General features: G+C 39.4%; 1 long non-coding RNA gene across 1 annotated transcript; it reads right to left on the bottom strand.

Moving 5' to 3' along the window:
- Positions 1-26443: 26443 nt before the first annotated feature.
- On the bottom strand, positions 26444-35865 carry LOC122235090. The gene is made up of 3 exons (XR_006213210.1): positions 35633-35865; positions 35162-35506; positions 26444-26649 (listed from the first exon to the last, which is right to left on the bottom strand). It is a non-coding gene; the product is annotated as an uncharacterized LOC122235090 (long non-coding RNA).
- Between the last annotated feature and the right edge of the window lie 36224 nt (positions 35866-72089).

Genomic DNA, 72089 nt, shown 5'->3' with positions numbered 1-72089 from the left:
TTGTGGAAGAAAAGGGAGCTTATCTAATTTTCTTATTTCCTAAGGGTGCCATCTAATATCTGATATTTATTCTTTAGGAAACAAAATTCCTCGATTTTTTTTTTTTTAGCTTCAGAATTCCCAGAATGGCAGAAAGATATTCAGGCAGGTTGGTGCTGGCTAAATATTACCCGATATTTATCTGCATATCAGCAAATCAGCCCGTTATTTCTGTTCTGGATAAGTTAGAAAAACAAATCAGCATTTCTCTCAAAAACTGTCCCTCTAGATAAGCCCATATCTCAATGCTGTGTTAAAGACTGTTCCATAATGTAGAGAATCAAATTAGTATCTAATCTTGCAGTTGAACCTGCATAAAAGGTTTTTGTAGAAAAGAGGAAAAACAACACGGCCGGAAAACTCTACTTTCTGAGCTTTTCAAAGTCTTTTCATGGCAACATGCTTAAAGGTTGCTTCCTGAGTAATGTCCTTTGTTTTGAACAATTGCTACAATTGTTTTAATGTAAATTTCATAATAAAATAAATGGGAACCAAAACAATGTTGAAGAAGCTGATCAGCTGCAAATTCTCTTGGCTGCCTGGATACCTTAAACCTTGCCTCTGCAGACAAACAGGACAAATAGCTTAGGCACTTAGAATTGCCAAGGAGCCTTGAGGTCATGGAGTCCCACCCTCTTCTTTTGTAAATGAGTCAAGTTCAAAGAGATTATTAGGTGAGTAGCTAGCAGTGTTGAGCCAGTTTCTTACACTAGTGTGATTTAGGTCTCAGGATGATTTTCCTCCAGACCAACTGTACTCATTTACGCTCCTTGCTCAGATATCCTTTGCACGTAGCTTTCTCCACTGAAAGCACTTGGTATATGGTTGTAAAATGCACATTTAAAGGTCTCCCTTTTCCATTAGGCTGGAATCCTTATGAAGGTGGGAAACAAAGTTGCTGGTTCAATTTTGTACGCCTTGATGAGGTTTTTTGGGGGTGCTGGTGGGGTTCGTGGGGTCCGTAGCCGACGACCAAGAAAGAATTCTTGAAGACGTCTTTGGTGCAAAAAGGTGGTTTTATTAAGGCACAGAGACAGGACCCGTGGGTGCTGCCCTGGACCCGGTGGAGAGGCTGGTTATATACTATGGGGTTGGGGAAGTTTCCAGTAAGACTTTCATATGCTGAAGAAGACTCCCAGGATAGTGGAGGCCTAGCTATTGTCAAGCTAAGGTGGTTTTTCCCTCTAACAGAGCATTTAGCATTAAGACAGGAGGGAGTTCCTAGAGAAACGTTTTACTCTGCCAGCCTCAAGTAATTGTCAATGGGCTGCAGGTTATAAGGAAATTTAGTTCTATCTGTCATTTCTTTCTGCCTTTGTTTCCCACATCACTATGGAGGGGTGATGGAGACTTAGGTCCTATGGGACTAAGGTTCTAGGACTATGATCTCTAGCTAACCATTTGTTTTTCCCCTTTTCTTTGTTCTTGGGCAGCCAGGAGTGCCAGAGGAATATCACACATATCCTGGGGGTGGGGAAGGTGGGGGGAGTTGCGGCCTGTCAGCTTGCCTTATGCTCTCTCATCACACTTCTAGCCCAGTCTCTTGCAGAGAAAAGGGATCCATCAACAGCATCTGATTTATTTGAATTACATTGAATTTCACATACATATCCCTACAGGGTCCTCACCTCATCATTGACACTCTTTGTTGGCTCTCTCCCTGGTAACAATGTATATTTTTTGGGTCCCTCAAATTCTTCACCTCCTCTGTAAGCTCAGTCTAAGCAATTAAGTAGTCATGTCCCCTCTGCCTTCTCATATTCCCCTTCCCACTTGAACTCAGCCCTGACACCCTCCACACTACATTGCTCTCTCTTCCTCCTTCTATCATTTGATAACTAAGAGTTGTAGATAAATTTAATTCTTATAAAAAGTGGACAGAAGACAATGATCAACCTAGCCTTCTGTCTTTGAATTTCCATTTACACATTCCCCACCACACGCAGCAGACTCTACCGTGAACTTGCTCCTTGTTTATGAATAATGAGGTGTGCTATTTTGACTCCTGTTTACTTTGCACCTGGCCTTCTTTATTGGTTGCATCTCAGGGAAGTAACTCAGAGCCCGGTGTCAGTGAAGCCAAGGTCCTGGCTGATCTACTACCCTGGTCCAGCCATCTGCAGCTCTAGCCTGGTTTATTCCAACAGGCTCTTCACTGCTTTTGCCCTTTCTTTGCCTCTGGAACATAGTTCATAAATCAGACTAAGTCTCTCCTTCACTCTGAGCTTCTCAGTAACAAACAGGAAGTCAAAGTCCTTGTGATAACCTGCCCAGCCCCTGGCTGTTAGCTTCCTGGCTTACAAACCACTCTTCTCCCTTGCTCAATGTCAGCTTCTAAAAGGCAGACTCTACCTACCCCTTCCTCAGGGCCTTTGCACTGGCCTTCTCCTTTGTCTGGAGTGCAATTCACACAGATATCCCCAGGGCTTGCTCACTCACCTCCTTCAGGTTTTGACTCAAATATCTCCTGTGTTTTGAGGCTGCCCTCATCACCCTATATCAAACTGCCCATACTTCTTCCCAGCATTATTTACATCTCTTCCCGATCACCTCTGATAACCTCCTGAAAATTCTCCCTATAGAGTTGTTCTGAAGATTAAATGAACTAGCATATGCAAAGGGCCTGCAGACTTTAGGTACACATTAAATGTTAGGTCTCTCGTGGCATTCCGTGGTATCTAGTCGCAGCGATCTTGGCTGTTACCCCTTTCACGCACTTAGTCCTTCAGTGCCACAAAGTAATTTACTTCTGCTCTGCTTCCTTTGTTCCTTACACATCCTTACCAGTCTCTGGGATATCCCTCTCCTTCTTATCAGTTCAAATTCTACTGTCTTTGATCACAAAGTAAAAGGAGTTATAAATTCTTCCTATCATAGGCAAATATTGAAGCCTGGCAATTGTCAGTACATTTTCTTTTCTTAAGACATTTAAAATTTCCTGTACTATAGTCAATTCTGTAAAGGCTCTCTCTCCTCTCCTTGACTGGAAGCTCCTTAGAGGAAACCTACCTCTTCCATTCCTCTCACTTATCTGCATCTACATCCCCCAGTTTCTAGAATAATGTCTTATACATGAGAGATATAAATAGCTGTAGATGAAAGGGAAATCATTCTCTACAGCCAGTGAACATGTTATGTAACCTGGTCTGGATCACCCGGCGGAAGAACCAAGCGGCACTCAGAGATCTTGGAAGGCAGGAGGTTTATTTCATACCGGTGGGCTCAGAGGAGATCATTCTCCAGAGGTCTGAGTTCCGATTGCAAGCATGGGGGACAATTTATAGTCTGTTCCTTAGGCATTAGTAGTAATTTGGCGCATGCCGCAAGTGCGGTAGGAAGAAGGGCCCGGAAAGGGAGTCTTTGGGCGGGGACTGGAATTCCCCTAGCATTCCTGTCGGCCACCTTATAACATAATTTTTCCCTATAATTCCCTATAATTCCCTTATGCCCCTTTAAACAGATCTAGGCTGTATTAGAGGGCATCAGCTTCATTTATTATGGGCTGGTCCTTTCCCGTAGTCCCCTGACTTTGGTTGTGACTATTCCCCACTGGTTTACAAAGTAACAGCATTCTTCTCCGAGGAAGATGCAGGTGTCCCCTTTCTCGGAAGTGAGGAGGCCAAGTGCCCGTCCGTTCTGGAGGTCAACTCTTGCCAGAGAACTTATTTGACTCTGCAAGGACACCAGGGAGTTGGCCGCTTATTCCATGTCTTCATTGAGTTCTCAGGACAGTTTATGTTATAGTCCCACAGAAGAGCCTGTGCCTCCTATGCCAGTTCCTGTCCCCATGGCTATTCCTGCCCCTAGGAGGACAGGTGGCAGCACCGATCGTTTAGCCTGGGCCTTAGGGCTGAAGGTTTACAAATGGGGCCCAGATTAGCGGCAACCAATACCAACGAAACATCCTACCCATAAGAGGAAGGTGAGTGCGAACAGGAACCTCTTGTGGTTTCCCCAGCTTTCTGGGGAAATTTCTGCCAATCAGATGGCAAGGAGTAAGGACACTATTTATTTTATCGGACCAGTGATTCCTCAATCTTCTGCCGTGTATAGACCAGGCAGCTTCCGGGGTGTGGCTGGAGCAGGGCTGAAGATCTTAAGAATCTAGGACTCTCTGGAAGGTCACTTTGAGTGGGTTCATCAGACTCGGGTCAACCTTCCAAGTGTGGGGCTCCTCAGGATAGGCCCTTTTGACTCTGGAGTGGTGGACTCATGGAGTGATGTCTGTGACCTCGAGGGCATCAGGAGTGGTCAGAATAATGGTATGAGGCCCAGTCCACTGTGATTTGACAGGGTCTTTTTTCCAATCTTTGACCCAGACCGAGTCCCCTGGTGAGAAGGCGTGTACAGGAGATCCTAAAGAGAGTGGGGCCCTCTCTGTGGTATATCATTATAACTCATTTAGGGTGGCCCCTAAAGCTTGAAGTTGTTCTCTTATTCCCTTATCCCCTATTTGGTGTAGGTTCCGGGGGAGGCTCCCTAGACATGGAGGGGGCCTCCCATATATTAGTTCAAAAGAAGAGAAATCTTGAGTTCCCGGTGCAGGAACATACATGCAGGAGGGCCAGGGGCAACAGGTCCAGCCATGGGAGGTCTGTTTCCTGATAGAACTTGGCTCAAGTTCCCTTGAGGGTGCAATTCATCTGTTTTACTTTCCCTGAACTTTGAGGCCAATAAGCAGTGTGAAGCTTCCAAGTGATGTTGAGGGAGTTGGTTAAACTTTGTATAATGTCCACCATGAACACAGGCCCGTTATTGCTGTGGATTGTGGCCAGTGAGCAGAACCAGGGGACAATTCCTATTCTTTCGACTCCTGGTGGGGATCGCAGTGTGGATTGGGCATTATTCTTGGCACAAGTGACACGTCGTTTGCTTATTGTCTGACACAACACGGGCAGCAGACTGATGTAATATTGTTTTTTGAAGAGGGCCTCTAATGCAGTTTTTCCTAGATGGGTGAGTTGATGGTATTCGCTGACTAGATGCCCTCCCATTATTGCTGGGATGAAGATGTGTCCATCTGGCAGTTTCCACCATCCTTTCTTGGTCTGGGTGGACCCTTCAACCTCAGCCCATATGTTCTCTTTTTTAGTGTATCTGGGTGGAGGGGTTTCTGCTGGGGGTGTCAGGGTGTAAGGGAGAGAGCTATGTCTACCTCCTTATTAGCTGCTATCTTGGCTGCTTTGTCTGCTAGATGATCCCCTTGTGCTGCAGGTTCGTCTCCCTTCTGGTGTCCTTTGCAGTGTAGAACTTCAACTTCTTTTGGAAGCCAGATGGCCTTGAGGAGCTTTAGTATTTCCTCCTTGTTTTTGATGGTCTTCCCCACTGCAGTGAGGAGGAAGCCTAAGTATCAGACTTGCTTTTGGCGTATCTGTGCCTTTCTCCATGAGACCCGATATCCTGAGTCCAACAGGAGTTAGAGGAGGGCCCTTGTGCCCTCTGTAAAAGTCTCTCAGGTATTGCTGGCAAGGAGGAGGTCATCCACATACTGGAGAAGGGTGTGGCATGTGGCCTCCCTTGGAAAGCCAGCAAGATCTCTTGCCAGTGCCTCACAAAGAGGGCAGGCAAGTTTTTAAACCCCTGTTGGAGGCACGTCCAAGTCACTTGCATCTGATGCCCTGTGTCTGGTTTGGTCCATTTGAAGGGAAACAAGGGTTGGCTCTGGGGGGTGCCAAGCGGAGGCAGAAGAAAGCATCCTTTCAGTCTAGGCAGGTGAACCAGCTGGCAGAGCCTGGGATCTGGCTAAGGAGGGTGCACAGGTTTGGGACCACCGGGTACAAGGAGATAGTCACTTTGTTGGTAGCTTGTAGGTCTTGAACTGGTCAGTACCCTCCTCCCGGCTTCTTGACTGGCAAGAGTGGGGTGTTCCAGGGTGACTGGAATTCAACCAGAATGGCTGCTTCTTTGAGTCTGGTCAGATGTTCTTGGATGCCTGCCCTTGCCTCTTGTGGGAGGGGGTATTGCTGCTGTCTCTGCATTTGAGCCCCTGAGATTAACTCTACAATGACAGGGGCCTGGTTGCAGGCAAGTCTGGGGGTTTGTCTTTGGCCCATACAGTGGGGAAGGCAGTCCTGAATTCGGGCATGCAGCTCGGTTGGGCCTGGGCATAGATTAGCCTCCATTCTTCCTCTCTTGGTGTAGTGATTGCCATTATAAGGGGGCCTGATTCTTCTTGTCTTGGATCCAGTCGGAGGCTGGTACATCCCATTGGGTCAAATGTTATTTGGGCCCCAGCTTTGAGTGTATATCCCAGCTGAAGAGAAGGATAAGGCACTCAGGTAGGTAGAGGAACTCATGCCATACCATGTGGCCCTCTAGTTCACACTGATGGGCTTGGCAGAAGGGCTGTTGCATTGCCCATTTCCCTGTGGCCTCAAGGATGGTTGAGGTCTTCTCACTAAAGGGGACTATGGAGGAGGTGACCACAGAATGTTCAGCCCCAGTGTTGACCATAAAAGTAATAGTTTGGCCCCCTACTTTCATTTTGACCGTGGGCTCATGTGGGCCAAGAAGAAGTAAGCCTGGTCCCCCTCGATCTGAATTTATTCCTGCTAGGCCTATGAGGTCTTTTCCACAGGGTTCTTCTACATATCGGCTGGGTTTCTGGGACTTTCCCTGGTTGGGACATCCATTCTTCTCATGTCCTTTGTCCTTGCAGTAGGCACATTGATACCTTGCTAAGGAGGTTCTGGGCTTTCCCCCACCTCTTGGCAGCTGGACCTTCCCTGCCCTTTTGTCGTCCTTTTCTTTCAGAGCAGTGGTGAGGAGGCTGACCTTTTTTCTCATCTTTTTCTGGGCTTCCCTCTCAGCAGTGACCTCCCTGTTTATGTAGAGCTTGTTAGCAACTCGATCAACTGGGTGAAGTTAATTCCAGGAAAAAAAACCTCAATTTTTGTAGCTTCTTTCTGATATCTGTGGAGGCTTGGGCCACCAAAGAGGTGTTTACCATTTTCTGGCTTTCTTGTACCTTGGGATAAAACGATGTAAATGCGGTAAGCCTCCCATACCCTCTCATAATAATTCTGGGGAGATTCCTCTTGCTGCTGGGTGATTGAGGATATCTTGGTCATATTCATGGGCTTCTTAGGCCCTGCCCGATCCCCTGGAGGACAGCCTCTTGCTACTTGGTACTTGGTACTTGGATGTGGACTTGTCCTTATTCTGTAGTGGAGTCCCATGTAGGACATTCTTCAGGTGCAGCTGTCCTAGCCCAGGTGCCAGGACCGACAACCCAGCATGTTCCTCAAGGTATTGCCAAGCTCCTCTCATGGATCTCCATCTCTCTTCAGTGTTAAACAAAGTGTGGAGCAGCTGTTGACAGTCTTCCCAAGTTGGTCGATGGGTCTGAAAGAGGGTCTCCATTAGGTCTGGAGAAGGGCTGGTAATACATCATGGAGTGGCCAAGCTGGAGGATTCCATTTTCATCCCATCTGTCAGGTTCTCATGTCTCTCGTGCCAGCATCTGGAGAGCGCCTGAGCCTGGCTGACGGTGCAATCTGGCCGCTGGCCCGGGGACGGGGGAGAGGATTTGCCAAGTCCAGAGGTGGTGGGGAGACCAAAGGTGGTAGAGTATCGGAAACCGGGGGGTTAGGTGCTGACAGTCTCAGGGGAGCATATGGCACGGGCAAGATTGGTTCTACCTCTGGATCACTGGCAAGAATTTGTGGAGGTCAGGACTTCTGTACCCTACCCTGTCCCTGTTCATTGCAGGTAAATTGCACCCAAGGGGGAAAGTTTTCAGGAACTGATCAGCGTGACCTGGGTCTCTGGTGACAACAAACCAGACACGGCAGACCATTAGGACATCTAAAGGTCCCTCCAAGAACCATCCTACACTAAAAGTGGGCCATTCCAACTCACATAGGGTCCTTAACTTGCCGGGGATCATCTTAATTCCATAGTCTCCCGAAAACCTCTTTTTGAAGTTCTTGATCATAATTTCAAGAACTGTGGGTTTGTTCTGTCCCGACCCTGTAATGTTCCCATGAGACAGACAGAGGGATAGGGGTGCCCCCCTCTAATGAGAAGACCAGTCAGATCCCCATCTGGCCGTGTCCTGAAGGAACTTAGGTGACGCTTAGCCATAGTGGTCTCAGCTTTGTGACTTCTGATCAAAAACTATTCTGATGCCGCCATAGACTGTATGCTGTTCACCACAGGATCGCAGACAGGACCACTCAGATTCCGTGGGCTTTTGGAGACCTTAAGGGTGCCCACCGGTGGAGCCACAGATTCAGTCCCAACTGGAGGACCAGGTTGGGCTGCAAATTCACTCACACAATCAGACCAGATGTTAATACATTCCCTCCCTAGGAATCCCTACTAGTGAGACCTCTGAAAGGACTCCAGGAGGTGATCAGGCTCCCCTTCCACCCTGACAGGTGGGTCTGACTGGGTCCAGGGGCCCCAGACCTTACTGTTATCTGACATGGGGTCCAGATCCTCACCTACCAAGTCCCCTTACCTTCTCCATTGCAATTCCTCTTTCTGTCCACCGCCTTGCCATTTTTCCAAACCGGTGGCAACAATGGCCTAATGCGGTTGGGTTTCACTCAGTCAGGGAACCAAATATTATGCAACCTGGTCTGGATCACCCAGCGGAAGAACCAAACAGCACTCAGAGATCTTGGAAGGCAGGAGGTTTATCATACCAGCGGGCTCAGAAGAGATCACTCTCCAGAGGTCTGAGTTCCGATTGCAAGATGGGAGACAATTTATACTCTGTTACTTCCGCATTAGTAGTAATTTGGTGCACATGGCATGTGGGGTAGGAAGAAGAGCCCAGAAGGAGAGTCTTTGGGCAGGGACTGGAAGTCCCCTATCAGTCCTGTCGGCCATCTTAGAACATAATTTTCCCCTATCAAACAGAGTGAGAGGACTCCCTGTTTCTCAACATCTTTCAGAGAACTTTAACAAACTATGATTTTTCTTTTCATTTCTTTGTGTTTTCTCGAAAATTTCAAATCATCAATGTGAATGAAAAGCCAAATCCTTACCTTGCCTGTATTACTAAAAAGAAAGAATAAAAGAACCAACTGGAAGTTTCAAGGGTTGATTCATGGTCCTGTTGTTCTGAGCTCTGAGGAAAAGTATAATAGTTCCTACAGTCTCGTGTGGGTTTCTGGTGAGCACCATCAGAAACCTTTCCATTCTTCCTGCCTCTACTGATTTATCTACCATAGTTGCAATTCCAAAGCCAACCTAGAACAGTCCTGGAATGCAAAGGCACGAATGTCACTAATGTCACTGAGTCAGGGCCTGAATTTGTTGTTCGGACTGCTCGCTTCATTCCACACTGAAGAACTTACAAGTCTGACAGACTCTCTCCTTGGCCAAATTTTAGTCAGGCTCCTCTGACCCTTCTTTTTGACTAGAAGTCAATCTTGGTCTATAGAACTGCAAATTCTCAGCACAAATGATTTCATCCGCATGCTGTCCCCTGCACCACCACCCCTTGTGTTCCCAATGCCTACCACACACAGTAAGAGATGGGACTAGTATACTTGCTAAGGGCTCATAGTTTCCAACATCCCTGGATGTATCCAGCACCCCCCTTTAAAGTTCCTTCCTGGGAAAGCTCAAGACTGCCAAAAGCATTTACTGTTGAGATATACCTAGATCTACTAGCTGCCTCTCATTATAGTTCTTAAAATACAGCACCCTCCCCGCTACTTACTAGGGGCACCTGGACGGCTTAGTCAGTTAAGCTGACTCTTGATTTTGGCTCAGGTTATGATTTCAAGATTGGTTCATGGGTTTGGACTCTGTGATGACAGTGGGGAGCCTGCTTGGAATTCTCTCTCCTTCCCTCTCTCTCTGCCCCTCCCCCACTGATGCTGTCTCTCCTCTCTCTCAAAATAAATAAACATTTAAAAAACCCAGCACCCCTACCTGATTTTTGTAAATTCCACTTCCCAGACTGCTCCAGCCCTGTTCACTCCTCCTTCGTAGTCCCTCATCCTCCTTTTAAAACATCACATCCTCTCCACACAGATCAGGCTTGGACTCAGTTTACACTAGAGTCTCTCTCCTACTGCAGTAGTCTAAATAAAATCTGTCTTGCCACCTTTAACAAATGGCTCACTCTGCTTGTCTTTGATAAGTCTAAACTCTACAGCTGAGAGTAGGAAACAAGAATGTCTCAGCGATTTCTGGGCTGCCTCATTCCCGTGGAAATTTTCCTAGAGCAGAGTTTCCCCAGGAAGTGTGTATATGGTTGTTTACACACAAAATTTACTAGATCTTGCAATAGCATTTTCAGAAAAGCTATATGGAAATACAAATATAAATCATGGATTTTTCCATTAAATATTTTGAAAAGAAAAAGCATTATTAGGGAGCAGGACATAAAGAGCCTATTACCATGAATAAATACATATTTTTAAAAAACCAATAATTTTGAAAAACACTCATCTCAAAAATTCAAGATTGTTGCCCTCAGGCTTTAGTTCAATGAATGCAGCTATAGGACAGGATGCTGTCATCTACTTCTGCTTAATAAGACTGTCTAATAATTCTTTTAATTTATCTGGATTTTCAAAGCATTTGCTTGACAGATTTTAGATGAGCAGCTAATCTGTCATTTACAGAAGGGACAGTGATGAGAGGGAGCAATGCCTAATTCATCCATATGCTCTTTTATCTGTTGATTTAATTTATTTAGTTCATTCTTTACTAAAAGTATTGACAGAGGGGAAAATATTTAATCACAATCTTGCAGGTTAAAAAAAAAAGATGCTGATATCAGGCTCAGGGAAGCAGGAGAAAGCTGGGTTGTTGATGATCCCAGGAGGAAAGGAAAATGTGATTGAGTGATGTTTATCTGACCTATTTTATTCTGAATTGTTATGGATGCAGCAGTAGTCGTAGAGAGCTCCATGCATGTGACAGGTATTCACCAAAGGATTTTATTCTGCACTGTGTGTAATCAGAACATGATTTCTTATCCACATCCCACTGTAGAATTTTTGTAAAGGTTGTGATTGCAGCAAACCAGAAGCCCAGACTTGTGATTATATTTTACAGACAAGTAATGGTCACTTTGTGCTGCTGAGACTTTGAAGGTATTTTCTCGTGGTTTGTTCTGTTTTAAATTTTTGTTTATTTATTTATTTTTGTTGTTAAGCTCTCAGAATTCTTGATCATCTGGCAGAGGAGATATCCCAAAAGGTAACAATAAACTGTCTAAGCTACACAAACTTTTTATTTTGTTTTTACTTTGTTGCTCTCGATTGTTTTAAAACCAGGGGTACAAGTATTTGAGATAACAGGAATAAATTTAAATTTCTACTCTTGGAAAATAATTATTTGCTCCTCAGTAAAACTGAGGAAAAACATCCCCACTAATGATGAAGCCATTGGTGGTGGGGGGCAGTATTCTGGTTGACCTTTGCTCTAATTGACTCTGTAGAGTGGGGAATTTAAAAATCATAAGAGATGTGTTGTGTAGAAATAATGGAAAAATGGAGAAACTAATTTAGACATTGCTTAAGAGGAAATAATCTAAGGTCCTATGACTTTTCTAGAAGCTGGTGTGAGACTTTGGCTTGCTTTTGCATGAATTTCTTGAAGTCTTATATCTTCTAGGGGAGATTTCTCTCTCTCAGATGTCTGTCTACACGATCACATACTCACCAGGTAGAGTAGTTTTCTCGAAAGTGTCAAGTATCTTAGAAAGGGTAACCCAAAGGATAAATGTTATTTATTTAACAAAAGATGTAATGAGCACCTACTATGCTCTGAAAACTACTAAATTCTGGGTGTTTGTTGGTGAACAAATGAGACTTGATCTCTGTTGTCATGGAGACAACAAGGCTGGTGATTGTAATAGCTGAGGCTGCCCTGGCTTGTCTCTATGTCTAGAAGGTCTTTCCAACATAGCAACTTTAGCTCAGCCAGACTTCTCTCATGGCAGCTCAGGCTCCAAAGGTATGTGTCCTAAGAAAGTCAGCCTTATATGACTGGACTTGGCAGTCACATTGGCAGTCTCACATCTGCCTCGCTCTAATGTTAGGAGTGAGTCACTAAGTCCAGCCCATATATAAAGAGTGGGGGTTTAGATTTCATCTGTTGAAGAGATGAATGTCAAAGAAGTGAAGATAAGGTTTACAACCCACACAATAGCTGAGAAAAAGAGGAGAATGCAGCTCTCTGGGAGTCCAAGGAAGACGTGGTTTAAGATTTCCTTTTCAAGGCTTTTATTTTGGCAATCTAGTCTTCACACTCTTCTTTCTGACCTTCTCGTTGGTGGTTTTGTAGAGAAATTGATTTGTAGCAAACGACCTGTGTTACCTACTTTAATCCATGACTGATTATGTAAAAAGAAAGAGAGTAACATTTGCTTTCAAGAAAAGTCAGTCTGAGGCAGAAGTAATTCAATTTATGAATTTAATATTGGAAGCTACTGAGCCAGATCAGGGAGAGACAACTGTGCTTTGAAGATTGTTTGTCCTCAACTGAATCGACTTGGGGGGTGTCAATCATATTTTTTTTCAAAGCATTTTGATGAAAAGATAATGGAACCAAAGTAAAACATTTGATTATATGTCAGTGTGTGAGTGAGCACAACAGAACCAATCTTCAAGAGGTGCTTCGTGCTCTCACTGAACTGAACAAGCCAGAAAGAATGTCAGCTCTGAGTGGTTAAGAGTTGGAGGCAGTCAACAAACACTTACTGCCGCCCACTCACCCCTCACCTCCACCCCGTGTACAGACATTGGACAAGCCCAGGAGTCTCTTCCCCAAGTTCCACTTTGTCTAGTGTTCACCCTCCAGCTCTGTTTATTGGTTTGTTTTTACTTTAAGGGCACGCTGGAGCACTTTCAGTATGTTATTGACATGAAATAATCAGATAAGAGTCCAGAAAATGCTAGTGATTATGTTCTACTTCTTCTGTCTATCCTGATTCACTCCTCACCATTTGCCACTATGCCCTGTGTCCTGAGAAGCTCATGCTCTAGGATGACATGGACAGTTATGTTTGGTTTTGTTTTCTTGACTTATGGCTTCAGGAACAGTGGTGGGGTTCTAAGGTGCAGAGCAGAGTAACACTGAGGTATTGTTTCCAACCTACACCCCCACACTGAGCTAAGGGCTGCCTGTATCCATTGACTGAAAGACAAAAGATCCTATTAGAGCCTTTTCACAGCTCTCCCTGCCTTAGGTTTCAGTAACCACTCTTTTCTGTTGCCCCTTCAGACCTAGGAATGGCTTCTAGGTTGTCAATGTCATTATTTCAGAGATACTGCAATGTTACTTGGTGGTTTCTTTAGACTCCATCCTTACCTTTGAAAACAGTTCTTTATCAAACCCTCTTTAAATTGAGTAATTCGAGTATGGCTAGCATGACTTCCAATTTATTGCTTAAGTAACTAGATAGACACAGGTACCATTTCCTAAAATGAAGAAGAACAGAGGTTGGCTTTGGGATGTATTAAGTTTCTGATGTCCATGATACTTGATATGCAAACAGGAAGTTGAAATCAGAAGAGAACTCTGTGCTGAAGATAAAAAGTTCAGAGGAGCGCCTGGGTGGTTCAGTCCGTTAAGCATCTGACTCTTGATTTTGGCTCAGGTTGTGATCTTACTGGTTCACGAGATCGAGCCCCATGCGTGGCTCTGCACTGTTAGTGCTTGAGATTCTCTCTTTCCCTCTCCCTCTTCCCCTCCCTCGCTCATGCTCTCGCTCTCTCAAAATAAATAGACCTGAAAGAATTTCAGAGATGACACATAGATACTATATGCGAGAACCCTGTCTTACACATTTGGATGGCAGTAGCCAAACCGAGTGGCAAGCACAGACAATAGGAGGGTTGCTGAGGTGCTGAATATTGCAAGGTAAACTGTAGGCACCAGACGTGCCACATCCAAGTCCCCAAGCAAAGGAAAGAAGAGTGCCACCACTCCAGTGAAGGCTGGTATGTGAAGCGGCCTGTGAGCTCTGATTCAGTTCTGGAGACTTCTGGGCCCTAGTACAAGACCTCTCTGGGGCCCTTTACTCGGTCCAGCCTCTCAGCTGTGCCTGAGCTTTCTCTTGTTGGCCATCCTCCCTCCTACCTGCCCCTAATCCTCCCAGGCTTCTTTTCTGTAAACTTTCTCTTTCCCTGGCCCACTGCCCTGGACTTCCCCGTAGTCCCAGGGAAATCCTTTCCTTATTCTAGTTGATCCCCTTTTACCTTTCTTTAGAACCCTCTTTTCTTCCCTTTATTACTTAATAGACTTCAAGGGACCATTAAACCCAGAGTACAAATCATTAGCCACTGAAAAACTCATTCTCCTTCCCAAAGCCTCCCTGGTGGGAAAATATTTGCATTCCATCCTTTAAGTTGTAACAAAGAAAGAGAAGAAAGGCAGAGGCTCTGCCCCACTAAGCACCTTAAAGAATTTCCAGAAAAATGGAAGAAATTTTGCAATCTGATGGAAGGGAGTGGTTAGGAGGGAGAGGTAGGACGGAGACATGAAAATGTAAAGTTTGCAATGACATCATAGCGTAAGTTAATCAGTGTATAAAAATTTACCTAAGGAGGAAACCAACAATCAGATATTGGAACACTAACTAAGAAGATTTTTAGGGAGAAGGAAATTTGGGATAGCAATTGAAGAAGAGGAAAAACAAGAATCATAAGAAAAGAAATCATATCTGGTGAGAAAAAAAGGAGTGTTCAAATGCACAAGCAGAAACAAGAAAACTGTATTTTGTATTTTGAATATCCAAGCATATTTTCTTTATGTGACTGGTGGTGAGGAGTAGAAGAACAAGCAATGAAGAGGGTTCATTCATGAGACTGAGTTTTACATCTCTGGCCCAGCATTTAGGATAAGCCAATAGAATGTTCTGCTCTTAGGTCAGTAGCTGTTGTATAGATTAAATGAGGCTTTTAACTTCCTGGTGACTCCCTGCTGAGACCTGTAGGTGTAGAGAACTTTGATTCATCTGACTTCCTTCCTCAGGTATGAATGGAATACTGTGTCTCCCTAAGAATAAAGGTGAGAAGGGGCGTCTGGGTGTCTCAGTGGGTTCAGCGTCCAACTTTGGCTCAGGTCGTGATCTCATGGTTCATGGGTTTGAGTCCTGCATTGGGCTTTGTGCTGAAAGCTCGGAGCCTATAGCCTGCTTCAGATTCTGTCTCCCTCTCTCTCTGTCCCTCCCCCACTCATGCTTTGTCTCTCTCTCTCTAAAATAAATAAAGGTGAAAAATATTTTTTAAAAAGATGAGAAAACACAGAAATCTCTGGGTGAACCCCCAGACCTGAGGCATTCAATCAAGTTCAAGCCTAGTCGACAAGGAAAGAGTTCATTCTAACCTGAAAAGTAGCAGCCAGCAACAACTTCTGGAGCTTTAGTAAACTCACATACAGAGAACACATCTATTAGAGAAGGATGAAGCTCTGACTTGGTGAGATTAACCAACAGTGTTCAGGGAAGGCGAGGTCCATGATTCAAGGTAGCCTATCTGGATTGGGAGGACTGTTGGACTGGGAATTGCATAGAAAGCTACTTTTCCCTGAAGATATTAATATTACATTTTATTTCTTAATTCTTTCAAATTGTAATTGCAAAATGTTATTTTATGCCTTCTGTTATGTCTTCATAAAACATAAGCATCTGTCAAATCAACAACAAGCTGAGGGAAGAAATACAATTGGACAAACTCTTTGTTTGAGTGAATTGACCTATGTTTGAATGATAGAATAAATGGGTGCAGTCAAAGAGAGGGATCTTGGAGTGACCTTGTGTTGATCTAGGCTTCTACGATTATCAGGAAAATACCACCAATGTTATTACCTTTGGAACTTGGGTTCTTATGTTTCCCCTTGTAAATAAGTCACCTAGAAAGTATTATGTTTTCTTTCAACTCAGAAATAAGAAAACAGCTTGAAGAAAACATTTTCCTTTGAAAATGTGGTACAAACTAATTTCTAGTTTCTCTGACTATTGAATTATATACATTAGCAAAGGAAACATGTACAGGAGAAATAAACCCATCTGTCTGTCAGGGAAAAATGGGAAAATGAGTAGAGGAGTTAATAAAAATACAAAGGAAAAATTACAAATACATTAAACTTAAAGTACCGTGCACTGCAAACATATTGAGTGACAGGTACACTGTTCCTTGACTACCAAAGTCAAATGTCCAAGGGCTACATGAGCTGGAGTACATATCCCCAGTTATTCTGGTTGTATGTAAAAAACGTACTAAGAATGATTAAATACATAATAATAAATAACCAAAATTGACTATAGATTCCACAATATCCAAATGAAAAGTAATTAACTAGTTAATTTAAAACAGTAAATAAATAAGCTCATATGAAGGTATGCCAAGACTCAGAAAAATGAGCAGTGATGTTCTTAAGATATTCTTAGTAATTGCTATTCTTTATAGTATCATACATTTCTTTAGTGTCGCTTGCATAAAAAGTATTTTAAAAATAATATTAAAAATCAATCAGAATGTGTCTCCAGTCATTGAATGAAGAATTAAAAAAAGAGAATCTAAAAAGAAAAATTAAAAACCCTGCTCACTAGAGGATCCGCATAGCTTGTCTTCTGTGTAGAGACTAGCAGTTGCTAGCGATTAGTGGCTTTAGCGCAGAACGTGATTTTTCCAAGCGTGAACCAAAGACCACAAAAGCCATGAGACACTGCAACTAAGAATTGTTGCTCAAATCATTTGAGACAAATCTAGATTAAATCTACAATGTAATGTAAACAAATTTTGTGTATTTGTTGTTAAATATAGGTCATCATCAGTCTTTCCTAATATGCCATAGCACATCATCATATCTAAGAGGGGACAGTGCATTTCCTGACCATATTGAAACATGGGATTTTTTTTTCATAGACCTGTCAATATTCTTTGGTATTATTTTTGTTTCACACAATGCCTCATAATCTTTCTTGAAAAATACTTTGGGAGTTTTAGTGTGGAAACACTCTGCTCATCAGCAAAAGAACAACAGATAAATTGTATGCCAATGTATGATCCTGGAGTTTACTCTGCTGTAATCAAGATTCTGGCTCAAATATAGGAAAATTAAGAAAAAAAATTTTTTTTTGCCAAATGCGCAGTGACTTTATCAGTCTTTGTGAGTGAAAAGAGAAGGTAAAGACTGAGGAGGAAAACTAGAGGGAGGGAAGTTTAAAAGAGTGCTCCTATGGACTATTCCAGTCCTCTACTCCTAGCCTGTTCAGTGTAGTATCTCTTGTAAATGACAGGTGCTCAACTGTAGAAGATACAGATCCTCCCCCAAGGAGCTACTAACCTATTTATGGAGAAATGTAAGAGGTTCAGCAAATACATCCAGTGGGATGATTTAGTTAAATACAGGGTTCTGAGGAAGCAATTAAGAGGGGGGGGTATAAACCAATCTTAGAACAGCTGTGAGTTGAGAGTGTGCTCAAGAAAAGGTTTTTTTCAAATAAGGAGTCATAAATTAAGCTGAATCCTGGAGGATGAGTATGAAGCAGCCAGAACAATCTTGAGAGTAGGAATGCTTCATGCAGAAGGATTTAAATACACATGCAAGTATAGGTAACTCAAAAAGGGCCCCAAAATTATTAAGAACCTTGTACTCAGGTAAATGGAAATATCCACAGATGTTGAGTGAAAGAAAAAGATCTTGCCTAAGAATTGGGGGATTATATTTTAGTCCTAAAGTACCTATTGATGGGCTCTGATTTAGGTCATGAAAACCCCTGGAACCTTAGTTTTCCTGTCTCTATTGAGAGTTAACTGTAGGACTAGAGGCTCTAGAAAGTTGTTCTAAGCTTTAACAATGATATGAAATCAAACAATATTAATAGTTAATGCTGAATGAAGTTTACCAGGCACGACTGTTAACTCTTTGCATGTGGCAACCCTAGGAAACCGAGACCTAGAAAATTTAAGGACTTTCTCAAGGTTTCAGAGCTAGTAGGATAGACTTGGGATTCAAAATGCAGCAAGCTGATTTCAATATCTGCACTCTTAACAACAGTTCAAGTCGCTTCTCGATGTAGAAAATATAAGTAGGTAATATTGAAAATTATCAGATTTTATTATTTTTTTCCTCTTTTTTCAAACTGTATAAATCCCATCTTTGTAGGACAAGGGAACAACATAAGCAAACTGCTTTAAGCATATCATATTTGGTTCAAATTTTTCAAATATTGAAGAACTATGAGGTTAGATGATATCAAATAAACGGATAAGTAAATACATTTTAATCACTTAGAAAGAATGATGCTATGTGGTAATCCCAAGTCTATTATTTCTAGAGATTCACACTAACATTTCAGGTGGTTTCTATGTAAAAGTTGTGGAATTGGTAAGAGTTGCTAGAAACACTGGAACAAAGACAGAGAATGATAAACAAGTCCCAAACCAACTTGTGAGGTAAATGTTAAGGATAACCTACCCTGTGGCTTTAGTGCTATGCTGTCTTCCAGATGTCAAAGGACATCTTTAGAGAATCTAGTTATCACAGAACCCTTTGTCCTCAGTACTTAAGTCTCTATGCATGAGTTCCAAGATGGACAAGTATATCTGAGAGTAATAACTCAACAGTTATGGTCAAATTGCATTATTTCTAAAACAAATATCATACAAATGGGTGAATATCTTTAACCAGTTCTTCCAGATATTTCTTTAAATTAACATTATTCTTGATTAAAAGTATGTGTATATATCTAAGTATATATACTATATAGTATATATATATATACTATATATATATATATAAGTACTATATATATATACTATATAGTATATATACTTAGATATATACACATACTTTTAATATATATACATATATATATAGTGTGTGTGTGTATACACTATATATAGCATGTGTAAATACATATATATAGTATATGTGCATGTATTATATATGTCACATATTGTATATGTACTGTATGTGTGTACATATCATATATTGTATATGAATATATATACTCTATATATTGAAGTGGTTAAATATATAAATGAAAACACCAAACAACACAAATAATGAACATTAGATTACCCACTCAGCCATGAGACTCACCCATCTTTCAAACAACATTTTTTTAACAATTTATAGCAATAAGAATATTTTTTTTCTTTGCAAGAGAAGACATTTCTTTGAAGACTACATGGCAGGGTGAAAAAACCTTGAATGTTGAGTACTACACATTTTTTACTTTCTTAGGGCAAGTTATTTCATTCCACTGTGCCTCAATTTTTTCGTCTTGAAAATGGAAACAATAATACCTATTTTGCAAAATTGAAAGACTTTTAAATGAAATCGTTAAGTGTGGCAAGGACACATAAATCTGGTAACATATATTCTGCCACAGAAACAGCATTTAATGAAGAGTTATTATATTACCATTGACATTATCTTCACCATTATTAGAATTCATGCCCAAATCTCAAAGTCATCTATAAAAACTACATTTTGATTTTTAGTTATCTGATCATTAAAAAAAAAAAAAAAACTTCTACAAGAAAATCAGAAAAATTTGAAGCCAATACAATTTATCTAATTCTGTTAGACATCCATGTAGATGGGCATACTATTCAGCACACAGAATTAATGCTGAGTATCATGAACAGCGAAAAAAAAGAAATTAAAAAAACCCTAGTTAAAAAAAAATGGAAAAAAATAATAAGGATGTTGATAAGAGCCATTTGAGGATTTTCAGTTCACCACTGACAGTAAATATGTTGCAGCTTCTTTGTTCTAGATGAAATAAAATAGTCCCTATTGAGTAATGGAACTTAGTTTCTGTCTTGAAGGAATAATTACAGAATAATAATGGGATCACTAAGAAATTTATGAGATGTAGAATAAGTGTCTTTAGTATAATACCAAGATGTGATGAAGTAAAGAAATTCAACAGACCCATCTCATCAAAGCCACTTGAAAGTGTTAATGTCTTCCAAATGTCAAAACAACACGACAATTTAGTTAAAAAAGAGTCAAATTCCTTGAGTGTGTGTTAACAAAACACATGAAATATATGTTTAAAGAACTAAAGTTTTAAGTTTTAAACCAGTTTCTTTGAAGTCTTAAAAAGAATTTTAAAGCATTGCACCACTGTGTCCCTAGTGCCAGGGACAGCTTCACAGCCCAGGACCAGGGCAATCACACAGGGTGTTGTGCTAAACCGGTCTTATCCTTGAAGTTGAATGCTTTGCTGTTGCCATATTAAAATGCCTGACAACTTTATCTTTGAATTTATTTGTGTTTTGCAAGTAAAGTCCTCTAGGACGATGGAATGTGCACCACAGGTGTGGAACTGCCTCGTCCCTGCCTCCCTATCGTGGGTGCTCAGCTGCCAGGACTCCCATCCCTGGCACCCTGGGTGCTATTTAACCTGTCCCTTGATGCCCCTGCTCAATGATATTTGTTGCCTTCCACACCTGGTGGGCCCCTGCTGTGGGGATTAGGTATATGGCCTCCTGTGTCTTAACACAGGGCCTGGTGGCAGCTGTCCCTGTCCATGGCTGGGAGCACCTTGGTACATTCATGGGTGACTACCAAAGCCCTTATCCATAGCTGAAGACATACCAAGAGTGCCCTGATACAGAAACTGTAACCCCCGTGGATTGTGGGCTCTGACACGACCCTGCGGGAAGAAAAGGTGCCCAGGAAGTGGATTATCTCTTGCCTAAGGGATTACAACATTAAATAGCAAATAAAATATACCAGGAGAGGTCAAAAAACAGAGTAAAAGAAAATAAAAGAGTTGACATTGTTCCTGTTTTTTGAATAGGAAGCTCCACATTTTCAGTTTTCACTGGCACCCACAAGTTATGTAACCAGCCCTGCCTAGTGCCTAATGTGTCAGGCACAGAGCAAGCACCCAATATGTTTCTTCAATGGATGTTGAATGCAATCTTCATTGAAGAGAGTGTCACTTTCAGTCTTGACAATTTCACTTATCAGGTAGTGAGAGGTCACTTTAGAGTTCACCTTCAAGGAGAATGTATTCTGTTACACACAAAGAGTAGAGAGTAATAGTAGTGTCCCATTTTTGGAGAATGAGAGAAACTTGTTAGAGTTCTTATTCTTGTCCTTGTAGTAGCTATAGAAAAGTGAAACAAAACAAAAACACAACACCAAGACTCAAGACCACACTATGCCTAAATCTAGCACCTTTTACTCTTGTTTCATTGTGAGAGTAATACTCTTAAGGAGTCCAACTATGGATCTCAAAGCACATTCTCTTTAAATAATTCAAGTGATTCTCCTAATTTATGGAGCTCAAAGCATCTTTTCTTGAAATAATTCCAGTTTTATCTTCATTCTAAGCTCGTTTTTTTGTATAAGATTTCCTTTGGGGGGAAAAATTTTGAAAAAAAAAACTTGACATTACCAGAAGAGACATCTTTAAACAATGAAATCTTCTTCTGGGAAGATGAAGTAAACATAATTTTCTCTATTCCTTTTGCTAATTACAACTAAAAACTATGGGAATATATAAAACAAACCAAAGAGGACTGTGAAAGGTGGCAAATGAGATGGCAGACCAGCCAGGGACCTCAGGACCTGAGGAATGACATGGCAGTAAGTTTTCTGGGTTTTCTTTTTGCCTCAGAGGAGGAACTGAAGAATCTGGCAACCCAGAAATGCCAACAGGTACAAACACAAAAAAGTCCCAAGTAAAGCTTACTTTCTCTAGCCAAAAGAAAGGGGCAGCTGGCCAAGATAAAAACTTTTTTAAACAGTAACTAGTCTACTCCAGCCAAACATTACAGGAAAAACAAAAAGTGACCCCCACCCCCATCTATGCCAGCAAAGGCTAAGTGGGGATTCTAGACTTCCATGCTCATGAGGTTATAATGAGGTGCTCCAAACCTGTGCCAGAACATTATCAGAAAAGGCTTAAGTAGGGAGCCAGGACTTTGATTTATCTGGTCGTAGCACCTCCTTTATCACCTCCAGTGTCATTGGGGACAAAATAGGAATCCTGAACTTCCACCCTCATCCAACATTAATAAGAAATACCCAAACCCCCTACCAGTGACGGGGTGTCAGAGGAAGCCCAGTGAAAGCTCACCTTCACCATCACTAAGCAGTAATGAGACCATCCCACTGAGGTACCAGTGGAAACCATGCACTAAGTACAATTTCTTCTTTGATGCTGGTAACTCTAAAATTTAATATATTTTTTTTTTGTTTAAACATTGTATGTAGAGGTAATTGAAGAGTTACATGTAACTGTAAGGAACAATACTGAGAGCTCCTCCATAACCATGCCCCTCTTGCTCCCGATAACATTTTGCAATACTATCTCACAATATGACAACCAGAATATTGACATTGACACAATCTAGATACAGAACATTTCCATCACAAGGATCACTCAGATCACCTTCTATAGCCACATTCTCTTCTGTCCAGCCCTTGTCCCTTTCTTAGCTCCAACCAACAATGTTTTTCATTCCTAGCATTTTGTCTCTCAAGAATGTTACATAATTCAAATCATACAGTATTTAACCTTTTGGGACTTCAATGGATCCCACCATTGCCCAAAAGTAATGAGCCCCCCCACCTTGGGTGTCAACATAAGCCAAGGGGCAGTAATGGGGTGGCACCCCCTTCCTGCAAGAGAAGAGTCATAGAAGTCCAGCTAAAACAGACAATCAAAATAAGATCAAAAGTCTCATATTATAATACAATGTCCAGTTTTCAATAGAGACTTACTTGCCAAACTAAGAACTAGAAAGATCTAAAAATACATGCAAAAAGATAATGAATAGATGCCAACACTGAGACACCAGACATCTTAGAATGATGTCATCAAGATTTTAAAGCAGCTGTGATAAAAATGTTTCAGTGAGGAATTAAAAACAAGCTTGAAACAAATAAAAAACTACAAAACCTCAGCAAAGACACAGAAAACTTCAGCAAATAATCGAAGATATAAAGAAAAGCCAAATAGATATTTCAGAACTGAAAAATATAATAACCAAGATAAAAAGTGCAATAGATGGGCCAAAAGCAGAATGTATGTAGGGGACAGAGGAAAAAATCCATGCAATGGAAAATGAAACAATACGTATTACCCAATCTAAGCAACAATGAGAATATAGACTAAAAAGTAAAAATAATCAGAGCTCCAGAAACTTGTGGATTACAATAGGTATGCCATTCATATCATCAGAGTCTCATAAGGGAAGAAGAGTTAGGGTGGGGCAGAAAAAATACTCAAAGGAATGGTAGCTGAAATTATTTCACAAATTTGTGAAATTGGCAAGTGACATAAATCTACATATTTAAGAAGCCCAAAAAATCCTAAAGAGGATTAACCCCACAATATTCATGATAGGACACATCAGTTTTATACTTCTGAGAATTAAGAACAAGGAAAAAAATTAAAAGCAACTATAGAAGAGGACACCTTACATATCAGTTTTGAATAACAGTATCATTCATCAGAAACCATGGAGACCATAAGAAAATGGCACAGTATATTTCAAGTGCTGAAAAGAGAAGAACTGTCAAACTAAAACCATATACCCAGTGAAAATATCTTTTAGCACTTAAAGGGAAATGAAGCCATTCTGAAATGAAGGAAAACCAAGAGAATTTGTGGCCAGCAGATGTCTTCTAAAGAATGCTTGAAGGAAGTTCTCTAAACAGAAGAGAAATGATAAAAAAAAGAAAGGGGAGAAAAGTGAACTTCGAGAAAACAAGAAGGAAGAAAGAGCATGACAAAACTATGAGTAAACTCAATTTGCTTTCCTTCTCTTGAGGTTTTAAAATTATGTTTGACAGTTGACATAACCGTTATAATATTGTCTACTATGGTTCTAAATATATGTACAGGGACTATTTAAGGAAACTACATTGTAAACAGAACAGGGTAAAGGGAGGTAACGTTTCTATGTTTTACTTGAACTGGTAAAATTATAACACCAGTAGACTGTAAATTGTGTAAATATAATTTACTACCTAGAGAATACTAAAACTACATGTACAGAAATAAAATAAAAAACAGGAAGGCTAAATCAAAATGAAATCCTAATAAACATATCAGTAATGCACAGGAATGGAAAAAGAAAGTGAGAGGAGTCAGTCTATCTGATTTCCAGACTTCTAATCATGACTGTGTGGTTTTTGTGGAGAGAAAGATACATGAGTCAATGGAACAGAAGAGAAGGCACAGAAATATACCCAAACAAATGTGCCCAAATGAATTTTGGAGGAAAGGCCATTCAGTGCAGGAAAGATAGCCTTTTTAATGTATGAAACTGGAGTGACTGGGCAGCAGTAGAGAAAAATGAACCTCAATGTAACTTGCACATCTTAGGCGAAAATTCTCTCATTATGGACTGCAGACTTGCATGTAAAACACAAAGCAGTAAAAGTTTTAGAAAACAGAAACAGAAAATTTGGGGGATCTGGTCCTAGGCAAAGAATTCTTAGACTTGACACCAAGAACACGATGCTTAAAAGAAAAAAAAATGATAAAATAGATTTCATCCACATTAAAAACATTTGCCATGCAAAATACCCTGTTAAGAGAATTAAGAGACAAACTGCACAGTTGGAGAAAATAATTACAAATCACATATGTGATAAAGGACTAGAATCTAGAATATATAAAGAACTCTCTATTTCTGCAATAGGAAATACCAAACAATACAATTAAAACATGGATAAAACATTTAAAAAGATAATTTTCTGAGAAACATATGGACAGGGATAAGTGCACGAAAGAGTGTTCACATCATTGACCATTAGGAAAATGCAAATTAAAACTACAAATAGCTACCATTACACATCTATCAGAAATAGTGCCGGCAAGGATGCAGAGAAAATGGATTACTCATATTTTACTGGTGGGAATGGAAAATGGTACAGTTACTCCAGAAACCATTTGGCGAGTTCTTTAAAAACTAAACATGTAGCTAAATACAAAGCCAGGATTTATTCTCTTGGATTTTTATACCAGAGAAATGAAGACTCTTACACACAGAAATCCATACTCAAAGTTAGAGTGGTTTTATCATAATAGCCCCAAACTGGAAACAACCCAGATCATCTTTCAACAGGTTAATGGTTAAAGTTCGGTACATCTATACCATGGGGTACTACTTAGCTATAGAAAGGATTGAGGTACTGATACATGCATCAAATTGGATGAATCTCTACACGATTATCCTAACAGAAAAAAAAAAAAAAAGAAAATCCAGTCCCAAAAGGTTAAATACTGTATGATTTGAATTATGTAACATTCTTGAGAGACAAAATGCTAGGAATGAAAAACATTGTTGGTTGGAGCTAAGAAAGGGACAAGGGCTGGACGGAAGAGAATGTGGCTATAGAAGGGCGATCTGAGTGATCCTTGTGATGGAAATGTTCTGTATCTAGATTGTGTCAATGTCAATATTCTGGTTGTCATATTGTGAGATGGTATTGCAAAATGTTATCGGGAGCAAGAGGGGCATGGTTATGGAGGAGCTCTCAGTATTGTTCCTTACAGTTACATGTAAATCTTCAATTACCTCTACATACAATGTTTAAACAAAAAAAAAATATATTAAATTTTAGAGTTACCAGCATCAAAGAAGAAATCGTACTTAGTGCATTAAATAGATTATGCTTTTCAACAAGTAGGTTCATTAATATCTCAAGAATTTTAAAACATAAAACCTTACCACCTATGATTTTATAAGACCTTTCTTTTCTGTCTTCAAGTGCTTCTAATAGACTCTAATGAAATCTGGAGTAAAATGATTCAGAAACCCCTTGATATAAAATTACAAATGATTATTTACTATTTCCTCGCAAAGCAAAGAAACTAGAAAGCTTTGGTTCAATCAAAATCATTGCAAAATTGCCACAAATTAAAATACAGTGAAAATGAGAGTGATAAGCAAACCTAGAAGAGGAATTTATTGAGCACTCTGCTCCAGTCATGAAAGTGTTAATGTACATTTCTAAAAATCCCAGTTCACATGTTTATGTACTTCCCAAAGACCTTCATGTTCTAGTATTTTAATATATGCCTTGGGTGTTTATTAATAGGCACTTTGGAAAATCATTCAGGCCACTGGCTTTCTTCCTTTTAGTGCTGGGAAATAGTAATTTACTAAATAGCAACTCATTAATGTGAAAGAGTTAATGGAAAAACTGTGTTATGCATTTTGATAATCTACTTCAATAAATATAACCGCATAATGATGATTATTTAGAAATATAAGTTGCAACAGTAAATCTAAATAAAGGCATTATTTATAAAGCTGGGGCCAGTCATATTTTCCTGCATATTGGTAGGATAAAAGTTAATTTTTTTGTCTTTGTTATTCTAGATTGTTGGTAATCTGGAATTAAAGACAAAAAGAAATGATTTCTGGGGAAGTCCAGAGAAAAGAACTGGGACTCAGGGTGATTATGGCATGTCTTTATTCTTGAAATTGTTATGGGTATTATCAAGCGATCTATATTTCCTCTCCTTTTACTGCACTCAGAGGGCAAAGCATTCCCATCATCACTATGTTGGTGAGCGTCCTCTGCTTTTTCTGTATCACAGTTTCCCAGTGAGAAGGAACATGGCAAGGCGCAGGGGTGAGGGACACATCCTATAAGCCCACTCCTCTCCTTTCATTTCCTGAAGCCAATCTGAATGAAAACCTGGAGAGAAGAGGAGGAAGAAGAGCTGCTCAAAACAGATGATGGGAGAAAGGAAGTGACGTGAGAGGAATGGTCACCCAAAGCATCCTGGGATGAAAATGAAGACATTGAAGAATCGTCATTTTCGTTGTCATCACTGTTATATTGTAAATCTGAGAGCTTAGATGGAGGGGGTATGTGTGCTTTCACATAATGGTTTAGAAAAGATCCATCATTAGTTTAATGTCCCTGTTCCTCATCGGATTTTTAAATCTCTTTATTCCTGAGCACTAAAAAGATTCATAAACAAAAACAAGACAAAGCAAAGCAAACAAAAAAAAGCTCCCTGTACGTGACATGGTGAATTCTAGTTATTTTGTGAATTTGTTCAGTTATTATCGTCATGGGACAGCTATATATTTGCATTCATCTTTTTCCTAAATACGTATTATTTAATTGAATATTCACTGATCTACCTAATTTACCACGTTAAAAAATATTTATTTGTTTTGAGAAAAAGAGAGAGAGAGTGAGAGCTGAGGAGAGGCAAAGAGAGAGGCAGGGAAAGCGAGAATCCCAAGCAGGCTCCATGCTGTCAGCACGGAGCTGACACAGGGCTTGAACTCACAAACTGTGAGATCAGGACCTGAACTGAGATCGAGTTGAGTTGGATGCTCAATCAGCTGAGCTACCCAGGTGCCCCTAATTTACCACTTTTTAAAAACACTTTCTGCATTTCTTGTTTGTAGTTTTGAAGACTGAAATCTTAAAAAATGCTTCTGACGAGATTATATTTCAAGGTGGTAGAAGTTACCATTGGTTGATAACCATGACTGGTCATTGGTCAATAACTGTGGATGAGCCATGGATTGATTTGTCCTTGATAATGAGGTCTTAGCCCCTATGATAGTCATTTCTATCTTATGTGGGGTTTAGAATAGCATCAAATTTTTCCTCTGATGCTCTGTGGACTGCCCTCATCTACTTGCTAAAAAAATGTGCCAGTCCCAGCCTAATGATGCCTAACTTGTAGCATTATTCATGAGACTAGTACCTAAAAAGATACTCTATTTGGATATATGATGCTTCGCAGAGACTGGATCTCCAAAGCCTGCACTCCACTTTCCCCTAGGATTGAAGGAAACTGGTGGGGGTATTCTGCAAGGGAGGAAATAATGTACTTGCTTCCCCAAAGAGTCTTTGAGAAGGTAGAAAGGTCTGGCGGGGAATTAGAGCACTATGTGCATAATCTGCTTTTTTGCCTCTCCCTCAAAAAGGACCTAGGCTATAGTCCACGCCATACGTATACCAGATCCACTCTTCTTCTTCCGTTTGCACCCTGCTCTCAGTGCCAGGAGGCTGGACCTAGTGAACTGCATCAACTGGCTCCCCAGTAACTGGGGAGTCTTAGCGAGAGAAGGAGAGAGAGAGAGTGAAAGAAGGGCACGTATTCCCTTGGCTCTCTACTTAAAAGGTTGCCTCAGACCGATGGGGTTTCTTGATGGAAGGTCACTTCTCTCCAGTACTCCTTTTGTACATTTCAGCAATTCCTCCTCCCACGCACCATCTCTCGGGACCGCGGGTGATACCATCCCACTACTCTTAGCCCCAGGGCCCTCAGCTATTCCTTGGGCTTTCCCTATAATGTACAAACACACTTTTGTGAATAGTCCTTTTGAAAATAGATCCTCCTTGAGTTATGATAATTTGTATGTGTTATCCATTTCCTGTTGAAATCCTGGTTGATAAATATAGTCAATAATGAATAGTTTATTAAATGTTTACTCTTCTAAGAGATTTATGGGTATAAATCCTCCTATGAGGACAAATCAGGAAGTGCTATTATTATCCCCATTTCACAGCTGAGGAGAGATTCAACCATATGCCCCAGGTGCACAACAAGAGGGCGGTGGGATGTGATGTGCACCAAAGTATTCTGTCTCCGGAGCGTGGGCTCTGCACAAATACCCATTCAATGAATGAGTGCAGCTAGAAAGGCATGAGCTTCACTCTTCCTTCAGAAGTACTGGGTGTGATAATTTACATTTTTAGCTAATTTAATCTATAAAGAGTTACTTCATTTTAATTTGCATTTTGTTGATTAATAATGAATATTTATTTCCGTATGTTATCCCTAGCTACTTGTCCTCAAAAGAGATTGTCTTTTTGTGGTCTTTGAGTATTTATCTATTGAGATCATTGAGTAGTTATCCTATTTTATGAGCTCTTTATATAATCAAATTTCCCAGGTATATATACATATTAATTTTTATATTTTTTGACACAATATTACATTTTTATTGTAATTCTATTCATTTAGAAAAGATGATTTTATTACTTCAGAAAGACATGGTCATTGAAATATATTTATTAAACACATAGAAGTAAAAGAAATAAGATAAAACTCCTTTAGAAACATGCGAATCAGAGATAACTGTTGTTCCCAATTTGAGCTATTTTCACGTAAGCTTCATTTAATGTTTGTAAATGATGTTTTACAATACATGCTGTTTTGAAACTTTTAAATTTAAAACGCTGTGAATATCTTTGCATTTCTTCATATCTTTGCGTATGGTATCTGATTTTATTTCCATGTATAACATTTGTAATTAAAATAAAATGCAGGCTCACTGTAAAATATTCAACTAATAAAAGCTTTCCCTCTGTCATCACTGCCCATACGCTCCATGGGGAGATGCTTACAGCAACTTGTTGTACAGTCTCAGGATCCCTTTTTATGTAGACACAAACATACATACATGCGTCATCACATGGGCACGTGGCTGGTTTAATCAGTCTTCTAGTTTTGAATATCTATGTTGTTTCCAGATTTTTGCTGTTACATTGGAACCCAAGACTCAATAGCTGACATACACAAAGGCATATAGACACTATCTTTGAGATAGAACTGACCAAACAAACTATAAATTTTTGTGGGGTACTAAAGTCAGACTGCATTTTCTTCCAGGACTCCTCAAGGAGAAAATGGTAATGAACCACATCTTACAACATATTAATAATAAACAGCAATTTGTTTCAAGGGGGGGCAGAGATTTCCTTTTATAAAAGGTATGATGCTTTATAAAATATATGTTTATGGTAGAAAACTTAAAAACTAATTATAAAAATCTAAATAAAAATTCCCCATACATCTCAATATCCCCAAATATTCACATTTCTCATTTTAATGTAAATTCATCGATAGTATTTTCTCCTTGTGAAAAGATTGCACTTTACGTATTATTATCAAACATTCAAGGTCAGGAGCAAAGGACTGGAGTGAACAGTTTTGACCAAGTGTCACATGCTCAGTGAGATTTTGTGTTCCCCTGCGTTTAAAAAGACCAGTTCTCAACCTCCATTGATACCACTGCCTCCTATCGATTATGATCACCAATATGCTCCCAGTAAAATCCAGAATGGTTTCCATTACATGATGCCCAGAACCTTAAATGATACACTGTGTAAAGAGGATTTCCATATTATTTTTCCAAACTACTTTTTAGCTTTCACAACACCATCTGTTGAATAATCCTTATCTTTGTCCGTTCTCACTCAAAATATTCTCTTAAATAACTGAGTCTCTTCCTAGGCCATATTCTTCTTTTAATCTATCTGTGTAATTTTCAACTTTGGCTTGAACTCCCCCGTTCAAGCTCCTTCATTCATTCAACGAGTATTTATTGAGCAGCTATTTTATTTGCATTAGCATAGCAGTGATCAAAAGTGACAAAAAAGTGGAGCAAAGACAGAGTGAAGTGGTCTATGCTATTTTATGGTGAGTGATAGGGAAGATTTCCCTGATAAAGTGACAGTTGAACAGAAAACTAAATAAGGAGGGAAGGAGCTATATGACTATTTAGAGAAAGGGCATTTTAATCAGAGGGAAAAGCAAGGGGGGAATCCTTGAGGTTCAAGCAGAACTGGTACATTTCAGGAAGTGCAAAAAAAGTCAATATGGTTGGGACTAAATGGGAGGAAGAAACAGGAGAGGAGGTCAGGGAGGGACTGGGGTCTGGTGACAATGAGCGTGTGAACCCCTGGAAGGCCTTTGGCTTTCATTCTAATGGAGATGAGAAGACATGAGAAGATTCTGAGCCAGGGAGTGAAATTCACTGACATTGCTGGCTGTTGTTTTGAAAATAGAACATGGGGGTTGAGGTGGGGAATGGGCATGGCAAGAATGGAAACCCCACCACTAAGTAGGAGGCCATTGCGATAATTTAGGTGAAAACTTTATGATGTATCAGAAGTGGGGTAGTAACATTTGGAAGGGCTGGTGAGGATTAGTTGTGAGCCTCCAGAAACCTAGTGTCACAATCTAATAATCTTTCTATTCTGGATATTATCTAGCCTAGGGCTTAACAATATGTCCCACAAATACTTCTTGAATGAGCTCTTTCATTGGACATCCAAGATCACCGCTGACTGGACTTCCAGGCCAGGGGTCTCTCCTTTCTGCTACTGTCTCTCTACTTTTGGTCTCTTCCTCTCAGAGAAAATATGCCACAGAGTCATCTTGTTTTCTGTTCTTCAGAGCTTTTCTTAAACACTCCTTCTTCTGGGATGCCTTTTCCATGGACAACTGTCTACCCTCTTAAAACCTGGTGAATATTGTAGCATTCATTGATTTCCCCAACATATATTTGCTGACCTCATATCCTTTGGGCACACTTTTAGGGTCTTGTATTAAATATATCAGTAAGTAAATAAACAAAATGCCTGCCTACAAGGAGATTACATTCCAGCAGAGGAAGAGAGAAAGTAAAGAATAAACATAAGATGAAAGTAAACGGTAGGGTAGGCTACCCTGCCCTAGCAAGGTGAGTTATAGGCAGATGCCAGGAACACACCTGGGATCAGGACTCGGACCTGGGGGCCACGGGCAAGGGCAGGTACAGGACTAACTTGGAGGGCAATTCAGATTCACAGTGAGCAGCTAGAGAGGCTCTGGCAAATATTTCACCAATGATTCTTGCTTAACCATTAAAACAAGTCTTCTGTGTTTCTTATCATTGTTCCTTTTCAATTCATTTTTTTCTTTCTTTTTTAAGTTTATTTATTTAAGAGAGAGAGGGAGAGAGTACGAGTGCGTATGAGTGGGGGAGGGGCAGAGAAACAGGGAGAGAGAGAATCCCAACCAGACTCCGAGCCCAGCGTAAAGCCCTTCCCTGTGCTTGATACTACCCCTGTGAGATCATGGCCTGGGCTGAAACCAAGAACTGGTGGCTTAACCGACTGAGCCTCCCAGCTGCCCCTCTTTTCAATTCATTTTTTCATAGGTATCCCTGATATTAACTTTCTAATAAATGTTAAAATAAGTTTACTAGTTTTAAGAATCACAACAACATACACTTATGTAGCATTTTATAGTTTCTGTTGATTTTTAATATAATGATATTTTTGGCTTTGAGCCATGAGCCTACAGCATACACATAATGCCAGTAAATTGTGTAATTAAATGCATATTAACATGAATTAAAATCAAGGGAAGCAGTACTCACAAGGAGTTTATTATTTGTTACCTGCTATGTATATCCGATCAAAAAATCTTACGGTTCACAAAAGTCCAATTTATTAAATGAGATTTGCTGTTTTGTCTTACATGTACCTAAAATTTTCTATTGTAAGGCTATTTATTGATTGAGTCTGTAATAATTTTGAACTCATAATAAAGAGGGAAAATGTGAAAAAAAGTCAATAAGGAAGAATATTGCATAAGTGGCAAGTGGGGAGGAAATAGACTCGATTTCCAAGCAATTGTAAGAGCAGATGTTGAAAGGGGCCTGCTTACTGCAGGTCATCTGCATAGTTGCATTGAATTTTTTTTTTTTTTTTGAGAGACAGAGAGAGGACAAGCACAGAGGAAGGGCAGAGGGCAAGAGAGAGAGAATCTCAAGCAGGCTCCATGCTCAGCATGGAGCCCAACACAGGGCTTGATCCTATGACCCTGGGATCATGACTTGAGCCGAAATCAAGAGTCGGGCACTTGACCAACTGAGCCACCCAAGCACCTCATAGATTTTAGAACCCGCCCCTCCTCACACAAAGTCAGCTAGCTTCCTCCTAGAGAAGAAGCACCTGCCAGAATCTCAAATCAATCATTCAGTGTTAACCTACTACCTCCTTTTCTCCACACCATTCCTCCTATTTTGCTCTAATATTTTCAACCTGGTTCTTGGTAAGTTGTTTTTGTCTCTAACACAGAATCATGTGTCTTCAGCTTGCTCAGTGTGATGATGTAAACGAGGCTTTGCTCGATAAATTAACATTATGGAGAACAATGTTTCATCTGATTTGAACACAAAGAATAAATCCCTAACCTCTCACTTTCATTTTTCGCAGAAAGATTTTATAATGCTTGGAGGAAGGAATCTAAATTAGCCTGGTCTATGTAGGCTTTCAACACAGTGGTTGATGCATGACCTGTTCTAGAAGAATGTCAAGTGACAGTCACAGAGTGACCAGTCCAAGAGAAATCAGAGAGACCCTTCTCCTGATACCACTATGGTCTCCTGCACATTCCATGGTAATCTTAATGCCAATAAATCTCTTTCTTCCAATTGTATTACCATCCTAGTGGGTCATTTATTGGAGTAATTATCCCATCTCCTCCTACTATGATATTATAGGAAAATACTTAGTTTCCAATAATCACATTTTCTATGCTGTGTCCTATCAAAATATGAGCTAATACTCTCTTTTGGATAGTGTTTTTATTTAAGAAGCAAAATTACTACTTTAAGAAGAATTAGAGAGTATAATGATTTTTTTTTCAAAAAAAGACCTAAACATTCCATTGCCAAATGCCGTACGAAATGCAATATAAAATAGATCGCCAAACTCTCTGATTCAGTTATGGCTGTTAACCCTGCTGGTTATCCACAAAATGTGCATAACTGATGTCTTCTACTGAATTGTGTTGCATGGTTTCATATGACAGCAGAGGGAAATGACTTGGAAAATACAAAAAAAAAAGTATAAAACTTTAGAACAACAGCTTAAAGTGTTTAATGAACTATAAACAGCTTCCACTGTTTAAATGTCTATGAGCAGTGCAATGACAAAGAACAGCAAGGAAGGAATAGAAAACTGTGCAGTTTATAATTAGAGCTATCAAGAGTACGAAAGTGAATATAGAAAGCAGCTACTAAAAGCGAGCTGCTCACCAAACCTTATACAAAACACACACTCGAGGGTGCGTCTACACTAGCCCTTTAAAAGGAAACACATTAAAGCACATTTATATCTGCTCAGTGTCAGCATGTAGGCAACAAAAATGCATTACTCCCAAAGAATGCTTTCTATTATGTGCAATAACATCTATATTATACATCACAATGATGGGCATTATTGTGGTGTCATTGCCCTAGCTTTCAACATTAACACTCTGGGAAAATGGCCTCTTTCGGAGCACCTAAAACTAAAAAAAATGCTTGGTGGAAAACATAATGTTCATCAGTGAATTCATGTTACTCCCAAATGAATTTTATTTGTCAATAATGCATAAATGTGCCTAATGTAGGTATGTCCAAGATTTTTCTCGTTTACTTTTATACTTGGAAGATGTTGAGCAACTTCATTTATTATGAATGAGTTGTTTTAGGGTTACAGTAGTGCTGCTTGGTGCTGCTACTCAGTGTGACTTAGAGTCTAAGAAGAGCCGCGTATGAAAAGGGACAGAGAAGCTGTGCCAGAAACATGTCATATTCCTTATAGTGCCCATAACTCAGTGTCCATAATAAAACAAAACACAACAGAACAAACAAACAAACAGAAACCACTGCTCTACAAGGGTCAGCGCACAGCCTTTGTTCATACCCCAGTGATCTTAACTGCCTTGAAATTACGTCGTCACCACAGTCTGTTATAGGCTAAGGTGTCTGCAAACGTCACTGGCACAATTCAAATACGGATAGGCTCAAGGGAAGTATGGTGCGCAGCCATTTTGATATGAACGATCTTTGATTGATTATAGTTGAGTTCCCTAAGGCTTTTGTATGCGAAAAACGCAGGCTTGGGGCGCCTGGGTGGCTCAGTCGGTTGAGTGTCCGACTTCGGCTCAGGTCATGATCTCACGGTCTGTGAGTTCGAGCCCCGCGTCGGGCTCTGTGCTGACAGCTCAGAGCCTGGAGCCTGTTTCGGATTCTGTGTCTCCCTCTCTCTGACCCTCCCCTGTTCATGCTCTGTCTCTCTCTGTCAAAATAAAATAAACATTAAAAAATTTTAAAAAAAAGAAAAACGCAGGCTTGAGAATATGAATGTTGTTGGACCGAATCTTGTTCTATTCCTAACAATGTGGTTAGCTTTGCATGTTGACTCAAACTCTTTGAGTCTCGGTTTCCTCTTTTATATAATGCAGATCGTGTTACTGAGTTCACAGGCTTTTATTAGACTAACTTGAATGCATACATACGTACATACATATAAAAAATTCATACATATAGTATTTGAATCAATAAGTAGTAGTTCAACTCCTCAGCCATGGTTCCTAAAGATAATAATGCTTTTTGTCATTGTTGCTTTTACTGACCTTAGTGGTAGAATCAGAAATTTTCTGGTTGAAATATCTTCCTACCCACACTCAACATGGAGAAAGGAGAGGTCTGAGTGGTTGCAACCACAGCTATTTGGTTCTTCATCTGAATCTTATGTTGGTCAGCATGTAACTTTACAGAGTAGTTAATAAGATCAGGAAATGGTGCTTGGGGAGCCCTTCCAGGTTCCAAGGACCCTCCAGAACGCAATGGCTCCGTCAGATCTCACCCTGCAACTGAAGCAGAGATAGTCTGCATGAACCATTCTTATGCTGCAGCCAAAGGACCCCTGGGAACAGATATTGGCGTGGGGTTGGTCATGTGCTGTATGGTGCGTACACCTAAACAGAGCAAAGAACACATCTTTAATTACATCTGCAAAGACCTTTTTTTCCAAACAATTGTATGTTCTGAGAATTAAGACATGGATATAATCTTTTAAGGGCCACTCAACCCAATAAACTTACTTATAAGAAAAAATCAAGCTCTTTCACGTAGCATTAAAAGCCCTCCATCCAAATCTGGGCTCTGCTGAATCTCTTGGATATCGTGCTCAGCCATGCTAAACTGCTCGCCATTTCCCGAAGGCCGGTTCCTATTCACCTCTTGGGCCTTTGCTCACTGCTTATCTGCCAAGCAGTAGCTTCATCATTTTTCTGCTTACCAAATGCAATGCATCTTTTAAGACTCAGTTAAAGCATTACTTCCTTTATAAACTGTGTCCTGAGTCCTGAGCCCACTTTACCCTCTATTATCACTTAGCTCATAATAGAAGTGTTGTGACCCTATTATCATCACATGTACTTTTATTGCATTAACATTTTGAAGCTCATTTGTAACTGTCTGGCTCCTCCCACTCTCAATCACCTCCCTTCATCCTCATTAGCCTTTTTCTTTTCTTTTTTTAAACTTACACCTCATGGAATTTTCCTCTCCAGAGCCTGGCATGGCACTTGACATACAGTAGGCTTTTAATACAAGATTGCCAAATAACATTGACAACTGAGTACCTGGTATATACTGGTCACCTTGCAGGGAATTTATGGATGAGATAATATTTGCCGTAATCCTCAGAACAAGTCTATAAGGCAAGGATGCCTAATCCTACTTTAACACTGAAACACTAAGACTTAGAGTGGTAAATGGCCTGCTCAAGGCCATAGAGAAAATAATTGGAAAAAAATAGTATTTGAACCAAGGTTGTCCAACTTAAGCCAATGTTACTTTCAGTTAAAAATATTGATCACCCAAACATTGTTATTAAAAATGTGTGTGATTTCAGATAAAGGGTTAGTATCCAAAATCTGTAAAGAACTTATCAAACTCAACACCCAAAAACCAAATCCAGTGAATAAATGGGCAAATGACATGACTGGACACTTTTCCAAGGAAGACATCTGGATGGCTAACAGACACATGAAAAGATGCTCAATGTCACTCATTATCAGGGAAATACAAATGAAAACCACAATGAGATACCACTTCACACCTGTCAGAATGTTTAAAATTAACAACTTCAGGCAACAACAGTTATTGGAGAGGATGTGGAGAAAGAGGAACCCTTTTTCAATGCTGGTGGGAATGCAAACTGGTACAACCACTCTGGAAAGTAGTATGGAAGTTCCTCAAAAAAATTAAAAATAGAACTACCCTATGACCCAGCAATTGCACTACTAGGTATTTATCCAAAGGATGCAGGAGTGCTGATTCAAAGGGGCACATGCACCCCAGTGTTTATAGCAGCACTATTGATGATTGCCAAAGTATGGAAAGAGCCCAAATGCCCATCGACTGATGAATGGATAAAGAAGATGTGGGGTGTAATACACACACACACACACACACACACACACACACACGCATACACCATGGAATATTACTTGGTGATCAAAAAGAATGAAATCTTGCCATTTGCAACAACATGGATGGAACTAGAGTATTATGCTAAGCAAAATAAGTCAAAGACAAATATCATATGACTTCACTCCTGTGGAATTTAAGAAACAAAACAGACGAACATATGGGAAGGGAAGCAAAAATAAGATAAAAACAGAGAAGGAGAAAAATCATCAGAGACTCTTAAACACGGAGAGCAAACTGAGGGTTGCTGGCATGGTGTTGGGTTGGGGGATGAGTTAAATGGGTGATAGGCATTAAGGAGGGCACTTGCTAGGAGGAGCACTGGGTGTTATATGTAAATGATGCATCACTAAATTCTATTCCTGAAATCATCATTATGTTAGCTATATGTTAACTAACTTGGATTTAAATTTTAAAAATGTATGTGAGTTTTTGAAGTTGATCAGGTAGAATTTTTAAACTATAGAAATCTGGATTTTAGGTAGAAACTTTTTTAAAATAATGTTTGGATTACCTACTATGTGCCAGGTATTATTGTTGCACAAGGGATAGAGCTATGAAAAATAAGTCCAAGTCCCTGCTCTTTCAGGGTCCACATTTTAGTGGGACAGAATGGAACAAATAAATAAAGCTTAGTGATGAGTGATGAGTACTCAGTGATGAGTACTAAGGAGAAGAAAATGATTCAGAGTAAGAAGACAGAGGGATGCAGGGGTCTTTTATAGATGATCATTAGTCCTTTTTTAGAGGGTCTGATAAGGTGCCATTTGAGCCAAGGTCTGAACGAAGGAATGGAAAGGAACAGCCATGAGGCAGTTGCAGAATGACCCTTGTGGGCAAAGAACAGCCGGCACAAAGGCCTTGTGTTAGGAAGCTCTGGACAGCTTTGGGAAGCCAAGGACAGCAAGAAGGCCAGTGTCGATGGAATGGAATCATCAACGGGGAGAGTGTGCGAGATCCATCCTAGAGGGAGGGAGGGAGCCACATCCTGTAGTCTTATCAGACACTGAAATTCTCGGTGAGTGAGCTGGGAAGCCATTGGAGGTTTCTGAGCACAGGTGTGACTGTGATTTGACTTAAGTTTTAAAAGGTCTTTCAGGGTGTGAGAGGGTGCAAGAGGCCTTTAGATTGTTGGAGCCAATCATGATAACGGCTTCATCAACATGGAGGCAGAGGAGTTGGGAGGAATCAGTGGGCTTCTGTATGCATACCAAAGCTAGAGCTGAGAGAAGATGCTGTGCATGTGGGGCGTTAATAGAAACAGCAGATGGGGGCGCCTGGGTGGCCCAGTTGGTTAAGTGTCCGACTCTTGGTTTCAGCTCAGGTCATAGTCTCACAAGTCTTAAGTTTGAGCCCCACATCAGGCACTGTGCTGACAGCGCGGAGCCAGCTTGGGATTCTCTCTCTCCTCTCTCTGCACCTCCCCTGCTCATGCTGTCTCTGTCTCTCCAAAGAAGGAAAGAAAGAAAGCAAGCAAGAAAGAAAAGAGCAGATGGGAGGGTGACCCTCATATGTGGGGAGTCTTTAGTCTCTAAATGTTATCTCAAGTCATGAGAATGAGAGAGGTAACCTGTGGTGAGTGGCCAGTCCTGTGAAATGCCTACATTTATAACAGCATTTATAAACTCCTACATTTATAACCAATAGGAATATAATGAGAGCCAATGTGACCCACATATGTATTCTTAAATATTCCAGTAGCAACATTAAATCAAAAGTAACAAAAGGGGCTCCTGGGTGGCCCAGTCGGTTAAATATCTGACTTGGGCACGGGTCATGATCTCGCTGTTGGTGAGTTCAAGTTCCACATCCAGGTCTATGCCTGACAGCTCAGAGCCTGGAGGCTGCTTCGGAATCTGTGACTCCCTCTCTCTCTTCCCCTCCCCCCCACTCTCTGTTTCTCGATACATAAATAAATGTTTAAAATTTTTTTTCTAGGGGCGCCTGGGTGGCTCAGTGGGTTAAGCGCCCGACTTCAGCTCAGGTCACGATCTCGCGGTCCGTGGGTTCAAGCCCCGCGTCGGGCTCTGGGCTGATGGCTCAGAGCCTGGAGCCTGCTTCCGATTCTGTGTCTCACTCTCTCTCTGCCCCTCCCCCATTCATGCTCTGTCTCTCTCTGTCTCAAAAATAAATAAAGGTTAAAAAAAAAATTAAAAAAAATTTTTTTTCTAAAGGAACAAGAGAAAATACATTATAGTATGCCCTTTGCTTATCTCAATATATCCAAAATGCTATCATCTCGACATGTAATTAATATAAAACACAGTCGATCTTCATTATTTGTGGATTCTGTGTTTGTAAATTTACCTACTAGCTAAAATTTACTGTAACCCCCAAATCCATGCGCTCAGCACTTGTACAGTCATTCAAAGACATGCACAGAGTGCTGAACATTTGAGCCACTGGACATACACATTCTCAGCTGAAGTCAAACAAGATGATGCTCTGCCTCCTGGTTTTGGCTCTCACACTTTAAAACAAGTGTTCTTTTCAAGGTGTATTCAGTGGCACATTTCCCACATCTTTTTGTGATTTTTGATGGTGATTTTGCTATTTAAAATGGTCTCCAACCATAGTGTTGAAGTTCTGTCTAGTATTCCTAAGTACAAGAAGGTTGGGATGTGTGTCTTATGGAGCAAACACAGGTGTTAGATTAAGCTTTGTTCAAGCACAGGTCATAATGCTATTGGCCATGAGCTCAATGTTATGAATCAACAATATAGATTAATAGGATGTCTTTAATGAGAAACACACATAACACAAGGTTACATATTGATCGGTAGATGAAAGTGTTGTGACCAAAGGATCACAGGATCGTAACTCTGTATTCCTTCTGGGAGCAATGGCTCAGTATTCACTAATTTGTATTCCCAGAGTATTATGGAACATAACCACGGCAAATAATGCGAGTTGACTGTTTATTAATGAGATCATTTACATGAGTTTTTCACAGTAAGTGTTCAAATTATGGTGTGTATATTACACTAATTTGAACCAGCATCATTTCAAAGGCTAATACTCACCTGTGACTACTGATTACCACTTTGGACATGGGAGACTTAGAACTGCGAGAGAGGAGAAGGAAATAGCAGAGAAGATTAAAAAAGAACGGCCGAAGAGTGAGAGAGGAAAAAACTAGAAAAGTCCCAAGGTGTGGAAGAAGGCATGAAGTGGGAAATTGCACAAAGAGATAGTTTCTTTCATGTGGAAAGTTACTGAGACATCAAGGACAATGTGTGCTTTATTTCTGGCCACGTGGCCTTGATCATTTATCTTAGCAAGTGATATGTGGTTCAAAAATGGTGCCTGAGAGCAGGTGAAATCATGATGGGGGTGGGGAGAAATTGAGTAGAAATCCTTTTGAGAAGCTTGGCTATGAAAAAGAGCTTAGATGTAGATTGTATACTTGAAAAGATATTAATGAATGCTAATTATTAGCACAAACACCTAAAAGTGTAGGGAATTGCCGGAATTATTTGTGAAACCCACTAAGAAGGAATTGCTAGAGCTTTAATGTTTTTTGTCCTACATCGAAAAACATCAACTGCCCCTTTTTTTTTTTTCCTTGGGGAGGAACACAGTCATAATGCATAGCAACAGACTTGACAGTTGTGTAAGTTGCAACACGGAAAATGAAATTCAAATAAAATCGGCTGCCTTGTGGCAGGGCTTCATCGGTAAAGTAAAGAGCTCTCGCTTTTCTTCTCTAGGCATGTGATTGCAAAGTTAAGTCTTCCGTGGTAATAGAATTGGACTGATTTTCAACTTGACAACTTTGCTCTGCAGGGTGATTGGAAGTAAGCAATTAAAAGCAAAAAGTGTCGACTTGCGTTGTTGCTGATTTTTTATTTTGCGCTGTGTTTCAGGTCAGTCTGTGTATACAGCCTTATGGCACTGCGCACCTGAGCAGGAAAAAATACAAGTGTGCGTGGAATGTCTCACAAATACTGTGTTGGCCAATGTTGGCGTCTCCTGGTATCTGAGGCTTAATTTAGACAGCATGAAGCCTCCATGAGTCATTGGTTTCTGGAGGGTCACTGAAACCTGAGAGAGCCCTAAAAGTACCATTTTTTTTCCATCTTATTAACTACTCTGTAAAGTTACATATTGTCCAAAATGTTTTCAAATGGGAAACAAAATAGTTTCACTTATGCAACCAACTCAGACTTCTACTTTCTTCATTTTGAGTGTGGGTAGAAAAATATTCAAGGAAGGATTTATTTGCAGCTTGATAAATAAGAACTCTAATGTTAATTATTTGAAGAAAAAATATAAGCAGAAATTCTTATTATGTTTCAGAAGTGGTGATCAAAAACCAAAGCATGAGAAAATTGTATAATTTTCTTAATAGATCCTGGTCACAAATCAGTGCTCCTAAAATATAGGTATTGGTTTCTTTATTTAACAATAGTAATGTTACTATCTCAATGGTGGGTAGGAGAATCCCTTCTGAGAGAGCACACCCTGTGCCCAGTCTTTGCTGGTGAAAAGCTTTGAGAAATCTGCTCTAGGGCAGAGGATGGTTTTTCTGGGCACAGTGTAGAACTCCTCTTGAAAATTTCCTATTTCTCCAATAAAATTTTGCACCTGCTAATCATAAGTAAATGCCTTATACGAACTCGACAAGGACCTCGTTTTGAATATGCCAGGGTCAAAATGGAGTCATCTCATGTTGCACAGAGTGATAGTTGACATCAGGGTTTACAAATAAATTCATTCACTTATACCTCCCATTTCTTTTTTAAAAAAGATTTGGTATACCTTATAACAGGCTACAGGAAAACTATTAAGGATTTCCGATGGACACAATTCACTAGGCTTTTGAAATATTTGCCAAGAACACTTTTCTGCAAATGCGTTTGTACCAACACAAAACAGATGGGATCAAGTGCAATGCTGCTTTCCTCCTCTTGTGATAACACAAGAAAAGTAGAATAGGGCACCAAGGAGTTCCAGAAAATTAGCTCTATTATTATAGAACAAAATTCTGAAGCAATGAACGAAGCACTCAGTAGACTAAACCTACTGTGGTACATACAGAATAGCACCTATCAGTAATCTGGTGCTGGAAGAAAATACATCACAGATGATGGAACACACTGGGGAAGTCAAAGGGTGAAACCATTAGCAACATTTGAAGGGTCACTGGACAAGAGATGGAAGCTAACTGCATCACCCACTCAAGTAATTTACATGGAGCTCATCAGATCCCTTTCATATATATCTGAATTTGTAGCAGTGTATATTTTCTCTTTCACAAACTCTTAGACTCTTTCCGATCACGTGAGGTATGATTTTGCACAGGGAAGACAAATTTGTTAAACAGCTAAACGTTCTGAATATCGGATTCTTAGAGTTTACATTCTTTCATAGTGTTTAATGGATCTAAAATAGCCCCATACCAAATGCTATATGAGTTTATTTTATTTAGTTGCATTAACTTTTGATGAAAACTGAGCTTTCAGTTTCAGGGACAGCCCTATGTGAGTTCAATGAGCATTATGTATGTCCCACCACCTTGAAATTTAATGTTCATGCTTTAGTCACAAACTTACCATCTCCTTTTGTCTTAGAACCAGATCTTTGTGTGTTCCTCGTGAGCAGTTAAGAGCGTGTTGGTGCGTTTCAGCAGCAACAAGAAAAACAACTGAATGGGGCGGGGCGGGGGGGGGGGGGCGGTGGGCACCAATTGATTTCTGCCCACAGTAATTATCCGATCTTTCTTACTTTGTGCAGTTCCTGTGAAAAGTTAATCATCCTTTAACAATAACCAAAATATTAATCTTTGTAACATGTTAATGATGTTCGGGCCACATTTTAAGAAAGTCAATAAAATGTTGTGCAACTATTTCAACATTTCTTTAGAAGCCTATAGTTTCACCTTTAATGCCTCCATATTCTGAAGAGGCTGACTGCCTTGTTGTCGAATTTTCACCTCTTTTGCCTTTGCTGGATTTAGTCAGTACCAGCCAGACCTCTAATGTTATTTCAATAATTGGGGGGGGGGGGTGGTTTAATTCAAATATATTTTCATTTTAAAGTTATAATGACTAAGTACACCTGCTCACTTAAAAATTAGCACCTAGTTAGGCAGTTTTCAATAGCCTAATCATCTTTTGATTGTCTCCACTTGTATCATAGACAGTTCACCTGCTCTTCATCTAAACTTAAATGTTTCCTGTTTACACGTCTGAAAACACTGAAAGATGATAATATTTAGAAAACAAAGAAAACTGAAACCTACATTCAAATACATTATTTATATAATTATCCTGTAATTAAAGTAATTATAGTTTGTGAAAAACTAGAGATTTTTTTTTAATTTTCATTTAGATTTCTCATGGGATAAACTGTGAACATGTAAAAAGCACACACACACACACACACACACACACAGAAGTTATCCATGATGCTATCTGAACAATAAATAAAATGTTACCTCCAGATTTAGGGATTTGAAATCTGCTTTTTTTCTTTCTGAAACAAATACACGCAGAAAGCCATTCAGTGAGTTAATCCTACAGAAGGGATTACCTAGATTGAACTTTGGGAAATCTTTAATCCTCTATAGTTTCAACAGCAACAATAAGAAAAAGTCCCAGTTACACCTTGCTGAGCTAAACACTGGCACTAAGGATAGTTGGCCATGTCATACAAATGATGAGGCTCCGGCATTTCCTACAAGATTGGGACGGTGTCAGATAAGGCCATGAGACACGAGTGTGCTTGAGGGTGTGCAGAGGAAATGCAGAATTTTCAAAGAGGCCCTGACAAGCACTCACAGTGGGATTTTCATTATCTTCAATGAGAAGGCATATCAGTCAGTTTTTTGCTATACAGTGCCATCCGCATTACTGCTTTTTATATGATTTCAAAGTGGACAGCACAGTTTGTGTCCAGTTTTTCATTCTAAATATCCTATTCAATAGTTATTCTTCTTTTCTATACCTTTAAACAGATTTTTTTTTAAACCACAGTGAGATCACATCACACTTTGGGAGCATTAGCTTGAAAGTGAGCTAATAGATCTGGCTCTTAGACCATCTTCAGAGGCTCCTTTAAAAAACACTTGGAATTGAACCACATAAGTTTTATTTCCTCTATGTTTTTGATCAAGTTTTATGGGAGGAAGCGAAAAGTGCTCAGAATATCTTCATGCAGTTTTCACAGAGAGATTCTATATTCTTGTATGTACCCCCACAACACTTTCCAAATACCTGGCTTGAATTCTGCGTGTAAGGACTCGGGTTGTCCAATTGTTGGTTTTAAGACTCGATCATCGCCATTGAAGTCAAGGGGAATGCAGATGATGAAAAAACGTCTGTGTCTTTGATACTTTTGCCTTCAGGATACATTAGTGACAACATCCTGGTGACACCCATCGCCAGTTGTCCACAGGTCACCCAACACTTGAAGCAGCAGCCTTTGCCATCACTCATTCCTTTGTGTATTGACTTCCACGGTTCCGAAATTCCCAGAACAAGAGAGGAGAGGTGAAGTAGTCAACAAGGCTGCATTCCCAAACATCAATATTTTCTCAGATCATGACCCCAAGGCCTGGAATATCAAGCTGAGATGAATATGCTTGGCCAGAGGGTCAAATTCACTGCAAGTAAGAGGGCAAGAGCCTGAACATCGTGATCACTTCTCTGCCAAGCATCCTCTGTCCTGGACCCCTGGAATTCTGCCATCTGGAAGGCACACCACACATGTGCCACTCAAACCATCCTCTTATACTGCTTGGATTACTTGTCAGGTTAAAGTATTGAACTCACATTACCTGAAAATGACCTTCTGTGAAAATGGCCTTTACCAGGAACCATTGGTGTTGTAATTGGTAGAAAAATGACAGGGTATTGAAAGGATGTAAAACTTTGTCACCTGGAAAAACAAAGAGAAAATCAGATGCTAAAGATGCTGATGAAATTGAAGCGAAATTTAATATATTAGACTGTGATAGATGATCTCTACGGAGCTGGATTTCAACTGGAGTATTCTATGCTTTTGTAAACAGCTTTTTAAAAGAGATAGAGTAGCACATAATGTTTGATACACTCAGACTACCAGTTAGATAGTATAATCTTGGCAAAGAAAAAAAAAATTCAGTAGATCAAAAAACTGCTTTCCTAAAAATATAGGTAGTCTGTCAGGAAGGAAAAAATGAGAGGAAGTCTGGTGAATTCACATTGCCAGTAGAAACAATATTCCAGATAACTGTCTTCAGAAGAAAAAAATATAATATGGGATATATTATTTTCTATAATTCAGAATGAAAATTTAGAAGACAGCTATTTTGTTTTTGCAACATGTGTGTTCATGCATTCATTTGTTCATGAACCACAAAATATATGGAGTGACTTTTATGCATCAGACACTATTAACATCCTGGGCGCATAAAACGAAGTCTCTACCCTCAAGGAACTTGCATTTTAGTAAAGGTACATTTAGAAAGTGATGAAGAGAAAGATTTTATAGGTTTTATGCCAGATAGATTTTATCACAGGGATACTGCTTACCAAATTCATGCCTCAGGAAATTTCAGCAAAATAGATTTTTTGAAAAGTTTACTTTTATGTTGTGATATAGTCTATATTGGTACACATTTGACTTCTTACATAAGGGAAAGTAATGGAATGAAAAATCAAGGAAGCATAAACTACATCTAGACATGCAGTGATCAAAATATCTGTCTGCATGTTTAGTGAGATCAGATTTTATAGTCAACCTCATAATTTCCATGAAAATAGGATTGGATATCAGCCTGACCCTCCACAATAGCTTCAGGGGCTGGAACAATTCCTGATGCAGAGTTGGTTATCAATAGATATTTGTTAAATGAATAGATGGATAGATGAATGGGTGGATGGATGGATGGATGGATGGATAGGAATCATAAAATTAAAGTAAAAGGTCATCTCATTTTCTACTTCTAAACAAAGAATTAGTGAAATAAATCCCTTTTTCTCAAACAATAAATGTAAGGAGAGTTCCACTGATTGGGTAGTGTTCATGGCAATAATGTTCTGGAAGTAGCAAAAGTAGAGTTTTACGTAGTTCAGTGAGCACCTAGGACTAACACTGATAGGGGGAAAGGCCATGAATACGGGCAAATGTAAGGCGAGTTCCTAAATGTAGAGGTATAGCATGCAATCTAGTCTTGTGGAAATAATAGCCCAATTTCAGTGACCAGGGTAAGACTCGAGAGATCTTAAACGGAGTAAATTTCAGGGACAGGCTGAGTTGAAAACAGAAGCAACACTGCTTGTCAGCTTAAATGTGAGAATTGGTTCCAGATGTGGTAGTTGGTTTTAGCAGTGGGCCCCAAAAAGAGGCTAAGAATAAATATTAAGTGTCTGCCTGATTATTTTCTCACCCCTCCCACCCAAGAACATCCCTTTCAGTTAACCTTCACTGAGGTTTTCATTGCATGGAATATATCTATCCCAGTCCCTGATCTTTGTGGGCCGTTGGTTTCCCTGAAGTTCAAGAACAAAACCACAGATTGGAAGGCTTTTTTTGTAATAGTCACCACTTATTGTGCAGTCAGTGTGTGTTACTGTGTGAAGTGCTTTATGTATATTACCTCACTTAATCACCACAACAGGTAGGGGTTATTATTCCCATTTTACAGATCAGAAAACTAAGTCTCAGACAAGCTAGGTAAGTTGCCCAAGGCCACAAGGTAGAAAGTAGAGAATCCAAGGGGTGCCTGGGTGGCTTAGTTAGTTGACTGACTCTTGGTTTTGTCTCAGGTCATGATCTCACGGTTTTGTGAGTTCAAGGCCCGTGCAGGGCTCTGCCCTGACAGCACGGAACCTACTTGCGACTCTCTCTCTCCCTCGGTCTCTGCTCTTCCGCCACTCGCGCTCTCTCTGTTCTGTCTCTCTCAAATAAAAAAAAACTTAAAAAAAAGAGAGAAAGAAAAGAAAGTAGAGAATCCAAGATTCAAACCTAGATCCACCTGACTCGGAAGTCTGCTCTTTGTCTCCGTGGCTTCCCTTCTGTCTTCTGAGTCTCGGATCCACTTTGTAGTCATTCCCCCAGGGCACACTGATACCCACTGGCTCGACTCTAAACCGTCTTCCCCAAGTGTATGAAGAGATTAACATTCAGCAAAGAACAAAAAAGTAAAGTAAAGGCCAAGGCCGGAACAATTCATTCCCTACACAAAATTCCGACTTAGCTCTTAGAAGGAACTGGAGGAGAAAGAGAGATTTTTCTTTCCTAGTTTATCAGAAACTCCATATTCCCTGGCCAAGATAAGAGAGTCTGCACACTCTTTTCACATTTCATGCACTTAAAAAGGCTTGATTTTGCATGGGACTTAGCCTGGCAAACTTACTTGAAAAAAAATGTATCTAAATGAATGTCTAAATTTAAAATCTACTTGCTCTTCCCTGATTGCTTCTGCCTAACAGAAGTTAGTGCGGGGAAATTCTTCTTGCTACCTGAAACTGACATCTTCATCTCGATTTGCACATATGTGTGCATATTAATTTAGCCATTTTGCCATTTTGGGATTGCACCTAGCACACAGAGTCTTGAATCTTTCCTCCTTAGGGGTTTGGATGTGATGACAACCCTGGGTGTGGAGTCCATTCATCACAGAGCACACATCAGTATCGGTTCCATGCCGTGTGTAGGTATTTTTTAATTAGCTTTTTCAGCTCAGGAAGAACTAATTAGGGGTGTGCACTTGAACAACGATCGTCCTGAAGACAACAAATATTTCATCACGTTTCTCCCAGGATGGCTTTGGATAGAAAGTTTGCACTTTCTTGATTTTAGACAGCCCAGAACCATCCTGCCCCTTCATTTACGTTTCCCTGACATGAATATGTACTAGATCTCTATCTATGTACATAGTATATAGTATATGTACTGTAGCCACTTCTGCGTTTCTCACCCAGGGTCTTCTTTGTCTACATATTCTCTGTCTGAAATGGCTAAACGCTTCGTGTATCTATCTTCATGTTTGGCTGAGCCACTTAGAAGTAAGTCTCACAGTCTATTTAATCAATATGACAACAATTCGTCACCAAGTGTTCATCAAACACTTACAAAACTGTCAATAGCACTAGACTCGGCTGTAGGGAAAATAAATAGATGCAAAGTAAAAGTCAAATACAAAGCTTCTGTCCGACAAGAAAGTTACTGTCAGTAATTCATGTGTTTGTATGTTCCAGTTACAAAAAATTATCTATGTAATTGGCCCCACTCAACTGATTTTTACCCAACAAATGGAAAATTTGTGTGGTTCAAAGTAATATGTTCACATATATCATAAATACAAACTTTTCCCCCTACAGATAATTTGAGACTAGAATGGAATAAAGCATTAATTTTAGGTACCAAAAAAAAAAAAAAAAGTGTGAATGAGGAATTGAAGAGTTCTGCTTAAATTAGAAACCATATGACTGAACAAGAAGTTAACTTTGTAGTGGACAAACATTTTAAATCTCGATTTCTCATCTGCTACCTTGTTGCATCCCATGCAATCAAATGACCTAAACAGAAAAAGTGCTGAGCTACAATTAGTGGGCCTCAGAAACAGAACAATAGGGGTAGACTGATGAGTCCTCATATGGCCACACATCCATGGATATTACAGGATAATTTTAGAAGTTCACATTATAGCCAGTAAATGGACATTGTAATTTGAAGGAATTCTACCAATTGTCCGCATTTATCGACAGTATCCAAATAGTCGGTTTTGTTGCAAATTGGATGATGCTAAATATTTGAGGGTAGTAACATCTACTTCTGTTCATGATGTTCATGGCACCATACTAATAAACAAATTTCTAAACATTTCTCCCCCATATTTTCTCTTGCTATTGGGTCACAATTGCCTGGCCCGAGGCTAACAGATTATTTTACTGGGCTTCCACATTTAAAAGTTGATGGCCCATCTGTTTTCCTGTTTTACTGAGCTATTTGTCTGATTAAACCCATTGTTAAACAAAACAACTCAGTATGGCAACTCAGAATAGCAGTTGTGTCAGATTGCAATTCACACCTTTAGAAAGGGATTTAGGAGAACAATATTGTTTTGACACATCCCTTTCACTTTTAAATCTTCATTCAGATTTATGGCTTTGCTCCTTTGTTTTAATCTTGACAATCTGGAGGAGTTTTAAACTGAAAAAAAAAAAAGTTTTATGCTCATTTCATTGTTTTAAAAAGATATAATTTCAGGGGTGCCTGTGTGGCTCAGTCGGCTAAGCTTCTGACTTTGGCTCAAGTTGCGATCTCACAGCTCCTGGGTTCGAGACCCACGTCGAGCTCTGCGCTGACAGCTCAGAGCCTGGATCCTGCTTCGGATTCTGTGTCTCCCTCTCTCTCTGCCCCTCCCCCACTAGTGCCCTCTCTCTGTCTCTCAAAAATGAATAAAAATGTTAGAAAATGTTTTTTAAAGATATAATTTCAAAAGAATGGAAAGGACCTAAGAGACCGCCATTTTATACCAGCTGAGGTACAAAATTGTTAGGACCCTTGTCCAAAAGTACACAGGCGGCGAGTAGCAAGGTGAAGGCCTCCTGACCCATGGACCTGTGATTGCTCTGCCCAGAACGCCCTGTTGAAGGCATTATTCCAGGTTCACTGCTACTGAGCTACCACTTTAAGAAACGAATCACAAGACTCATGGATTCTGCTACTTTACTTTTATAAATTCTTTATTTGATCAAAATATTTGATGATTGGCACTTAAGTGTCTCATAAAAGACTGCACTCTTTTATGGGTTTCTCAACATGTTAATGCTAGTAAAATATTACAGATTATGACAAAAATAATACCATATATGGTGCCTTTAGTGATTCCATGCTGAATTCAAAGGATACTTAAAATGGCATGTGGGGAAGAACTTTCCATCACTTCTGTTCCTGCAAAATATGTTAATTTTTTTTCTCCACAAGAAAGTCGTAGAAAGTTCTTCTCCTGTTTGTCATTGAAGCAGAGTAAAGTTTAGGTACCATCCAGTCTCAAGGCAGGAAGATGGAAGGCTGATTTCTGGAAGTCCTAAACAGCTTCTATTTATAGACTTGTGCTGGTCTCAAAATAATGCTTGTGTTGGTAAATGTCTCTTGGTTTATGGATGTTGAATTCCAGCTTGTTTCAATTTAGTCCAAAGCAGCTCCTTGGTGTCCAGAGCAGGATTAGGCACCCAAGGAAGCAACGCATCATTAACATTAGTTTTCTGCCAGTTCTTTAATATGCTTCGAACTGCCTCAGTTCCAGCCATTGTCCTCTCTGCTTCTTCTACTGGCAAGCCCCCCTACGTGTTGTTGAGGTCAACATTCTGCTCAGTTGTCAAGGTAGACCTTAAATGTGACTATTCTCATGAAGCTTTACCTAGTATTTATCCCTTCCTAAACGAAATTTATCTGTATTTCTGTGAGAAGTGAGAGGATTCATTTTCAGAAATACCAAATAAAAGCTGTGCTATCTAGTTAACAATAGGTTTACAACCTACTGGAAATATGTAAGAATGTAAGAACCGCTCCCACCTCCCCAAGCCCCCCCGCCCCACACATAATGGAGTCCCAAACCCTTAGACACTTCACTTCCTGGTTCTTCTTCCCCTCTCTGTTTCCCGAGCTTATTTTTCTCCGGCTTTGCAATGAGCATGCGCCAAAGAACTGAAGTTTCTGATTCACCTCAAGGAAGGTACATTTGTTCCAATCAGACTGCTTTTTGCCTTACCTGGGCATAGGCGACTTCCGGGTAAGGCTGTAACCTCTGTAGTACTCAGCCAATGAGGAATCAGAGATGGGATTTGTGTGCTAGGAGATAAATTGCCTGCTGTAACTGCCCCAGGTGTGTGTGTCCATCAGACACCTGCCCTTGCAAGAACCTTGATTCAAGACCTCGCGTCACTGTGCTCCGAGTCTCTGTGTCCCTCCTTTGAGGGAATGTATCTCATTCTACTTTTGTTTCTTTATAGCACCAAATACAATGCCCTGCATAGAAGACAATTATAACATATACTGGCTAAGTAAATAAATGTTTATCATTATTTACTCAAATGGCCGAGTCCAGAATATTTTAATATTTCCGTAGAGGCCACTTCTAGGTAACAGACTTGAGCAACGGAAACTTGATGAAAGCAAAAGGGTCCACAGTGACCCCCTGCCTGGATACAAGGAGGCCCATCAGGTGACCTACCCCAAAAGAGCCATAAGCCCTATCTAACCAATGGGCTATTTACAACGAGGCACAGGTACCCCCCCAAAAAAAGGAAAATTCCATAGGATTCCATACCTCCTCACCTTCCCCCTTTAAATGCAATCTCCACTCACGGCCTCACTGCAGTCTCTCTTTGCTGTCCTACCCAGTGCTCACTTATGTTGTATCCTATAAACTTCTATCTCCTTTGTTGTGCCTTATGTGAATCCTTTCACTGCCTGTGCTGGCAGCTTCCACAGGATCGGAAACCAGTTTCCAGGTGACAATATCCCTCAGCACAGTTATTCATTCTCTACTCAGACATCTGTAGGGTTGAGGTGAATAACACTCCCTAGTTTTAACTTTTATTTATGTCTTAGTATCCTCACTTAAAACAGTACACATTGGGGCACCTGGGCGGCTCAGTTGGTTAAGCCCCTGACTCTTGATCTCTGCTCAGATCATGATCTCACAGTCATGGGATTGAGCCACACCTCGGCTCCTTGCTGAGTGTCAAGCGTACTTGGGATTCTCTCTTGCCCTCTTGTTCTGCTCCTCTCCCTCTCACGCCTCTCTCTCTTTTTCAAAATACATAAATAAACTTAATAAAGAAAACAAATAAGTAACACAGTACACATTGCGCCATGAAAGTACAAAAATAATCAGATATCAGGAAGAAATCATTTATTCAGGAATGAATTAACCGATTCTCTATAAGCATGAGGGAAATATATGATTTTTTTTAACACTCTAGGAAAAGTAAAAAGTATCTAGTTAAAAGATTTTATTCCATGAGTGCCTTCAGCTTCAGCAGATGCGTCTCCTAAAACTGGAAATGTTCGATTCACCAATATTTACTGGATTGATAGAAGTTGGCAAGTGTAGTTGGCCATTGTAAAGTGATTCAGGGAGTAAATTTTACTCAGAAATTGCTTTCCAGAAAAAGTCACAAAATTCTTCTGGGGCATGATAACAACTTTTCCCCCCTCCCTTTCAAACCGTGTAATGTGAAGTCTTACTTCAACAGTTCAAAGTTACCATCCATAAATCCACAGGTATCTGTCTATATATGCATACACGGTACTTCACTTTGCAATGAACACTGAAAAGGAAATACTTCCTATTTTCGTTTAAAGGAGAACCACACAGAATGTAGTTTCAATGCGCAAATTTAGGCACCTTCGTGAAACAAAATACTCAAAAATTTTCAATTTGCAGGGTACTTAATCTGTCATTCTTGGTCAGCTCTGATGTGACCAATTTTGAGTGCTTGTTTTGAATTGGGGCACCCAATTTCATGAGTGTTATTGATAGAGCCAAAACAATACTGATCCTTTTACCTCTAAAATGCTTGCCCTTTGAGAGGTTGCTAAGAACAACATGTTTTCTTTTCTGAGATTATCAAAGATTTGAAATTCTTTACTACATTCTTTTTACTGGCATACATGACATGACTGGATTCTCAGAAATATTTAGTTCAATCTTCTGTATTTTGGGTTAACTTGTATCAATATTACAGTGAAGTCTTCCCCTTAAAGGAAAGTTTCTTTGTCTCTCTTATTCTCTGTGTATTTCCGGCATGCAGCAGCAATTCAAATACTTTTGAGAGAGGAGTGACTTATTTTTTTAATTTTTTTAATGTTTATTTATTTTTGAGAGAGAGAGAGAGAACGAGAGCACATGAGCAGCAGAGGGGCAGAGAGAGAGGGAGACACAGAATCCGAAACAGGCTCCGGGCTCTGAGCTGTCAGCACAGAGCCCGATGCAGGGCTCCAACCCACAAAGCATGAGATCATGACCTGAGCCGAAATCGGACACTTAACCGACTGAGCCACCCAGGTGTCCCAAGGGAGGAGTGACTTCATGATTTCTAGCAGACACGTAATGCGCTCAGCAGGATACCACCAGATTGCAATGATATTTTTTAAGGTATTGGATAAGCACATGATTTACCCTTTTGTTAAAAGGCCCTGATCCCCTGTGTGTTTTTTCCTTAGTGTATCTTGGGGTTACCATATCTGAATAATATATTTGTCCCTAGGATGAAGAGATATCCTGTGGAAGGCCCATCTATGGTATCACACAGAAATAGCTTTACTGTTAGACCTGAAATTACTTTGTGTCCAGCCTGATAGGTAGAGGTGTTTTAATCTCTATCACTATCTCCAGTGACAAGCACATTGCCTAGAAACTAAATAGTAATAGTAATAGTAATAGAAATAGTAACAATAATAATAATAATTCATTGAGTTCCTCTTATGTTTCCAATGTTGTTAATAAATATTCTTCACAATAATTCTGTAAATTGGATACTACTATTATCCACATTTTACAGATGAAGAGACATTAAGCAAGTCATTATACAAATATATATATAAAGTATACAAATATGCATACATATCCATATATATACATTATTATTACAATATATATATATTGTAATATATATAGTGTATATATATACATATACAATACAATATGTATTGTACATATACAATATGTATATATATACACTATATATGTTGTATATATAGTAATAATATACATAATTATATAAAAATGTATGTATGTATACAATAATATACATAATTATATATAAAATTATATAAAAATAATAATAATATACATATTACTACTATATATAATATTATATATCATATTATATAATTATATATTATATTATATTATATATATTATATTATATACAATATATATAATATATTTTATTATATATATACATAATTACAGCTGTGATAGTTCTACCAAGAAAGTATAGAATGTACGAAAGGGGCATAGTAAGGATTTGGGATCAGGAAAATCCTCTCCAAGGAATGTTGAACAAGAGCTTTAATGAGAAAAATTGGTATGAAAGGCAAACATGAATAGGATACTGTCTCTGTCCTCAGGGATCATATGGATTATTCAGGGAGATTATTCAGGAGTGAACTAATGCATATGACTTAAGTATTCTAATAAAAGTACAAAGAGCAAGCTATGCATGGAGAGTGGAGAAAACAATCAGTTACTTAATTCCCTGGACTTCAGCAGTAATCTTTTGTGATTATCCCAACCTTCCTATGAAGAAAGAAGGAATTATTATTCCTGTTGTCAGTATGAATGCAGAGAAAGGAATACTGAAGGCCAGTGACTTGCCAAAAATGCACAGTAAGTTCATGGTGGGGTTGAGTATGCAGTCTCATCAATTTCTGTTTTCTAAATATTACACTAGTAACTATTTTAATTAAATATTTTGAAAAGTAGATGTGCCATTTTGGCTTGCACACATTTAAGAACATTTCTTACAATAAAAAATCAGACAAAGCAATAAGGTTTCTTTCATTCAAACTTTTCAAAATATTTGTCAGTAGAAGAGGTAAGTAAGAATTGAGTATTTATATTAGCTCTAGATGAGATCATTTCGTCTTCCCATGATCCAGAAATTTTCAAATGCAAGCTTGCAAGAGTGAAACAAAATCTTCCTTCATCATCTTGAAATAGTCACTAAACCCATAGATTGGTAGATTGAGAATCCTTATTACGTCTGCTTTACAACAAACCCATTTTTTGATGCTGACAAGCCTACAGGTATATAAGCTGTCGCACCACTGTCCACGTGCTGCTCTCGCTTCATTCATGGCCTCCTCTCTTCTTTGCTATCAGTTCCATGGTGTTTTCCACAACAACTACAAATATCTGTGCATTACCTTAGAAAGAAAATCTAATCTTCTCCCCCACCAAAAACAAAAACAAAAACAAAAACAAAAAAGAAGGCAAAGAAAGAATGTCACCACGTAGGATGGAAGAGTAGACCAGGTATCTGATAGTTAGCTCTTCACAGACAGCAAGTACTCGAAAGCAGTCACAAACCCACACTGAATTTGCATGGGTTCCATTTAACGAAAATTATCGGACTCAAAATAAATCCATATTTTAAAAGCCTTGTACAATATTTCATGTGTCAAGAAGAAGGAATATCAGGGCGCCTGGGTGGCTCAGTTGGTTGGGCTACCGACTTTGGCTCAGGTCATGATCTCACGGTTCTTGGGTTCAAGCCCCACGTCGGGCTCTGTGCTGACAGCTCGGAGCCTGGAGTCTGCTTCAGATTCTGTGTCTCCCCTCTCTCTACCCCTCCCCTGCTCATGCTCTGTGTCTGTCTCTCAATAATGAATAAACGTTTAAAAAATTTTAAAAAAAAGAAGAAGGAATATCTTTCTGAGTGTAATCCCTGGTAGAACATTGGAGCATCCCTTACAAAGCCTTTAACAGTTAGCAGAATTTATATGTACCATGGAATTAATTAACTTCAAGACTGTGAGACTTACAGGGATAGAATTTCGAGCCACAACCAAATAGCTGAAAATATGTGACAAAGAAAGGATATTATAAGCAGGAAATATGAACAACAATAAACAAGTGAATGCCTTCAAATACAACAAAATATTTCTCAATGAAGATTGTGTCTCTTTAAATAGAAAACATAATTGTTGCTACTACATAAATGTTTTATTTGGTAGAATGTGTTTGCTAGAAAATTATTTTGCTTCTTTATATCTATAATTGCTTATTTAGAAGGTTTTTAGAATTATATCAAAAATTTTACTTTTGAAGCATATAGAGTTTATTTTTATGTAATTATTTGCCACACTAATAAAATTTTAGCTCTATGTAATTTTCTTTATTTCTATAAGAAGAAATTGCAAGTTATTCAGAGGGAATTATCTAAATATTAAAAATTTACAAATACAAAAAGCTTTAACAGTCGTATGGAACCTTTATCTTCTAAGTATCTTAGGAAAATAACTGCTTCATAAACATTTCTACCTTGTGAAGGAATCCTATTTTTTTCTACTTTACATAAACATCAAGGAAAACAACTTAGATTACTGCTTACTTTAGTCAAAGAGGTTTTGGCTATGAGAAATAGATCAATTTCAAATTAGTTCAAGAAAATGGTGTGTGTGTGTGCGCCCATGCATGTGTGAGCATGTGTGTGTGTGCCGGGGATGAGAAGTGGTTGTCAGAGACTCAGGCTTTGGACAGCATCCAAGAAAAGCAAACGCAGTACAAATGGGTCCCATGGCCATTGGAAAGCTACCAGGAACCTAGGTCATCTTCCCTTTCACGTACAGGCCTTGAATTTGCTTCTATGCATATGTCACTCATTATTTTTCTCTGTGTGCTTCTCTATTCTTCAGTCTGCCTACCAAACACCTTCTTTTGCTTCCTCTTTAGTACATGCATGATCCAAAATTGTCCATTCCATCTCTCAAGACCAAATGGATTTCTAATTCTAGAATACGCTACCAACTGACTTGAATTTAAAATTTTGCCTCAATTTCAAATTCCCAAGGAAGGAATCCAACTGATCTTTATATCTTTGCTTAAACTAGGTCTTATATAGGTTATTAAGACATGTCTACCCCTGCTTCCATCAGACATGTTAAAGAAGAGTTTCTCATTTTGAAAGGGCCCTGTGTGGAGCCCTTTGAAGAAAATTCTTTAAAACAAAACCTTTTAAAAATGAAACATGAGATCGTTGTTAAGGAAGACCCTCTAAAATATAACCCCGTAAAGAAAGCCCTTTAAAAATGAAGCATGGGGACCGAGGTATGGGTTTTAGGAAAAAATGGTGTTTCTATAACCACCTGTCAGGAATATGTGGACCATTTTACAGAAAGCCCATCGCTGTCATCAGATTGTCAAAGTGCCCCATTTCTTCCCCCTACCCCCACCCAAATTAAGAATCCCTTCTTTAAATCACTTCTTTTAAGCGTTTCCCCAGTTTTTCCCCCTAATTGCATCTTAAATTATTAGTAGCAATTATCGAGGGCCATGGAGCAAATTACCGAGATAGATAATTATCATGTAACAGATACTGTAGAGTCATTTATGTTGTGTTGTTTATTTTTATTTTCTTTTTCTCTATTAATTTCCTGGCTAATTGCTTTATGTATCCTTTTTTACACTAACAATATTGTTGGTAATAATGACGTAAAATGAAAATCTGCCCAACAGGGCTTCTGTAAACTAATCAATGAACATTTATTGAATATCTATAGTATACTTAGATTGCTAGAAGCTACGGGGTACAATAGAAAAAGAAGTCTCAGTGTACGCTTCTGGAAATCTTACAGTCTAATTAGAGACATGGAGCATCCAGACGTGAAATTGCTGCTGAGCAAGAAACATTATGAAAATGCTAAGCTATTTGTGTGAAACGGGTCATACAGGGTTTGGAGCTTGAAGGTCCTCTCAAGCTCCTCCCCACTGTACACAGCAGGGATCTGATATAAATATAAAAACATAAAAGTCTAAGCCAGGGCTCTTTTCGGTATACCAAGGTTGGCATGAATCATTGCACAAGGAACTAAAGAACCAAGGTACTTTTTTTTTTTTTTTCACGTTTATTTATTTGTTCTTGTTTTTATTTAAAATTTTTGAAATGTTTATTCATTTTTGAGAGAGAGTGTGAGAGACAGAGACAGAGTGTGAGGAGAGGAAGGGCAGAGAGAGAGGAAGACACAGAATCGTAAGCAGGCTCCAGGTTCTGAGCTGTCAGCACAGAGCCTGACATGGGGCTTGAACCCACAAACTGCGAGATCATGACCTGAGCTGAAGTCGGTTGCTTAACCTACTGGGCCACCCAGATGCCTCTATTTATTTATTTTGAGAGAGACAGAGACAGTGCAAGTTGGGGAGGGGCAGAGAGAGGGAGAGAGAGAGAACCCCAAGCAGGCTCCACACGGCCAGCACAGAGCCCGATGCAGGGCTCAAACCCAGGAAGCTATGAGAGCATGACCTAAGCTGAAACCAAGAGTTGGAGGCTTAACCAACTAAGCCACCCAGGCGCCCCAAGAACCGAGGTATTAATATGGGTGGACAATGAGAAAACCATTAAGCTGGACTTTTAGAAACAGAGGATCCATATTAATGAGCAAAAAGGTAAGAGGTAAAAGGAGGCAATCAAAGGGGCCATAGCTTTCAGCAATGGTTAAAAGTAAGAGTCAGTATGGAGTGGGTGTGATTTGAAGAATCCATCATGTAGTGACAGAAGGAAGGAAAAAAGGGAAGATTCAGTACAGAAACCTGCTCAAAGGGAGGTGAGGTCCATGCTGGGGCAGAGGCAGGGTGTGAAATAAATCATTTATCTTCTTTGAGATTTATGGCCAAAGGCTATTAGCGTTGTCATGCATGCTTTTTGTTTAGTTTTGGGTTTAGTCCCTGTGTTGCCACATGTGTGCGTGCATTGAGATAGATGGTGAAGTTGTTTAGGATCATTGAAGGGGAAGATATATAGCTTCCCCATCTTGGTACGTCTGCGTGTGAATTTTGTGGAACTAATTCAACTGGTGGTACCTGATGTCAAATTACATAATCCCCTTATTCCATTCAATTGTATTGCTTTCCAGTTTTGTTTCGTATAACGGCAACATTTTCTTCACACATCTTAGATTCAATTTCTTCGCTTCTAAAAACGAGTTTTTCACATCACATCTTAAAAACAGTATCACTCATATTTTATAACAAGATAGCTAATCAAGGGCATTAAAGTTTTTCAAACCATGTGACTCTTGGAACAGAAGCTGTATTTTTAACTAGAAAATAATTTAAAGGGCTGTACCTATAAATAAGCTGAATGCTTTGAGAAAAGATTTCAAAAATGACCCTTCCTTGGGAGTAAATTTTATAATGAAACTAACCAAAAATATGATAGATATGAAACATTCACAGAGAACACCTTTTTCAACAATGTCATACCAAAAAAAGTACATTTTCAAACCTTTTCTAAAATAGAATTTTATGTTAGTTTTTATTCCAGTATAGATAGTGCTGTTTTCTTTCTCTAAGACTATTAATCTATAGACAAGAAATATGATGGGATATATATTGGGTATTCAAGACAGGACCCAACTCTGACCAGTCTCCAATTCTGCTGAAATTAGAGACTCCGTGAATAATAAACTTACCTTCTGCATTTTACTGACCACTTTATGGAAAAGGAAGAAATAGATTTCAAATACCTAAAATCTTTGATTGTCCCTTCACATATACACTTTCTGTTATCTCAGAGGTAATTGGCTGAAATATAATTATTATTCATCATCTATACTGAAAAATTTAAACAGAAGGGGCAAAAGGGTTTGCCCCCACCCATCCCTCCCTACACAAATTACTGCCTGATTCTAATTACAATTTTAACCACTAGCTCCTGATTATTTTATGGGTGGTGAGGTAATCCAATCAGGTGGATTGCAAGCTCATGTTAAACACACCACACACAGAAATTAAAGTATGACTGATGGGCTTTAAAGCTGTTAATCAATATGTAGAGATAGCCAGTTCAATTCCTTTGTTTCCTCCCTTCTAAATCATTGCCCAAAGCTTATTTGAAATTCTCATTCTTCCATGTAAGGAAATTTAGGTGTTGGGCTCACTTGTACCTCTTTTCCAATTTTTCAGACTCCCAAGTTGGCTGAATTAGGTCTAACTTGTTGTTGTTTTGTTTCGTTTTTTTTTTTTTTTTCTTTATTAGAGGATTTGAGGGAATAGTATATTCACTAGGTATATTCACAGGTCAAGACGTTCCAGGTTTCATTAATGTGTAGGTCTACAGGAAAGTTAATCTGCACCCATAAGATATTCACTCTAAGATACACTGGGTTTATTTCTTGAAGTACCTTTTTAACGGATACATTTAGAAGCATGCAAATAGCCAATTATCTTTACCTCGAAAGCCATTAAAAGTCTACCTGCATCAGGGACAGGCAACTGTGGTTACACCATGATTACAAATTGGCAACTTACCCCTCAGTGCTTATAAGCACTAAGGCAGGGATGAGGCACATAAGCAATTAAAAACATTCCCAAAATCTAAAGTGTATTTTCCTTTGAGAAATGTTCTTGGTTTCGGATGATGCTATATATGGAGTTTTCAGCTGCACATTCTCTTGTGCATGAAAGCAAGCCATATAATTTGGAGACATCTTAAAAGAGCTCCAGTAGAAACAAATGGACTTTTATTTTTTGATCAGCATACTCTCATTTTTCTTCTCAAAATTAATGGGACTTGGGGAGGTGGGGTCCAGATGGCTGTGTGAAATATGTAAGAAGAATTTTGGTTTAGAAAGTTATTTACTTTGTGATGAATTATTAATCTTTTTAAAGACTAAAGGTGAGAAGGAAACCTTAGAAGGAAAGAAGAATTAGCCATTTTAAGCAATGATCTTTCTCCTAATATAGATTTAGGACACCAGTTTCAATCCAGTGAGTTTTGGTTAGAACATAGAGTCTGTCACATGTAGCAATGTCTGATTTCCAAAACTCATGAGATTTCCCCATGATCTGTTTCAAATAAAGTGAACATATATAGATTGATTTAAATACAAGTCCTTTTTAATTAATTTTCAGTGGTTTGTAATTAAAGTGGATGACCATAAAGTGTTTTATTTGTGATCATAAATCCATGCGCGTGAACCAAATTTTTAGACTTTTGATTTGGTCCCCATCTCTTAATTATTGCCACATGCTTGGATTGAGGCATGAACTTTTACTGTTGCCTGGATGCATGGACTCCTCCTTGCTCTAATGTCCTGCCCTGTCTAGACTTCCAGACCCAACTCCATCCTTGCCCTTGAACATTTCACATGTCTATTGGTTTGGTCCCAACCTTCATTTCTGACCTGGACTCCTTCATTGAGTGTTATATATATATATATATATAGAGAGAGAGAGAGAGAGAGAGAGAACTTTTATATTTGAGACTGAATGTAACACATTCTGCCATAGATCCTGTCTAGCCTATGGTAACCGTGGCGTGGCATGGACAGACTTGTAGAATTACTTTCCTGTTTTCAAGACAGTGGGAGGGCTTATAGTTGCTGTATCTATGATTTTATGAAATATTAAGATATGATTGCTCATTACTATCAGGTATGAGAAAATAAACATGGCAGAAAATTAAAAATATATATCACGGATGATGGGGGGATGGAGTAAAGAAACATTGCTCAAAGACCTAAGTCTGGCATTTACTGTTACCAATGGCCTCAAATTCTTTCCTATAAAATGAGGGATTTCCAAGCTTAGATAACTTTTACTTGCTCAGTGCTTACTGTGTACATTGGCTTTCTTCTCAATTTATCTTCAATACAATTCTCCTAGGTATGTGCCATTTTACAGATAGGAAAAAAAAGCTTAGCAAGTAGGCAGTAGAGCCTAGACCCAATCCCCAGCCTCAGGTACATTTTCAGCAATGGATAGACTCCTGCTTAATCATTTCCAATGAGAAGGGACTTTATCATAATCTATCTTTCAGGTCTACCTGATTGTCCATGGAATGTCTTTGGTGGGTCTCTGGAACTAGTGTTCACACTGACTTGAAAGCTCATTTAATATGAATTCACAAGGCCAAGTTATATACATCTTGTAGTGGGATAGCTTAGCTGGACCTAAACTGAGATCAATTGAGTTATAATAGATAGGGGCTAGTGGAAAGGGAAGCAGCTAGTACATGATACTTTAGGGCAGATTTAAGGAGATTATGAAAAAATAGAGAATTATGAAATAGTTCTCATCTAGTCTGATAAACTATCTCTAAACCCCTATATAGAGATAAAAGGACCATTCGGATGAGGAGTCTTGTGAGATTTGGGATGCAAGCAACGGTGTCTCAGAGCCCCGGGGACTCAAAAAGTATCAAAAGTGGGGGATGGGATTCTCCCATTTCTACATGGAATTCAATAGCTTCCTGCGGAGGATCTGCAAGGAACCCCACCCAGGACAGCAAACAGGTGAGGGGAACCAGTGGCAGCAAGGCCACTATGGAATCATTTCTTCAAAGGACTTGTATACAATGGGCTTCAGGGAAGACATCCAATGAAAAGAAAAAAGCAGACATTCCTGAACATTTGACATACTTTTAGATACTCTCAGAAGTAACTGGTGCGGATTTAATAAAGAGTGCTGATGTGCAACAGTCATGTACATAGGGGCCATAGCCAGACAAATTTGGTTATTATGTTAATATGACCTTGCTGATCATATCAGCTGGGAATGGAAAGCCTAAGGATATTCTCTCTTCTCTCTCTCTCTCTCAATATAAACATACATAGTATATGTTATATACTAGTATACTCGTGTGTGTGTGTGTGTGTGTGTGTGTGTGTGCGCGCGTCTGTGTGTGTGTTTCCCTCTGATCATACTTTTCAGGTGTGGATGGAATTCCTAAAGCAATGCAAATTTCAGTGCAAATGAATATCACTTCCATTTTTATTGTACTGAGAGAAATGTTGTAAACCCTAACACTTTATTAATTCCATTAAATGGTGATAATATATGCCTGTTAAGTGCCTCTTTTTTAGGATTAAATCATTTCCTTTAAGTGACCTGATTTTGGTCTCCTATCACAAATGATTCACAAGGAAAATGAAAGATGCTAAATAAGGTCCCTTACAGTGCCTATGATAATAAGAGCTGCCACCTTGAAGTTAACACACCGCATGAAGGGTTTGGTCCTCCCAGTGCATCACTCGAATTCCTGAATTAGTAAGTGGTACACACCAGGGTTAGAAATACTGTTCACTTTCCCCAAGTATCTGATGTGTTTGAGAGGTGGTGAATGCTAATGCACCTGTATCGATACGAGGGCCTTCTCCTTCTCCTTTTATTTCTGTTCTGCCAGGGTGAGGGTGGCCTGTTGGCCACCATCTCTTCAAATTCCACCTCTAGTCTGTATTTCAGACACTCACGAGAAATGTTAAGGAGGCAAAAGATAGACAACCTCTACCCTAAGATCAGAGATTCTTTCCCTAATTCCCTTTGGTTTTGCCAATTCCTCAAAACCCCATAGACCCCTGTATTCTGAGTCTTGGTGCTCAGAATGGTGCTTGAGGCTTGCTGAACTCTTAAAGGTAAACTGTCAGATCATCAGACTCTGTCCGATCTTTCCTGGTGGCCGATGAACTTGGGTTTTCCTTTGCCTGCTCTCACTATGGAGATCTGCCTGATTTCTCAACTCTAGACTCCCATTTTTAGCCCTCACATATGATCCCTCTTTATTTATTCCAAAACAAGGTACCCAGAAAAGAAGTTGACTATAAATAAAAAGACATTAATAATTTTAAGTTACAACAACACTCTGAATCTAACACTTAAAAAATTAAAAAGCAAAACGTTAAATAACAACCTTAAGGAATAGTTGGCAACATCTCCCGGCTCCAGCTTCCTTCTATTAGCTAATAGGAGTTATGCTAACAGCTATCATACTTTGAGTGCACACAGGTCCCTGTGGGGTCTGGCATTTCTCACACATAATCTCATTTAATTCTCTTTCCATCATGCGAGGTAGGTATATATAATATCATTTTACAGATGGCAAATTAAAATGTACTCTATCTTTCTTGCCTCCTACAATGATGTAAGCAATTTGATTCAATGAATTCCTATAACAGTGTGTCCTTTTAATTACTATAGTAATTCTAACTTGCTAATTCAAATAAATCCTTAAATTCTGGAATTTCAGGTTTGAGAAAGAAGTTTGGGGATGCCATTAGTTTCTCCTTAAACCACGCTTAATGCCAGTGTGGTCAATGCCAAAGTCCAGCTAGAATACATAGAACTAAAGACATATTTACGGGCCTTGTCCCTGATCCCTTGTACAGGGGGAGAGGAAAAGAGTGGAGGTCTGGAAGATAACTGGATGATTCTATGACCACCCTGGACTGACACAGTCCCTGAACTATTTCAGAAGATCTAACCCAAGGGCTGGGCATGTTTCTGAAGAAAGTGGGGAGAGGTGAGCTTTTGTTGTGTCACTACTGTCTGAGAGTTTAGGCTTCGTTTTGCTTCTACCTGTCACTCAGGCTTAGGTGATGCCCTTTGAGTTTCTCTGTCTTGCAATGTGGTCAAGTATCCTTTCAAATCACAGGGGAGGGATCTCATTTTACCCTAAACCTAGCAAAGTCACACACTTAAGACTCAATCACTCATAATGCAAACCACCCTCGTGGGGGCTTCTGTGGCTCCCAGCACTGGGCTGTCCTTGTGACCGGGCGTCGGGGAATTCAGAGGACTCAGTATGGGCTGCAGCAGAGCAAAATACCCTTCCAGTCTTCCCTTCTCCTAGAAAACTTAAAAAAAAAAAAGTTTCCCCTATAAAAGTTACAATAACTCATGTGATTGATACCAATCTCATTTGCATTTAGTAGAGTAATGAATACATTTAATATCAAGGATTTACCAGAATTTATTGCGCATTTATTAGATTCCATCCTTTCAGCATATTTTGGCTATAGAGCCCGTTGCTCATCTTGTATAGCCACCTGTTGAAAGGCTTTGTTTATTTTATTCATTTTAATGATTCTACACAGCATGTGTCTTCCAACTACAGAAATCTTGGACCCTTGATCCTCTAACCAGTAAGGAAAAGCTAACTACTACGAAAGAAAAGTAGCTTTCTAGATTTCGGCCTCTTGACCTCTTGCTGTGTGCACTGTTGACTACCTTCAATTTGAGTTGAAATTATTTCTAACCTGCCTAATATCCAACAACACAAAGCTTGTCCATTGCATGTTTCCTCCCCGGGGTTCAGTTTTGAGACTTTGAGAAAAGTTTGGGAGACTAAGGAGAAAGCGGTCAGATCGGCTGAAACAGCCACCGATCAAATTGTCAGCTTCTTTGCTAGTCAAGACACAAAGTAGTTAACTGACCCATGACTTTCGGATTGTGAGAGAAAATAATTCTATGGCATAAGACGGAATCCGTGGAGACGGGCTGTGCAGTGCTATAAAATGGGAGATCGCTCCTTTCCACTGCAACAATTACAGGAGATGCACATGCCCAGGTGGCCGGCAATGGCAATGATGAATTCTCGATTGGCTGGGAAGACAGCTACCGAAAGCCTGAAGCCAAATGTAATGAATATCATTATGGATGTGCCAATGCTGCGCACAGACAGAGAAGTTATGGCTGCAGCCTCCAAGATTTACCGCACACTGGAACTTTCCCCTCATCACAATAAACTTTAGGGAAGAATGGCTCCAATCTGGTAATCAAAGTTTCAAGGATATCGCACTTGACACTCTGACAATGGCCCCTTTTCAGGCATAGGCACAGTCTTTACCTCAGAGGTACTCAATTTTTATTGAAAGAATAAATAAATATCTCCTTGATAATTTTGTGAATAAATTGGGAAGTCTAATGCTTCCAAGCGTGCTTAGAAAAGTTTCCTCTAAGTAGCTTTCATTATGTAGGAGATTAAAATGAAGGTGTAATTGAACTTTAAAAGAGTTCTCTGTAGTAGTAGAAAACTTCCAGTGTGAGCTGAAATTATTTCAAACCAATGTACAGGTTTAGTCAAATAATCTACTATCCCAAGACCTTATGTCCTTGGCAGATGATGGATATACTTCATCGTCAAATAAAAGCTGGCTTGTGCTCAGGGAAGGCATTTAATGATTCTGAACACTTCATAAAATGTGTGGCCTATATTTTATTTTAACTCATTTCTATAACTTTCAATATGAAGTCTGGTTTTCTTTTATTTTTAATGTCATTTTTCTGTTTAGAATTGTTTTAACGTTTTTTATTTATTTTTGAGAGAGAGAGAGAAAGCGTGTGCACACACACGTGTGCGCGAGCGGGGGAGGGGCAGAGAGAGGGAGACAGAATCCTAAGCTGCCTCCAGGCTCCGAGCTGTCGGCATAAAGCCTGACGTGGGCCTCAAACTCACAAACTGTGAGATCATGACCTGAGCCGAAGCTGGACGCTCAACTGACTGAGCCACTCAGGCGCCCCTCATTTTTCTATTTTAAAAACATTGACATCATAGATGTTTCCCTTCTTTATCCTTGAAAATTGTTGGAATCATCTGTAAATAATTTAAAATGATACAACATACATTTATAATGTTATACAAAATGTATAACCTGAATATTTATTAGAATATTTACTGAATATAACTGGAAGGTATTTATGTTTCTGAAGAGCTATATTCCTACATGCAAGTCATGTAATTTGAACTCTCTTTCATAAAATATAATGTGTGGTGACATCCACAACAATGACAAAATTTAGTGATTGTTCGAACTGGAACATCGACTTCAGTGTTCTAGTGGAGAGCTGTTTATACTTTGTTGGTTAAGTAGCAGAGAAGAGCATATTGATCTTGAAGGGACTGGCTTATGGGTGGGAGAAGATGGCATCCTCAAAACTCCTTCGTCTTTCTCAGTTTTTAAAATAATAAATGCTGCAAATACTTTGATCCCGTAAAAGAAATTGTTGTGTTTGGTAACTTCTATAATGCATAGCAAGTGGGTAGAAGTTGCATGCATTTCTGTCCTAGGTGGGCATTGCAGCAATAAGACAAGTAGAGGAAGAGGAGAACCCTAGGATAGAAGCTTTGAAATATCCATATTTAAAGTGATCGACAGAAAAGGAGATGTAGAAGAAAAGGGAAGACAATAGGAATGGATGGAGAAGAGAATAAAAGCAAAGCCAAGAAAAAAATGTTTTTCCTACACTAGGGAGTAGTAAAATTATCAACAATAAGTAGGAAGAACTCTTCTCTGGATCTGATAGGAGACAACGATGACCCTAATAATAGTTTGAGCTCCAGCTCTAAAAGCCTATGACTATTCTAAACCATTCAAGCTTAAGAGAATTTACCCCCTACTTTTTGCCACAATAACCTATTCCCGGATCCCTCTAAGACTCCCAAATAGTAACGGGAGGCCACAGAAAAATTAAGTACAAATGCTATCTAACTGTATTTTGATTAATTATTTCAAAGTTTATTTATTTATTTTGTATTTATTTTGAAAGAGAGAAAGTGCAGGTGTGGGGGGGGGGCGGTTGGGGGGACAGAAAGCAAAGAGACAGAGAGATTCCCACGCAGGCTCCGCACTGCCAGTGTGGAGCCCAGTGCTGTCAAACTCACAAACCACGAGATCATGACCCAAGCTGAAGTCGGATGCTTAACTGACTGAGCCACCGGGAGCCTCTCAATTAAACTTTTATGATGATATTAACATTGCATCTTCAGATATGGAGATAATTTGAAAGATGTAAATAAGGTGAATGTTATTTGTGTATAACAATGAACAATCAATAACTTTCGAGCAGTAAACCTTGTATTAGAAGCAATGATGAGTTAGCAAAGAATTAGTTGTTTCCCCTGCAATTGGGAGATTTACAATGTTAGCTGCATGGAAGTTGAAAGAAGGGAACTTTACAAAGAAATTCATACACTGGATAACTTTAGACAAAGCTTGTAGATACCATAAAATAATTAAATGAACATAGGAAAATGTGCTTAATGAGTGGCCTCTACTATTAAGTAGTGGACTAGCTTTTGAAGAAAAAAAGGGACCAGTGATAATGTGTCAATCAGAGCTAAATCAAAGAAACAAAAATCACTCTCGCTTTCCGAAACAGAATTTAATGCCAAGAATTAGTTATGTAGTTGATAGCAACAGAGAAGCCAGGCCCAAGGAGGGGGCGACCATATGTAATTCAGAGAGTAGCAATAGAAGGAGGCTGCTATCCCCTTAGCTGGAGGGGCCAAAGAGAAGAGGCAATATCCTTAGGCTCCTTAAGGGCTTAGGCTGAATAATGACTAGAAGACAAGCAGTCTATAGACCTAACTTAAAAGGGTCTTCAAGCTCCGAGCGCACCCAAGAAAACCTTTTGGTAGTTATGCCTCCTGGAAACACTGGTTAATGGAATGAGGGCAAAATCCTTCCAGCCTTGCAGTCTTAGAAAGATTTATGGACTATTAGAATAGCAGGGTGGGAGTAGATCATGTTATTTTTCATTTCCACTTTAAGAAATAAGTTACAGGAACAGTTTATATAGGCTAAAACCTGCCATTCTCCATGTATTATGATATCTTCTCAGCCAAAATGCCTCCTGTAATAATAAGAGTTAATTTCAATGAGATACAGAAAGTGTGAACCTGAAAATCTGACCTTCAATTTCGAATTTGGACATGGCTCCCAAGAGTTCTCATCAGGTAATCTTAACCATCTTTTGGTGAACTCTAGGTAGCTACGGCATTTATCACCCACCTACTAGCACAGGAAAGATCTCTAGCTCCATTTGCGATCATTCAATAATTTGTCAGCTTAGTTAGATCATGCCAGTCCCTCATATGTAGCATCAGAATCAAGTCAAATATTCATTTAAGGACATCTTAGGTGTCTTCACCTCCGTGGTTAGGCACAAATCCTAATAGAAGTCCAGAAAACAAAAGAATAAAGCATCTGCAGGTCATTTTTACTCTGCATTCAGGATTAGACAAGCTGAAAGGGCAATGCTATCTAAGAGGTCAGCAAGACACTTCTGCTCTTTGTGGCCACCAGTGTCTGGGGACCCTGGAAGTGCACTTTTCCTGGACTGTGGGGGCTCTGGGATGGTGTGGCAGGATACATGGGAACTGAGGCTGGACAAATAGGTCAAGATCAGAACCTGAAACACAGCTAAGTAAATGGCAAACTTTTGAGAGTTTTTGAACTTGGGGTATTCATGAGCAAGGCTGTGTTTTAAGAAAACAATAATCTAAAATGGATGTTGGTGATAGACTGGCATTTGCCCACTGATAAAATTCTCAGTATAGTTGTTTAATTTTGCATTTTGACCATGCAGCTATTGTTTAATTGTACTTAATTGTATAAAGTTATATTTTAACTTTTAAAATTATTCCAAAAAGAACCAGAGTAAAAATGTGGTTGAAAGATGAAGAAATAAGTGATTTCATTTTTTTTCTTAAACAAAAATAATGTCACCTATACTCTTTGCCTTCAAAACTTTTTGGATATGTATACAAAAAGAAAATACATATTTCTGAAACTCTATCATAAACATGTCACTGATGACCATTTTTCTTAGTTGGTCTGCTAAAATCTATGAACCTCTAAACTAACTAATCACCAATTTAAATATACCTATTTCCAAAAATGATGTAAGGGGGCTTATAGTTTAGTAAGAGAACAAGAAGAATCTGGTTTTTTCTTAGTAGTATTTACACGAAAACTTTCTGAACTATTTGTGATGCAAGGGACACATCTACAATGCTCAAAAAAAAAAAATCTCTTATTAGCTAGATATGAATTAGGTCAAAGGAAACATGCTTTATGTTTTAGTTTCATCTTAGATTTCACGGAAAAAAAAACAAACCTTGGGAATCAAAACCATGTGTGACATATCTGGGACAGACACATACGCAAACAATGATTTTGTTATACTGCATTATTTCCCCAGGAATAGTCACATAACATATTACATATCTTTCAAAGAATGAAGCTATTCAGAATTGATCTCTTTAGGCTAATATGGATTGGCATAGTCTGTCAGCACAAATCCTATCATTTGGGGAAATCTCAAGATAATAAAATAATTTCTCTGCATGTTCTGCAACATTTGGGACGCCACTTTCCCAATCTTTGAGTATCGTCATGTTCCTTTCAAGTCCTTCTCTTCTTATCTTCCAATCTTTGCGTTCTTATACTTTCAATCTGTCCTTCTCTTCCTCCCTCCCTCTTTGCAGTTTTTTTAGTCTTTTCATCTTTGAAATGAGATTGGAAAGCACGGGCAGCCACAAGAAAGTACATGGTTCATTTTCTTCTAAATATACTCAAATTTCTATTCAAAATAATAGCTTCCTTCTATAATTGTTTTAGAAGCAGTAAGCTGACTCACAAACCACAGCTAATAACTAAAGCAACTCAATTTAGCCCTTTCTAGCAACTGCCTAAGGCACTGGCTAATGGTGAGAGAAAGCCACAAAGAATGTTCGAAGGGGGAAAAACAACTACGATTAAATAGCTTTTGTTAAACTAATGTTTTAAAAGGCATATACTACAATTTGAAGCAACCAAAGTTGGCAGAAGTTTCTAGAAGAAAGGAATGAGGAAGGTCATTCTCCTTCCTTCCCTCACACCCTGCACACACAGGACCTCTGATTCTAACTGATCAAAGCTAGGAAGATGGATTGGGCTCTAGTCAATGAGGTTAGAGTTTTCAAAGGATTACCCTGTTAGCAGGATTTGTAGCTTCACAGCCTGTCTCTAGGACACACAAGAGACTGATAACCCCCAAGGAACAGAACTGGGGTTCCCGGAGAGATTTTGATACGTTTTGAATTGTGTAACGTGAATGTAGGGGCCAACACGACTTTAAATATATGTCTACAAATTCTTTGACACTCGTCTCCTCAAGAGGCATTGCTTAATTCACCTCCCCACGAGTGTGAGCTGAACTTAGTGATTTGCTTTTATCAACCAAAATATGACAGAAGAATGGGATGTCACTTCTAATATTGGGTTATAACAAGCCCGCAGCTTCTGTCTTGAGCACTCTTTCTCTTTCTGGAATCACGCACTGGGGAGAAAGCCAGATGCCATGAAGTGTGAGCAGGATGAGAAGAGGTCCACGTGGAGTCACCTGAAGCATCTTCTCTCCACAGGAAGTGAAGAGAGCTGAAGAGATGATTCAAAAAACTGCAGCCCCAGCCCCAGGTCAACAACTTGGCTCCAACCTCGTAAGAAAACCTGAGTGAGAATCATCCAGTTAACCCCTCCCAGTTTCCCAACCTTGAGAAACCTGGAGAAAATTTGAAATAATAAATGTTTGTTGTTTAAACTGCTAAATCTAAATCTCAGAGTCATTTGTGATGCAGCAATAGATGACTAATACAATTACCAGACTGAAAATATAAGCAAACAAATTAGTTAGTTAATTAAGTAAATGGAAATGGGAAGACCTGTACATGCCATGTGTTCTCTTGGACTAACTTGCTTCTACTGTGCTTGAGTAGTAACAACGTTGAAACTGCTCCCAACGGGGAGGTGATCTGTCTTTTCTTTCTGCCACTGTTTCAATCTCTCTGAATTTAAAAAGTAAAGGACTGCTCTGAGACTGACCTCTCTGGCCCAGTCAAGTTACTTTGTTTGGCTCCTCATGTGTCTTGCATTTGGCTTTGCAGGCGTATAGGTTACCTGGCCCTGGCAGAAGAGATCTTTCCTACATCTGAAAAGACCTGATGACACTGTAATGGGATTTTTCTACTCTCTTAAAATGGACAGAGGGGAGGAATATATATGTGTATATATACACACACACACACATATGTATACATATATATATTTCATCTTCTTTTTTTATTTTAGAGAAAGAAAGAGAGTTCACAAGCAGAAGGAGAGAGAGAGAAAAAAATCTTAAGCAGGCTCCACGCTGAGCTCTGACTCAGGACTTGATCCCACGACCCTGGGATCATGACCCAAATGAAATCAAGAGTCAGATGCTGGACTGCCTGAGCCACCCAGGCACCTCTTACCTTTCCCAATGTTTCTCCCCGATATCTGACCCAAGTTAGAGAAAGGAATGAGATATACAGCACTTTAGGTCAAAGTGGATGTTGTGGCCGTCAGAATATGCCACTCATATCTATGACTTCAGGGAGGGTAATTAATGGATAGCCTTAGATATTGTGTTCTGAATCCATCACTGAGCCCAAACTTCTCATGGCTACTCTCAGTGAAAGACAGAACATCGTAGGGATGCAAAGGTGGGTCCATTTTACTTCTGCAAAATAAGGAATCTGTCTGACAGGAGATTTCTCTAACAGGTAACTCAGGCTCAAGAGGTTCCTATTGGCCTGGCCAAAAAATTATTAAAGATTTATGTTATTTTTAGAAAGAGAGAGAGAAACATCAGGGGAGAAGAGCAGGGGAGATAGAGAGACAGAGAGAGAAAGAGAATCTTCAGTGAGCTCCACACTCAGCACAAAGCCTGATGTGGGGCTCGATCCCATGACCCTGGGATCACAACCTGAGCCAAAATCAAGAGTCAGACACTCAGCTGACTGAGCCACCTAGGCACCCCAAAAAATATACTTAAAACGT

The sequence above is a fragment of the Panthera tigris genome, chromosome F2, assembly GCF_018350195.1.
Source record: "Panthera tigris isolate Pti1 chromosome F2, P.tigris_Pti1_mat1.1, whole genome shotgun sequence".
In the NCBI taxonomy this organism is placed as follows: Eukaryota; Metazoa; Chordata; class Mammalia; order Carnivora; family Felidae; genus Panthera; species Panthera tigris.
This window is presented reverse-complemented; position numbering and strand designations above follow the sequence as displayed.